The sequence below is a fragment of the Alosa alosa genome, chromosome 21 (assembly GCF_017589495.1).
Source record: "Alosa alosa isolate M-15738 ecotype Scorff River chromosome 21, AALO_Geno_1.1, whole genome shotgun sequence".
NCBI classification, from domain to species: Eukaryota; Metazoa; Chordata; class Actinopteri; order Clupeiformes; family Clupeidae; genus Alosa; species Alosa alosa.
Window position 1 is genome coordinate 22760365 of NC_063209.1, and position 72089 is coordinate 22832453.

The 72089-nt window shown below is 43.4% G+C and overlaps 3 protein-coding genes and 1 non-coding gene across 8 annotated transcripts; all 4 read right to left on the reverse strand.

Moving 5' to 3' along the window:
• Window positions 1-20377: 20377 nt before the first annotated feature.
• Window positions 20378-24438, reverse strand: glod5 (glyoxalase domain containing 5). Its single transcript, XM_048232151.1, has 4 exons — window positions 24249-24438; window positions 22164-22319; window positions 21713-21868; window positions 20378-21257 (listed from the first exon to the last, which is right to left on the reverse strand). The coding sequence occupies exons 1-4, from the start codon at window positions 24300-24302 to the stop codon at window positions 21135-21137; spliced, it is 489 nt and encodes a 162-aa protein (XP_048088108.1). The 5' UTR covers window positions 24303-24438; the 3' UTR covers window positions 20378-21134.
• A 13866-nt stretch (window positions 24439-38304) lies between these two features.
• Window positions 38305-49371, reverse strand: rlim (ring finger protein, LIM domain interacting). 5 transcript variants are annotated; one of them, XM_048231711.1, is made up of 4 exons: window positions 49206-49371; window positions 47289-47488; window positions 45128-45304; window positions 38305-42286 (listed from the first exon to the last, which is right to left on the reverse strand). In XM_048231711.1, exons 2-4 carry the CDS (start codon window positions 47455-47457, stop codon window positions 40212-40214), a joined length of 2421 nt encoding a protein of 806 aa, XP_048087668.1. In that variant the 5' UTR covers window positions 47458-47488; window positions 49206-49371; the 3' UTR covers window positions 38305-40211. The 5 variants fall into 5 exon arrangements, with proteins under 5 accessions (XP_048087668.1, XP_048087673.1, XP_048087671.1 ...); XM_048231716.1 differs by lacking the exon at window positions 49206-49371 and adding an exon at window positions 48840-49063; XM_048231714.1 differs by lacking the exon at window positions 49206-49371 and adding an exon at window positions 48727-48818.
• LOC125286994 lies at window positions 43004-43070 on the reverse strand. Its single transcript, XR_007192273.1, has one exon. It is a non-coding gene; the product is annotated as a small nucleolar RNA SNORD42 (small nucleolar RNA).
• Window positions 49372-51785: 2414 nt separating the features above from the next.
• nexmifb (neurite extension and migration factor b) lies at window positions 51786-59313 on the reverse strand. The gene has a single exon (XM_048231924.1). It carries the CDS (start codon window positions 59275-59277, stop codon window positions 55411-55413), a length of 3867 nt encoding a protein of 1288 aa, XP_048087881.1. The 5' UTR covers window positions 59278-59313; the 3' UTR covers window positions 51786-55410.
• Window positions 59314-72089: the final 12776 nt, after the last annotated feature.

The window sequence follows — 72089 nt, forward strand, 5'->3', positions numbered from 1 at the left end:
AATGAGGCCTACATCACTTTCAGTGCTCCATGACAGTTGAAAATATATGCATAGTTAAGGAGGGTAATGCAAAGATTTTGTATTTAATTAGGTGTGCCCGACCGATTTGAGGGCCGCTTGGGCCAAATATGCCAGGGCCGATTTTTGGTCCCAGTCCACCCCTGCTTATGTCGACACTGTCGACAAGATCTCCTAGTCCCATATAACCCACCCAGACCGCTACAGTCACAGAATACTGCAATTCCGTAAGAATCTCAAAAACTACAGTAGGAGGCAGAGCTTTCTGCTACCACGCACCCCTCCTCTGGAATTAGTCCCTCCCTCAATTTGATTAGCAGACACCCTCACTATTTTTAAAGGAATTATCCGGAGTAAAATGCACTTTAGATCAATTTACGGATGATTAGGAGTACATACATTGAGTTGACATCAAAATCATGTCATTCGGATGTGTTTTGAAAAAGTTCGATTTTACCGTTTTTAGTCAAAACTCGTTAGCCTGGAAGTGACCAGGGCAAGTCATTTCGCCGCTACAAAATGCTATTTTTATACCTCTTCTACAGTTCCAAACAACATTACACTTACGTGGTAGTGAGTAGAGGGTCCCTAAAGCCAAACCGAACTATCCCGAGGTCTTTATGTGGTCGGATAGAGAGTCTAGATTGAATTTCATCAAGCCAGTACCTTTCCGGAAATGTTGCTGCTGCAGCTGGCGTCTTTAGGGGAAAGTCCGTAGGAGTCGATTGCCGAGTGTGGAGTAACACGCTCTAGAAATTCACAATTTCGTCACCGTTTAAAAACATAGTCCAGTCCATACAACTTCATTTCAATTTCGAAAGAAATACTGGACTATTTTTTTTTTTTTAAAAACGGCGACGGAATTGTGAATTTCCAGAGCGATTTTGATGTCAACTCAACGTATGTACTCCCAATCATCCGTAAATTGATCTAAAGTGCATTTTACTCCGGATAATTCCTTTAAGTCTAGACTTAAAACATACCTCTTTAGTGCCTCCCATAGTTAGGTATGGTGAAGTGTGGAACTTCACCCACCTCAGGGATTTTTGGAATGGACCACACTGCTGTGTCCTGGTGTGACTGGCACCCCATGTCGCTCATGCGTGCAATGGTGGTCACTGACCATACCTGCACTGGTGTCGACTACCCTTCATCATGCCTTAGTTATGCTGCTATAGCATAGTGCTGTCATGGAATTTTCATGTGTCATGCCATACAACCCCCCTCTCTCCCCTCCCCCCTTACGCTCTCTCTCTTAACTCTCCCTCTCTTGCCTATTCTCACTATGGTATAACACTACATAGTACCATTGATATACTTATTGATATTAACATTTTGATTTATAGTAATACTAACCCACTCTACATCAGTGGTGGAATGTAACGAAGTACAAATACTTCGTTACTGTACTTAAGTACATTTTCCACGTATTTGTACTTTACTTAAGTAAAATGTGTAGTGCATACTTTTGACTTTTACTTCGTTACATTTTACAGCAATTATCTGTACTTTTACTCCGCTACATTTCTACAACACCATCGTTCCTTTTTTACGATACATTTTATGATCAGTTTTTTCTCTCTGACAAACACGTTTTTGTTTTACCAGGGGCGGGGTTGCTACCAAAGATTCTGGGCGCTTCACGTGCATTCTTAGAAACATAAGCTTTTAGTCTAGACCAGGCAAAGCGTGAGCTTGTAGCCATCTGCATTCGGTAGGCTATATTCACCAGACCCATGGCTATTACACTGTACATGCAACTGTGTTCTGTGCCTTTCTCTGTCTGTTATCTGCAGCGTTTGGGCCTCCTCTCCGATGAGATTGCTATCCGCGGATCAGCGAAGTTACAGTCTATGTCCATGCTTCTGTCACCGCGTCTGATCATTTGCGGCACAAATGAATGGTAGCCTAGACTATTAATGAACCGGTGGCGGAAAAACGTAACATTTTCCAGATTAGGAAATATTCCTTAATTGTGTGTGATCAAACAAAGATGCATAGCCTACAATTGGGGGTAATAATGTGAGCTCATTCAATGTCTATGCGTCTGCGCCAAGTGAAACTGAACCTAATCATAAAGACACCTTTCTCAGCAACTTTTCTGTTCAATCAGCATAATTGGCATTACGATCCACCCGGACGTTTCCCTTGTCTACCCGTTAAACTTCAGGCTCTCGTGTTTTGCTGAATGATATTACTCAGCAGATCACCCTAGTAACCAGAATTACAGTCTTGTAGGTCAGAATGTAAACTGGGCCACAGATGGCAAGCACAATTGCATTAGCTTAAAACTATCTAGTTGAGTATAACCTAAAACTAGCTTAATTAAAATGCCACAGCCCATACTGATTTTTCCTTTTAGAATATAGATATTAAGAGAATAAATCATTATGCAAATACTTTTACTTTTAATACTTAAAGTACATTTAAAAGCAGGTACTTTTTACTTTTACTTAAGTAGGGTTGTCATTGTGGTACTTTTACTTTTACTAAAGTAAATATTTCTCTGTGTATTTGTACTTTTACTTAAGTACTGAGTTTCAGTACTTCCTCCACCACTGCTCTACATCTCTCTTTCTTCCCCCTTACCTCACTTGTGAGGTATACCATCACCAGTCCTCAGCCATCCGTGTGTTTGGCCCTCATCTCACTCATCGCACCTGAAGTCCCATGCCTACAACTGCCCTATCATCGCCTATTACTGTCCCCCCTACCTGGATTTTATATCAGCTATTTTATATTTTATTTTCAGACCTATAGTTGTGGCTATAGTTAGTCTCTTTTAGATCACGCAGTAGTTTCTTTAAATAAAATAAATCGCCACAGTAGTCAGTAGATTTATTTTCTCATCTAATGCATTATGCCACTCTAATAAAATGACTCTCATGGTGACGACCTCTGACCTGGTGTCCTGCGCCTCTTCCTAGTAATCTGTCTGAGCTGTTTCCTTTAGTTTCCCCTGCCTGATTGGGAGCTCAGATACCTGTGAAGAAGGATGCTTTTGTTGAATAGATGAATGCTCATCATAGAGGGTGACTTATCTGTATCAACAGCCATGCTGTGTCATGATGAGAAATGAAAGAAGTGATAATGTGGGTACCTGATCTGCATGAGTTACCAAATCTGCATGATACGTCACAAGGTAAGTCTCCTTGAGGAAGCTGGACATTTAAAAAAAAAAAAATGTCTTATCGTCACCTGTCGTTGCCCGCATCAATGCATGCTATCACAGACAACAATGGCTTTGCATGAGACGATTAGGAAATATGAAAGCGGAACTCGAAAAAAGAGAGAGTGGTAGCCAGTCAAGAAGGCTGTTTGAAAACCTGGAACATGAAAGTAAGACCTATTTAGTTGAAAGCCCACTCACCACGTCATGGTGCAGGCCACGAGTGGGGTGTTAGTAGGACAAGACACCTGTCTTTGCCGGGAGTAATGAGTGAATGCTGAAGGAGGTCTTTTTCGTTGAGGCCTGACGGACAACAAAGAACAAACAAAGAACAACAAAGGACAAAAAAAGTTAGGACAATCATTGACAAAGACATACAAACTTCACAAGGACATACATAGAAAAGCATGACCACTGCTGTGTATAACATACATCAAACTAGAACAGGAAGTTTTCATGTGTTTTTATGTTTATGATTAAAATGTATTAGCTGACGCTTTTATCCTGGAAAATCCAGACCCTGGTAAGATTAAGGGTCTGGCCACGAACAATGTAGGCCCAACTCGAGGGGCAGCACCACGCAAGCATTTGAAAATCTCACTGCACGCAATTGGATAACACTAGACCAATGTTTGCTCTGAATGATTCCGGACTTCGACGCAATTGGATAACACTACGACCAATGTTTAATGACCTCCAACGTTGCAGCGCTGTCATCATCAGTTTAACTTGCCTCTGGCCCGCCTATATCAGATGCGCCGATTTGATTGGTCCCACGGGATGCAAGAGGTAAAAGTAACAGATTTCCATTCCATTGTGCTCTCGCGAGAACTCTGAATTTCCAGGGTATGACGCTTTTGGTCCTTGGTTAAAACATAATTCTCATATATCTCTGGTTCAGTTGGTTTCACCTAGCTCGAGTAGCAGGCAGCCACAGCGCTACAGTCTTGGGGGCATGAACATGGGCATCTATCTATCTATCTATCTATCTATCTATCTATCTATCTATCTATTTGTTTTCTTTAAAAATGTCTCGTGCCACTAACCTACTGACTAGTGTTAATTTCGTCAGACGAGACGAGAGGAAATATGTTCGTCAACAACCTTTTTTTTCATGACTAAGACGAGACGATGACGAGACGGCAGTATTGTCCTGAAACACTGACTAAAACTATCTTAAGATGCATTATTGTTGACGAAAAAAGACGAGACTAAAATGTTTTGCATGAAATAAAAACTAAGATAAAATCTCTCTTCATTTTCGTCTACAAAATGAGAAGACAGAACATCTAGCTGTTATGTTTTCAAAATATTCCGAATGAGTTCATACGCAACAGCTTTCCTGTAGGCTAGTCTACGTGCTGTTGCTGCAACCCTGTGGCTGCAACACGAAACTACATGGAACAAGAACACTGGAGATTTCTGCAAGAGTTAGCAAGCTAACTATAAGCTTTATGCCACAATGCTACATACCCAGAAGTTGAAGGTTCTCTCATACAAATTAACATCCCCCAGAATGTCCATACGAAAATGTTTATCATGTAATGTCAATTATTTAACTAGTTAGACTGATGATGCAAAGTTTGCTAGCAAGTAAGCTAATATAGAAAGTTAAGCTAGCAGGTTAGCTATGGCTAAGATGGAGAGTCTGATTGGGGAATGTGTTGTGTTTGGGCGCATATCGCCATCTAGCAAGGCGGAGTAAAACATTAATACTTTGGCCTACAGTGTTTCTCAAACTTTTTCAGTTTCAGGACCACTAAACTAACCCTAGCTAAAAAAAAAAAAGATTAGACCTACTTCAACAGTAGCCTATAATTAGTCTACACAATAGGCCTACTCACTGAACCACTTTGCTTATTGTGTGGATTCATACTGTATGATTTAAACTGGCATATCTTACATAGACAGTGTTGCAGAACTGTTTTTACATACAAGTTGGTTCAATATTGCAAACAACTCATCTATATTATATTTTACCACGTCTGCTCATGGACTACTTGGGATAGCTTTACGGACCACCAGTGATCCACGGACAACACTTTGAGAAACACTGGTCTGAGAATATGACAGTGGTCCAGTCAAATCTTTTACTGTCTATGGTCAAATCCCAGCCGAAGCTATAACTGTATAAATCAGAATGAGTAATTATAACAGACGAGTAGCCCTGTGGACACACAATATTGTTGGAAAATTGAGATGTGTGAAACACTATTTGACTCAAATGGTAATCAGAAATAATTAGTTATAAAAAAAAGACTAAAATGTGTTGACTAAAACTGACTAAGACTAAGATACCTTTAGTTTTCTTTTGACTAAAAACTAGACTAAAATGGCGGAGACTTTTAGTCGACTAAAACTTGACTAACAAAATGATATTTGAATGACTAAATATGACAAAGACTAAAAAGGACATTTCGTCACAAGACTAAGACTAAGACTAAATTAAAAATAGGTGACAAAATTAACACTACTACTGACCTACCTGATGTTCCCAATACTAATGAGGAAGAACCAACCCTTAGTGTCAAGACATGACACCTGAAATGGCCTGACTGGTGGCATCTTCAGATTGACAGACAAACGTGCCACACCAATGTCATGCTTTCATAGGGAAACATTCTTGAAATGTACTGTATGATCACCCATAAGCTATTACAGTGCACAGCAAGGTCTTTGTGTCCTCTGCGCGGTCATACAAGGAAATACATATTATGATTGGCAGATGGTCCAAATTAATAGGACCATCTGCCAAACATAATATTAATTAATAGTAGACACAGAGAGATTGTCTACATAACACTGAAATATGCACGACACCACAGGTGGAATTGGGCAGGGCACTGCATGTCCCTTCACTTGCTTCTCAGCGAAACAAGGCCAATGGAATTGAAAGGAAAATGAAACTCATTCCAGCAAATGATCTGGTTATGTGAAACTGGGCGAGTTGGCCCTATTTTACAAATCAAATCCTCTGGCACAGGTTATTAAGTGGCAATCAGTCACAAAAGGTGTGTAGGTACATTCTGTACTGTAAAAATATGTGAACCGCAATGGAAATCCATAACAAACATTTACAATCTCGTGTCCTAGTAATGTGTCTGAAAAACCTATTTAGAACAGCCTAAAATCAACTAATCTAAACCTCAGGATCACTGGTGTTTTGTTTATATGACAATATATTGAAGAATTAAGAAACATGTTTTCAATAAGTCAATATGTATATAAATGCATATACATATGCATGTATTAACATTTTACGCCCAAAAATAACTGGTGTGATTTATGATGAAAATGCACACATTCACCCTCAACTGACTGACTGACTTTAACATGGCAAATGAATGGTTTGAACAAATACATGGTAGGATTTTGTTACCATTCCACCCCATTTTTGTAGGATTAGCCATTTTCATAGAAACTCCACAAAAAAACTTTAAGCCTGCAAAACTTATATATTTATTAAGGGGGATATCGCAAAGATCACGACACGTGTGTTACAACACACTTGTCTCTGGTTGGATGTACTCTATGGCCTTCAGGTGATGTTTCTCGGAAAGGGACTGAGTCACTTTTGGTAATGACCTACGGGAGTTCCATGCTGTCACACACAACTGTCTGAAAAACCTATTTAGAACAGCCTAAAATCAACTAATCTAAACCTCAGGATTATTGTGTTTATATGACAATACATTGAAGAATTAAGAAACATGTTTTAAATAAGTCAATATGTATATAAATGCATAATGCATGTATTAACATTTTACGCCAAAAAATAACTGGTGTGATTTACTGTATGATGGAAATGCACACATATATGATCCATGATGAGAGACTGATAACACTTTGACTTTTCCTTCTTCAGCTTAAACAGGAAATACACAGGTTTGGAGTAGTTTCCTTCTGACCTATCTACCTCTACAAAATTACATTACATTACATTACATTACATTTGGCTGACGCTTTTTTAACCAAAGCGACTAACAACATGGTAAACAGTAAGTTTTAGAACAATTCTCACAATTTTAGGACATTTTTAAAAAAACACATTAGAGTACAGTAAGAATAAGAAAGGCCGGTGAGTGCTGTATTTTAACAGTTACTTGTCAGTTTAATGGCTGGTGAGTGCTAGGATCAGTAAGACTTGTTGTAAGTGTTGCTATGAGAGTAGATGTTTTGAGTAGATTAGTTTTTTGAAAGTGGAAAAGGATGTCCCTGCACTTGTAGGAACTGGCAGTGTGTTCCACCAACGAGGAACAACAGATGAGAAAAGTTTGGATTGGCTTGCGTGCACCGGTGGTAGAGCTAGGCGTCGTTCGTCAGAGGAGCGCAGCGGTCTGGAGGTAGTGTAAGTCTGTATGAGGGCATTCAAGTAGGTGGGAGCAGAACCGGAGACTACTTTGTAGGCAAGCGTTAGAGACTTGAATTTGATGCGGGCGCCATAGGTAGCCAGTGTAGCTGGATGAGCAGCGGGGTAACATGTGCCCTTTTGGGTTGGTTGAAGACCAGGCGCCGCCCAGCGTTCTGGATCATCTGAAGTGGTTTCACCGCGCAGGCTGGAAGACCTGTCAGGAGGGCATTGCAGTAGTCGAGTCGTGAGATGACTATTGCCTGAACCAGAAGTTGGGTAGCATCTTGAGTCAAGTAAGTCCTGATTTTCCATTATGTTGTAGAGTGCGAAACGGCATGACCCGGCTTAACTGAGGCAACATGATCTGAGAAGTTTAGTTGGTTGTCGAGAACAACTCCTAGATTTCTTGCAGTCCTGGTCGGGTGAAACAGACAGGGAGTCAAATTTGATGTTGATGTCGTGGTGTATGGTAGGTTTAGCTGGGATGACCAGCAGTTCAGTCTTTGAGAGGTTCAGCTGGAGGTGGTGTGCCTTCATCCATGTAGCTATGTCTGAAAGGCAATCTGAGATCCGATGCTGAAACCAGGGGTGCGTCAGGTGGAAAGGACAGATAGAGCTGTGTGTCGTCTGCATAGCAGTGGTATGAGAAGCCGTGCGAACGGATAATCTGTCCCAAGGAGGTGGTGTAGATAGCAAAGAGGAGGGGGCCCAGCACTGAGCCCTGGGGGACCCCTGTGGTGAGATGGTGAGGTGCAGATAGCTGACCAAGCCATGATACGTTAAACGAGCGTCCTGTGAGGTAGGATTCAAACCAGGAGAGAGCAGCTCCGGAGATTCCCATGTCAGCGAGTATAGAGAGAAGGATACGGTGATTAACCGTGTCAAAGGCAGCCGATAAGTCAAGCAGAATGAGTACTGATGATCGAGCGGTCGCCCTGGCTTCTTTTAAGGCTTCTGTTACAGACAGCAGAGCCGTTTCGGTAGAGTGGCCGCTTTTGAACCCAGACTGATTTGGATCTAGAAGGTTGTTCTGTGAAAGGAAGTCAGAGACCTGTTTGGAGACTGCTCGTTCAATGCCTTTGGATATGAAAGGCAGTAGTGAGACAGGGCGGTAGTTCTCGACTTGAGCAGGGTTGAGAGAAGCTTTCTTAAGTAACGGTGGTACCCGGGCCATTTTGAACGCTGTTGGAAATGTGCCGGAGGTTAGCGAGGCATTGATCACATGTGTGATAGCTGGAGTGATGGTCGGGCGGATGGACTGAAGTAGGCTCGTAGGTATAGGGTCCAGCGAGCATGTGGTAGGACGGCTGCATGTCAGGAGTCTGGACACTTCACTCTCGGAGAGAGGCGTGAATGCTGAAAAAGATGTTCCAGCAGTCCCTAGAGGTTGTAGGAGTGCGGTATCTGAGTCAGATCGTCGAGTGGGCATGTAAGAGAATTGACTGCTGATTGCCGCCACTTTGTTTGTAAAAAATGAGGCGAGGGTATCTGCAGTAAGGCTGGATGGAGGAGGAGGCAGCTGAGGGTTGAGTAGCGATTTGAAGGTTGAGAAAAGTTTTCGAGGGTCTGTAGCGCTGTTGATTTTGTCATTGTAGAAAGCAGTCTTAGCAGCAGTGATGCTGGCTGAGAATGAGGTCAGGAGTGATTGGCTGAGTGTTTTTTTATTATTATTATTATTATTATTATTATTATTATAGGAGAAGGAGGTCAAATTGTATGGCTGAGTGTTTTTTTATTATTATTATTATTATTATTATTATTATTGTGGAGAAAATTAATTACGGTATTATTTTCATAAACGAATCCCATGTACCCATCTGGGTACATACTACTAGTAAACATTAATAGCCCCTGAGCCTGGACCTTTATATGAGCTACTTCAGTTCAACTTTATAAGTGTGTCAAAGGGACACAGCCCAGAGCTCGTGTGAACTCCTCTGCTGTGTCCTGGGATGCTGTTTTCTTTAAAAATGTCTCGTGCCACTAACCTACTGACCTACCTGATGTTCCCAATACTAATGAGGAAGAACCAGCCCTTAGTGTCAAGACATGACACCTCAAATGGCCTGACTGGTGGCATCTTCAGATTGACAGACAAACCAACAAACGTGCCACACCAATGTCATGCTTTCAGAGGGAAACATTCTTGAAATGTTGTACTGTATGATCACCCATAAGCTATTACAGTGCACAGCAAGGTCTTTGTGTCCTCTGCACAGTCATACAAGGAAATACATATTATGATTGGCAGATGGTCCAAATTATTAGCCTTAACTTTATTTATGTTAGAGTGAATCAGTTTGGAGGTATTGTATGGCCTTCAGGTGATGTTTCTCAGAAAAGGGACTGAGAGTCACTTCTGGTAATGACCTCCATGCTTGTCCATGCTGTCACACCTGTCACACAGTCATGCACAGGTCAACAACAGGGAGAACACCATGCAGAGTGCAATGTTTCCAGGTGTCAGATAGTTGCTGGGAATGTTTGTGAACTGATGCTTGATGATACAGAGAGAGAGCTAATGGTGTGTGTGTGTGTGTGTGTGTGTGTGTGTGTGAGAGAGAAAGAGTAATTTCCATGATACCTTTTGTTATCTCACCTTATTATGCGCTTTGTGCATTTTCTATGTAGTTCTGTACCTCAACCTTTCGAACACATGACACTGTCATGACACATGAACCCTAACCCTAACCTGTCATGATAAAAACCGAAAAACACTTAAGGACAGAAGCGTTATGTCATAAACGTTTATGACTTGTTTATAATGTTTATGACACGTTCATGACAGTGTCATGTCACTCTTTTGTAGATACCTTCAAGTATGTAGAAGTTATCAAGTATTGTAGAACCTACAATGCTGCATGTGCCAATGTGTGGATATATGCATGCCATGCCAGTAGAATCTTTTAGGCTTATTTTTAATAAGCTTATTTTTACTTACATTTGATAGTATGTCTTACTGGTCTTTTTTGTTTCTAATATTATCACCTGCCTTGCAATCTGAGTATTCTAAATCCTTAAAATGATGCTAGACACCTTTACAGGGAAACGCATTCCAGATATATTCAGAAGTTCAACAAGGTAAACACAAACAATGCTTGAGCATTCTATTTGGGCCCCAATCTACTTCCTCTGCATTAAGATAACATTTGGAATGTTAAAAAGGAAGTCTTGTGGGGCCAACTATGATGCTGATAATGGAACTCTCCTGAAAGGGTCCATAAAGCTCTAATGACACCTACTGTTGACGTATATTCTGTGTCCACGAGTAATGAGGAAGAACCATAGCGTGAAAAAACCCAAAAATGGAATTCCTGTTGAGAATGACAGTCAGTGCAGCACCATCACTGATAACACATCCCTGTGCCTACACAGAATGACAGACAGACTCAAACGCCCTCCTCACATTCTAAATTAAACAAGAAGCCCTTTGTGTCCCCTGCATTGTCATAGGAAACACATATTATGATTGGAAGATGGCCCAAATGATCAACATCAACTCAGTTAGTGGGTTTTGAGATTGACACACAAAGAGGACATTCAACAAAAGCTCCAACTCCTTCTGGTGAATCATTTGGTCATGCGTAGCTGGGCAGATTCACCCCACATATGAAAAGTTCACAGGAACTGGCATGTTAGATGCTAATTAAATAAGGTGTGTTAGCCCTTTAACTGTGTCTGTTCTCGACTTTTTAACTGTCCAAGTTCCACTAACAGGCTTAACATGGAGTTGCATTTTGTGCACCCCTAAAAATTAGGGTGTTAAAGAAGTCTCCAGCATGTTTTCTGATGACATAGGACTATCTATAGTTGGGTTTTGTGTTCCCTTTTGAACTTCATTAGAGTATCGAAAGGAAACAGGCTGATGCATTCTGGTCTAAACTACTTTCTTGGAAGCACAATAGATTCGGTGTAATAAGGAAATTGTAATGCCACTTTACACACTGTGTAAGTCTTTCCTGCTTCCGTAATGATAAGAAGGCAAGAATGGTTAAACTGGCATTTGGATATTGGGACTAGTGTTTATTCATGGCACAAGGAAGGCTGCTCACGAACACAAAAAAGCGTGAACACATTACACCTGGCCTAGCCTCCTTGCACTGGCTTCCAGTCTAGTCTAGGATACAATTTAAAATACTGCTGATGTTTTTTAAAGCTCTTCACATGCTGGCCCCCAGCTACATAGCTGGTATCATTCATCCCCATGTAGCCCCCAGATACCTCAGATCCTCCAGCCAAGGTCTCCTCTACCTCCATGTCCCACGGTCCCGGCTTACAGTTTTTTACAATTGTTTACGCACGTTTTCAAAACTCTGTGTCTATTTTTCAAAACTCCACACACAAAACCCACAACTGCTCACACAAAATGCAAAATGCCTCACATCTCCAGCAAAATGACACACAACATTCAAAATGTCAAAAACACATCTTTAAAGCATCTTTAAACATTCGCCTCACATTACAAACACTTTTGTCATAATATGACATTTTGGATACATCATGTACACACTATTGCTCAAAACCTAAAGCTCTTCTGTCTTATGCTTTCTATATATATTTCCATACAAGAGTGAAAGTTATGGTATCAACAAAGAGAAGTTGAAATACACAGTAAAAATGCAAGCAATATTGAAACCAAAAACAGTGATTTTTTCCCAAATAATTTGCTGTTGCGTATACAGTATTTTACAGCAAACAAGAAAAAAGCCAAAAGAATACAGTGACCACCAGATGTACATGGGTTTGAAAACACTGATTTTTTTTTCCAAAGACAAGTGTGTGTGGGGAGGTTAGGTGTACAGTATGTATTCATAGGCCTATAGACCCTTTCAACTGCAGAAACAAACAATTCTACAGTAAAAGCGTTCCTAAAGGCATTTCTGGAGGCACAGACAAATGTATTGAGCTAATGGTACTGTAACATGGGGACAAACAAAAATAGAGTAAAAGACAAATTTTACATAAAGTCAACTTTTTGTAGAACATTACTGTAAGCTAAAGTCCGATTACTGTAATTTTCAAGTATCTACATTGGTTCTGAATATTTCAACCGAGGAAATCCTCTAGGAGCAGATTGAAAGGGTCCATACCTATATAGAGTGTATATCTATTCATAGACCTATACTAAGGCAATGATTGGATGGTGTTCAGTAAAGTAAAAAGTGTTTACACATGTGAAGAGAAAAGTGGCACTGGTGATTTAGTGTGGCATTTTGATGGGTTGTGTTTGAAGAACGAAATCAAGTTACTTCCTGTTAGATTTTTTGTGTGTTAGGTAGAAAATTGTGTGTGGTGTTTTGCAAAATGTGTTTTAGTCAATTGAAAACTGAGTCAAACACTGAGAATTAGTGTATGGTTTTGCAGATTTGGTGTCGGGTTATGATGTTTGGAGGACATGTTTAGAAAATTGTGTGACAAGCAAAGATTTAGTGTGTAAGCAGTTGAAAAAAACTGTAAGCAAAAAAGCATCCTGGCACTACAACATCCTGGGACTACAACAATTAAGTCCCACAGTCGCATGCACACAAAGCATAAACACATACACAACGATAAAATGAAAAAATGAACCCTCAAATAATCAAGGGGGTGCATGTGAGAATGTGTCTGACTGCACAATCTGTCTTTGGATGTGTAGCACAAAGCAGTCGTTCAACAGTTCATTTAGCACGTCCTCTGCACGCAATAGGACAGCGGCAGCGCTATGAGTCCCATGCGTTTCCCACCAGCGGAGTTAGTTGGCTAGTTCAAACATTTGCCAACTTAATAAAAGCTTAACTCATGTCACACTGTTCGCCAGCAGAAACATCCATCTTATTTGTTTTCATGTAGCAGGGAATTCAAGCCAAACCGTTGCAACTCTGCCATCAATCATTATGTTAAGCCCACCTAACGACTCTATACACGATTTCATTGGCCTGATTAAGTTTCGATTTCTGGAGCTCACAAGCCAACAGAGAGTTGCTAGACTAGCCCTGGCAGCAAATGTAATTTGTCTAGATTTCTAGGCTATACTTTAACAACATTTCAACACAACGGACTGTGTCACATTATGCTATGTATCAGTCAGTTTTCATAATGGGTTGATGTTCTCCTTTCATTATGTGTGATGCACCTTATCAAATCTAGGGAAAAGAAGTCACTTGGTACAGATACTGAAGAAGTGCAAACCAGAAACGATTAAATAACTGTACCGCATTGTACTTTAACAACATTTCAACATAGCAGATTGTGTCACATGCCTTACTAATGCACATGGAAAATGGCGAGCATATGCATGGCTTACAATTTGGGTTGCAAAACGTTCAAAGTCTGTGAATTCAGAAGCAGGAAGATATTGTGAATGATCATACCCTTTCTCTGAAATATCCGAATCCTCACGATCAGTTCCGAGTAAAACCAATGTTGTTTGTTCTAATTGATAAACAGGTAGTTCCTGTGTGGAAACTGAGGTGGAGGGGATTAGTAATCTGTAAGAGATTGTTAGATATTTTTGTAAGCTTTGACGCAAAAAAGACAGGAGCCAGTGATCCGTATTATCTTTGCAAAGAGAGAGAATGAGACAAATGGTTTGTACCCAAACTCTGACATGTTCTGCAGGCAAGCTTCTTTCATACAATCAGGGTGTGGCAATGGCCTAAAACATGACATAGCTTGACCCTCAGGTCAGACAGTGCATACCGAAATTGTGACATGAGCTTCTATCCCTTCCTCTGTGGTTGATTTTAAACTTTCACTTGGGCGAAAGTTTAACTCATTTGAAAATGTGTTGCAAGGCATAGAAAGTCCTCACTTTAGATAAGCTCACAAAATATCATTAACTAACGACTTGTAACTCTTAAGTTAATCGTGAATTATAGTATTAGGAAGTGGTTTATAAAATATGTATCCTCATCCTAACTAATCACTAGTGCATGTGCATGTGCAAATTCCCTCTGCACGCAATAGGACAGCGGCAGCGCTATGAGTCCCATGCGTTTCCCACCAGCGGAGCTAGTTGGCTAGTTCAAACATTTGCCAACTTAATAAAAGCTTAACTCATGTAAACTCGGATAAATAATGAAAATATAACTTCATCAACAAAATAGTATTGCATAATTTATTAAGCATTAACAATAATTCATGAACATATTTTAGATATAGGCTTATTTACTATGAACAAACCATTTATAACTGTGTGTACAAATACTTTATTTATGAGAATTAACATAGGATCAATGCTTTACAAATGATGAACAAAGCATTTTGTAACAGTTTGCAACTGGTTTATAATGGGAAAATGATTTCATTTATACGGAGCCCGGGAGAGCTCACTTTAAGTGATATTTTTTCTGGTCGTGATCATTTGTGAGCACGTTTTCCTTTAAGCCCTCGAATTAATGAAGCGTGAGCCACGTTTTTCCTTTAATTGAGCCTTGAATTAATACAAGCGTGACCCGTTGTAAGCCTAAATTGAGCTCGAAATATGTATTTCGTGCTCACATTTAGTAATTCCCGACATTTTCACCCTTTCGCTGTGCTGTGGTGGCAACCGTGTACCTTGACATGGACTAGGCCTACAGCTGTCTGTAACAGTTCATATTGGTAATGTGATGATAACCGTAGGCAGCTAATTAAAGACTTTAGGTGGTCATGGTTTATAGCGGACTTCTACTCTTTGTAGCAGGGGTACTGTGGTGTCAACCGCCAGCTATGGAGACCCATAATGGGGAAATTCTAGCTACAAAGGCTACTCGGGCTCTGTTGTAATGACCGGTTTCCACTATCTCCTGGATTGTTGACTTAACTGTGAGGTCTAGAAGTCAATCGAAGCACATCACAGGGACAAGCTGTTGGTACAAATAGGCTACTGCGTATTAGTAGTATAGCCTAATACCCACCCAATACAATAGGTTCCCTCTAAGCCCGATGGGCTTCACCAGATAACCCAGCGCACACCAATGGTGCACACAGCGAGGTAAGCTTTGATCACGGACTATGAAGCGGGAGACATTAACAGTGGCGTTCACGATGCTCAGCTCACACCGTTCGCGATAAACACCACAGCTCTGCATACACTTGGACCTCAACAAACACTCAAAACTTCGGCAAACATTCAGCTGGGCGATGATGGCAAAGGGGCCTGTACAAACACACACAATCATCTGCTCTCCCACCTACAGCCTACCTAACGGGGCTATATCCAGGTGCACTGCAATCAATGAGATTCCCTCGTCACTACAAGCGACACACCTCCCCCGTCATTCCGGGGATACCCCTTGACACCACACTATGTTTTTGTGCACACAATTTAATTTCTTGAGCCCACGTTTTAATTATTAGGTGGAGTGCGTTTTAGTAGATCGAGACCTCAAATATAGCCTACTATAGCGTGCTCATGTTTACATGTGTCAAGACAATATTGAGTGCACGTTTTACAAAATTGGCCCACGTTTAAGTAGTCGTGCACACAATGTTCTATAACCATGTTCACAAATTGTGCTCTCGTTTTAATAAATCGTGCCCTCGTTTTAGTAAATCGTCATTTCGTTTTAGTAAATAGTGCACTTTCGTTTAATAAATTGTGCCCTCGTTTTACTATGCTTAAAATGAGAGCTCAATTTAGTAAAATGAGCTCACACTATAGTAAAGCGAGAGCACAATATAGTAAATTGTGCACACGATTTAGTAAACCCGGCGCACAATTTAGTAAAAGCAATGCGATTTAGTAAAACGAGTGCACAATATAGTTAAAACGAGGCACAAATTACTTAAACAAGAGCACAATTTAGTAAAGCGAAGCACAATGTAGTAAAACGAGCGCACATTCTCTCAACATGCAAAACATTTTGCGATGACCCCTCTAGGGCTCCGTACATTTATAAGTGGTTGTTTCATTATTTATTAACTATAAATCATGTAGTTACAAACATATTTTTTGGATAGGTTTATTCACAATGAACAAACCATTTATAACTGTGTGAACAAATGCTTTACTGAAATACTGAAATGACTGAAATGATGAATAAACAAGAAATTGCTAATGATGAACAAACCATTAACTAATAAGTAACAAAGGCTTAACAAATTATGAATTGTGTTGTAGTTATTATAAAGTGTTACGGAAGATTCATATATGTGAACCAAAACAGCAGATTCATGTGAAACCAAAACAGTACATGTGAATCAAAACAGCATCATAAGGATGCATGTGAACTAAAACAACATCATAAGGATGCATGTGAACTAAAACAACATCATAAGGATGCATGTGAACTACAACAGCATCATAAGGATGCATGTGAACTAAAAATGTGAACTAAAACAGCATCATAAGGATGCATGTGAACTGCAACAGCATCATAAGGATGCATGTGAACTAAAACAGCATCATAAGGATGCATGTGAACAATTGTTGTGAATGTAATAGTTATTTGCACTGCACATTCATCACTATGAACTGTGTACCCCAAAAGTAATGGTTATGTGCAACTTACGACAAAACAATTTTAAGAAATAAAACTTGGATAAGTACTGTATTTAAAATTAAATAAACACTATGGATCTGTGGGATCTGACTTCAGAGTCACATGTACCACCATATACTGATAACACATCATCATAACTGACATCATCAAATTCTTATCTCTAACAAAACCTCAGAAAACAATAAGCCAGCAAGAGCCGCACATTATCTCCGCCTGCACAAACATTGCCGATGACGAACTCTCATGCCCCCTTGGACCAATATCTCTCTGATACTCTTATGATGAATTGGACGGGAGGACAATCAGCTGTGCTGGAGCTTATCAGGGAGAGATTGGCAGGGTGTGAGCTTGATTGAGTGATAGGGGCCTTTTGTCCGTGTTCTCTTTTCTAGTTCTACCCGTTTCTTATTTTGCACATAAAATTCACTAAAACATTCGTTTGTGCAGATCCCCTTCATCAATTTCACACAACGTATTCAAATTTAGGGAGAGGAACAAATCAAATACCATATGATATGCAGAGACTGATTATAATCTAATATTGTCTGTAATATATATTTAGTCGAATAGTTCACCTGTGCATGTAAAATGTGCACTTTTTATTTCTCTATACAAACACATCACACCAATTTCAGGCTGAAATTCAGAAATACTAATACAAACGAGAGCGAACTTTAACTTTATCTTTATCTCCACAGGGGCATAGCCTGTCGAGTATGCCTCCACCTAGCTTCTGTGACAGGCAGCCAAGATTTGCTCTGATGAAAAAAAACCTTGGCGTGCAAACTGAAGAAAATGACCCTCTCTTATATAACACTCAGAGACAGAGACAAAAGCAACGGGAAGCAATTGATACAATTGAACTGATAATCTGAAATAGACCTGCAGCATTAACAATAACAGTGTAATCGGTGGAAATTCCCCTTTGAATGAAGAGGGGTGTTTCACCTTTAAGTCTACAATAGGATAGAGTGATTTGAAGCAGTCAAGTAGGTAATTAAGATAAATCAGTGACAACACACCTGCACATTATGGTAAGAATTTGTCATGGGATTTTAGTACACCATTTTCAATAGGAATAATACATCTGGTTTAAGTCTTTTCACAAAGGCCATTTTGAAACAATACAATTCTGTTTTAAATCTCATTTACACCAAAACTGTGCATCTCTGACACTCTGTGACACACACACACACACAAATATACACCGACACAAACACAAGCTCACACACAAATAAACACACTGACACTCACATTATATTGCATTATATCATGAAAGCTGTACAGAAAGTAGCTTACATGTGACTAAATTTCAACAAATCTGACTCTAACAACATTTAGTGTGTCTGTGTGTGAAAGGGAGGATGATACAAAGTTTCAAAGATGTTGAACCGGGATGAAAGCCCCATAAAACCCCAATTATATTATATTTAGGTTATACTAAAGTGAAGTTCTTTTTGATAATCAATGTCTAAACTACAGGCATGAAAACCGGTTAAGAAATCAGAAATTGTAGACGTCATCCCAATTTGATGCTTGTTTTACGTCTTCCTTAACGTTTAAACTCCAGCGATATGCCATGTTGAGAAATATGCAACTACATTAAATATAAACAGACATGGCACCTGAATGGGTAGTGAATGCTCTTAATTACAAAACACTAGAAATAATGTCACATTAGGGGACCAAGGGATTCACAACTCATACAGCTTGAGTGGTGTGAGATGGTGTACTAAGGAAGTAGACCAAAAAATCCCATTCAAAGGACTCTGCCCAAGGGGCAAGTATGTACAGCTCAAGCACTACAGGAGTTTTCCGTATGCAAAGTTTTTCAAAATATATTTCATACTCAAGCTACAAGCTTAAAATATTTTTTATTGTAGTCAAAAAAGTAAACCGGTTTTAGTGTCGATTCTTTTCTGGGGTCCATCCATCTTGGGCATTCTTAGCATAGCACAGCCCTGGGACCGTGTGCTCTCCGGCCACGGAGAGCATGTGAGCATTGGCAAAGAGGGTCTTTTCGGCTACAGGCAGTGTTTAAGGGGAACATAACATTTGACACTGTCACACACACACACACACACACACACACACCTCAGAGGTCCATGCAAACTTCCTGTCTCTCTCAACCATCCATCAGGCTGCTGAGACGGTGCTTGGAGCCTCACGCTCTCTGCGATGCCCCGTCCAGCCTAGACAGACATATACACAAAATAACAGTGTTAAAAACCGGGGGAAGAGGAGGGGCAACGAGAGAAACAGAAAGAGAAAGGAGAAACTGACCACAAGCAGGACTCATTTTTAGACTCATTGCCTGGGTTTTCCTGTCATTTTCACTGCTGGACGTTGATAATATTTTTCCACAGCCTGATTTTCCTCAGCCTTGCCATGATGGGCTTCAGTAGGAGTCTATGGAGCTGGTGTTTACCAAAACAGACTTGCTGTTTGTCTTAGCAACTGTGACACAGCATCCTCTTTCCTGCAGATGCCTAATTTCATTTTCATCATACCAAATGGGACACACCATGGAGTCTAAAGTAATTACTCACAATTTATACGGACACACGGAATAGCAACAGCAGCACTTAATGTTACATTTTAGTGTCCACTCTTTGACATTAAATTAATTTCCTAATATGAGAGATGACGTGGCAATGATGTTTAGCAGTGTTGTGTAATTATTTTGAGAATATCAGTTATTTAATTAGAATACATATATTATCAGGATTCATCAATAATGCACAGAATAATTATCTCAACACATTTGGACAAGGTGGTTGTGACAACAAAAAGGATTGAGGTCATCGTAGTGGTTTTGTGTGGCAGCTTTTTCCTGAATTGTAGCATTTAGGCTCAACACAAACATGTTTTTCTTGGTTTCTGTCATCATAGTTTCCACAGTACGTGCATAAAGCTAAAGCCTTCTGGGAGGCACTTTCAGTAAACGCACTTGGGTCATGTTTCTATCCATGTTCCAGTCACTCAACAATGCCACTGGGCGCCTTAGACACACCCACCCCCACACACCTGCACACACACCACACACACACCTACACACAGGTGACCTGTCAGAATCAGAATTATTGTGGGTTTTTTTTACCTCATTTTACCAACATTTCGATGGTGTCAGTCAACTCCTAAGGGCTGTAGTGAGTGGACATGGTAGGCATGTGAGAGGGGAACTCACAGTAGACCCACTACCCAAAAGGTCAACCAATTACCCCAACTATGACATTTGATGATGCAGCAATCAGTGTCTAGGCAATCTCATGTTTCTTGCACCCATAATATAGGCAGTCACAAAATATTACATGTGCACATAAATTAACCAAACTAAGACCAACTTTTCACAAGAAAAAAAAAATAGCTTAAAAATTAATATGTTGTCATATTTATTAGAATATCACAGGAGCATTGCAACATGTCAGTGCTTTAATATAAAAAACAGCTCTGTTGCTTCAAAATATGAACACAAGTGGATAAACCAGAGTCCATTAGGTTTGGATGCAGCAGTATTTGCAGAGTAGGCAAGAATTATGACTAGAAAATACATCTCGAAGCACTTTCCACCAACAGCATCAGCTGGGCAGAAAGTCATTAGGCGCTGACCCCAGTAACTGATGCTATCAGCCAGTGTGTGTGAGTGCGCTGCCTGTTTTAAGCTCAGGCTTGCGTGAGTTGGAAACAGCCAGTTGACCAGCCCTGGCCAAAATCATATTTGTTCCTGTGGCAATCAAGTAGGGTCTGCTTAGGCTGTGTAGCTCATAACCTCCTCCACGCAGGCTATGCCTCTTAGTGCCATGTTAAGATTAACAGATGCACATGATTGACAATCACAAATCTGACTGGCAAATTAAATAGAGAAAAATGTATAGTCAGACAAAGAAAAAGCCATTCATGAGTAGGTGTGTCTAAACTTTTTGGCTGGTAGTGTATTTGCAAAAAAAGTCAAGTCGATGATGAACTAATAATGAAGTTTGAGTTTTTTCTTTAAGATCTTAATAGTCTGCTTTAACAAAATCCTCAGCCAAATCATTTTTGGCGCTGTCCAATGAGGGTTGTCAGGGATTTGAACATACTGACAAATTGCAAAAGCAAGGCTTTAAAGAGGTTCAACACTGCCCTCTTGTGTCTACTGATTATAGTTGGACACCTCAATTAAATTCTGATCCGGATCTCTAAAGTACAGGGAAGTGATTGGGCCCACTGCTCCACTTCTCTCCACCGGCCCCTCTTCAATGGCCACTCCACAGTCCTGCAAACAAACAAATCAAAGCTTTGAGAGTAAAAATAAGTGAAACGGTTCAGCAGTTTGTTGTCCATGAAAAATCTTGGTTGTCCTTGAAAAATCTTGGTTGCTTAGGCTCAGATAATAACAATCACTACATGAGGTACGGAGTAGTGTGATGCACAACTGAAGAATGGGGGATGCAAAATAACTCAAAGGCTGAGAATTTAAAACGAATAGATGAGCTGTCGATCTTAAGCCTTCCACAGTTAACCTCTGACCTTTGTACATCTGACATTTTACACACATTTGAACAAAAACACTATATGGGTGTGCTGACTGACAACAACAACGAATTCACCACACACATTATTAACCATAGATACATATACACTAACCGTCATCAGTTCCCTCACTGGTAAAGGGTATCTATGACTGATGTGGCCTAATTTTTGGAGCTTAAGCTATATGTATGGGCTCACCTGGAGATGGGCGGCTACGGTGGTGAGAGAAGTCTTTGTGATTAGACACAAATCGGCTGAGCCTGGTGTGGGGCTCTGGGCTTTGGGCTCAAACTCTTTTCCAGACTGGTGCAGGTTGATCTTCTGCTGGCCGAAGCCCAGGGCCTTTCTGTCTCCCTGGAGGACGATTGAGATGGCGAATGGGAGCACACGTGAGGAGCAGAGGAGGCATAGGACAAATGGCCTGCTGCAGGTGCAGTGGCCCTCTCGCTGCTTAGAGGTACAATTCTAAAACTTGGCAAAGGTTTCCACCTAGTGGACAGTCAACCGAAATGATTTTGTCCCAAGATTTTGACTGCACTTAAGTGCCGCCTCTTTTACTCCTTGACATGGCCTATCAATAATGGCTTATCAAAGTGAGATATTTTACTCAGCAGCACCCCTTCAAAAGAGAAATGACCCAACTACTTACCTTAAAGGTAACAACCTCCATACCCAAAACTGAGGTGTAAAAATCAATAGTTTTGGGCACACTGCGCACAGTCAGAACCAGGTGGTCCACATGGCTGATCTGAACCGGGCAGGCACTTTTGAAGCGGACTCCAGATGTCAGTCGATATAGCAGGGGCTTGGATGGGTACATGGACAGTGGAATACAGTTTATTAATGGTATTGTCATGCGACAAATAGAGATGAGACTTGTGTACCATTCAATTATTAACTTCTAAGACAAATAACCGTGATAGGCTAAGTCAAGTAATCAACGTAGGGTAGGGTTAAGATAAGATTTCATGAACCATTTCTTGTTTCTCAGTCACATACTCCAGCATTTACGGTACAAGGAAATGTCAATCGACTCCAAGTACCCCTGGCTGCAGCTTGCAGATCGGGGCTGGGCTTAATGTGGGGTGGAGTGCATCGTTGAGCTCAGTCCAAAATCAGCACGTCATTCCCCGTTGACCTCTCTGTGTTCGTCTATTTACCTGGTTTTAATACTGTCTATGGAGTTTGATTTTTATACTTTTTTTTGTTTTTTTTTTACTATTTTTCGACTTTTCACTTTAAATGATATTCCAGACACATACTTTTTTTTTGCAGAAGATTAAGGAACACCATCACCTAACTTAAAACAGCATGTAAGTTCAAAAAAGAAAACTATAGAATGTAATATATCTCAAATGGGTTCAATATACATATATTTATGGGGATACGGGCAATATTTGTTGTAAGGCAGAGCGTGCAATGTCTTATATGGGCCTCACTGTGAAGTTCAATATCTGCTGTAGCTTCCCTGCAATATTCAGAACTCATAAAGATGTATGGATGGAGAAGGGGTGGGGTCGGTTTTATTATGCTCACTGTATACATACATGTACGTGTGACTGTCAATCAGTTGTCCCTAACAGTAGGCCTATGCTATGTGTAAATGTAACTTTTAATTAAATTGTGTCTGCTGCCTGTATGTGTCCACTTTATTCTGTATCCAGATTGCACAAAATAATTTATCTTAAAGGTTAATCATCATCATTATCAGAAAAATATAGCTAACAGATGGATGAATTATTATGTAATATTTAGCCTAAAGGAGATTCGGGGTTCATTGATAGGCTAGGCTACTGATGAAACCCTGCACACAGTGACAGCTGTTTGCAGCTCAGCTCACACATTTACTCTGTGTATTATAATAATAATAATAATAATATGATAATTTGTTATTGTAGACTAAAACATACATAGTATGTCACAATTCAATTTCATTAACATAATGTTTACAAAATACCCTCTCAATAACTTTGAGATAGCTGTTCAGGATCAGGCAGACAAGTTAAAGTGGTTGTTGACCATGGGGTATATTATGCAGCTATGTGCAACAACAGACACATGGTAGGCTACATTTTCCTTTGGCACTCAGGCAGTGACAGCCAGTTTTTCACATCAAAGAAAATAGACTAGGCCTAGACATGAAAGGCATTAGACAGATAATATTGCTATTATTTATGCTATGTGACTGGTTATTTCATGCAGGCCTGGGCCTACAGCGAGTCTCGTAACCCCGTGTGTTTTTTTTTCTCTTGAAGTTGAGGATACGCTTTTAGTTAAGCATTCTTCCTAGAGATAATGTTGAGAAATATTTAACTCGAACAGTATAGCAAACAAAAAACCAGGACATGGTCAGCGTGGAAAGACGTGCTCAACGTTGCGCTCCGCCCACACTGAACCCCAGCTCCGATCTGCGAACTGCAGCCAGGGGCTCGCTTCTCATCGACTCTGCAAACGTTTTAAAACCAGAGCCCCTACCTTAATAGACATTTTCTGGCTTAACACTTCTTATTGACTATTCAGGAAGTAAAGTATCGACATAGGCTAATATAAGTTGAAAACATATCTATGATAGTCTGTTAAGAAAACGGCGTACCAATAACACATAGTATAAGACTACTAGCTACTACAGTAGATGTACACAGACAGATAGCCCATCTTCACGGACTTTTACGCAGGTAATTTCTACAAAACCATTAGAAAAGATGAGCACATTAGGCTACTAACACCTTCATACCTTGCTATAGGCTAGTTGGAAACGTGATAAAACGCAGAGTGTCCTCAAAGCCATCGTCGAAGTTAACAGAAGTATGTTGAAACTTCTTCTAAATATATAGGCGGAGCGAGATATTTCATCAGGAGCCACTTCCGGGAACGGAGAAAATCGACCTTAGGTGTGCGCCTGGTTATTATAGTGCATGACAATGCACTGTAGTGTTCTTCCTAGCATAGGGAGGGAAAGTGAAAACCAGCGCCCCAAGTGGTTGCGTTCCTATCGAAGAGCAGCTCCAATGTTAAGTCCCATAGACCTCTTTTTTAAAAAATATTGTGAAGCCAAATCAGCGATGTTATCCACCAAAAATATTTTTCAGTGTCTATACAGTAATAATATTCTAACTGTGAAAATGTCAGACCCTATTTTGCCTTATTTAAGAAAATCGAAATTGCTCCTTTTGTTTCATAAACGAACTACAAAAGAAGTCACGTGACTTTACCCTTCAACGTTACTCACGGTAGCATGGTTTGTTTATTAGCCTGGTTAGCATTGACACTTAGCACTTACAGCTAGCTCTTCATGTGAGTAGAAGCACAACACCAGTTATCCTGACATAAAGTTATCACCACGCGGTTTACATCACGTTCCGTTATTACAAAAACATGTTAAGCCAGTTAAGCAAATTGCCATATTGATCAGTAAGAGATTAAGCGCCCAAACATGTGACTTCACATGCAGCTGTAGTTCCTTATCACCGTGTTACGACAAAAACTCAAAACAATTCAACTGATCCTAAAAATAAGGTATGACCACTTGAAGCAATAGAGGTGACCCTCTATTGAAAGGTATGAAAGGCATTAAATTAAGATCCCAATGTGCACGAGATATATTTTTTCTAAAAAAAAAAATCCCATCCACTCCGCTAAACTCTAGGAACGCAACCACTAGATGGCGATGAGATTACTTTCCCTCCCTATTATTCCACTGACTGCTTTTTCCGTACGCTTCAACTTTCTCTTCAACCGTTTAACCTAGAAACTTCATTAAAACTTTGTAACGTGGATCAAATGGACCAGGTTGCTATGCCTCATATTTGTAACTTTTATACTTTTTAAACTATGAGAAAATTATTTAAATTTCCCCATAGACTTTAACATTGGCCATAATGACATCACCATAGCAATTAGAATCCTGTGCCAGGTGTTCATGGCCACCTGCAGCAACTGTCACTCTCTCAGGCTCTTTTAAGGCGGGGATCACATTAGCCAGCGGCAAGCGGCAGGTTTCCTATTGTTCTCTGGTTCGTCAGCGTAACGGTGGCAACGCTGCTAGCGTTGAACAAGCTGAGCGTTGAACTTGGTTCAACTTTCAAAGCGCAACGTATTCAATTGACAAACCGTTTGTGTTGCTTAGGAACAAGAAAAAACGTATTATGTTCTGAGCGTTGCGTTAGCAATTCTCGTCACGCTCTCACCAGTGCCGCGTGCGCGGGATGCAGACATGGGAGAGCGTACCATAGGCTTAAGACTACAGATCAGAGAGAGTTAAAGCTGAGCTAGTAATCAAGGATCTTTGTACAGATCCTGTTCAACTTCTATACAGTCTATGGTTCCCTCTGCCCAAAACTGTTTCAAAATAAAAGTCCTCACTACAATAATTCACTGTTAAACAATTTAACCATTTAAACTACTCAACTATAGACCGATTTACAGTTACTGTAAATCGGTCTATTTAATTGTTTAGCCATTCCAACTGTCAGTTATCATCAACTATGCCTCCAGCCAACTACATTAAACTACCACCTACCTAGCAACCAACATCAACCATTGGAATTAAGCATCTATGTCAGTTACCATTGCAACCAACATGATTATATTAACAAACCACTGTAGTAACTCCTTTATTTCTGATAGTAGCCACCATAAACACCCTAACAACAACCTAGTGACGACCTCAAGTACCCTAGCAACAGCCTAGCAACCACTTTCACAGTTAAAATCTAGCAACCAACATAGCAACCAACACGATTAACCTAGCAACCAGCATAACAAGCACCATAACTACCCTAGCAACAGCCTAGCAACCACCTCAATTACCCTAGCAACAGCCTAGCAACCATATCAAATACCCTAGCAACAGCCTAGCAACCAGTTCCACAGTAACAACCTAGCAACCAATATAGCAACCAATGAGATTAACCTACAGTAGCAACCAGCATAGCAACCACCACAACTAACCTAGCAACAGCCTAGCAACCACCTCAAGTATTCTAGCAACAACCTATCAACCACCTCCACGTTGACAACCTAGCAACCAACATAGCAACCAACATGATTAACCTAGCAACCACCTCAAATACTCTAGAAACAGCCTAGCAACCACTTTCACGGTTAAAGCAACACTAAAGCACTTTTCCTCTGTCGCAAGCACGCTATTTGTTTATCTAGCACCGGCTTTCAAATAACGATGTCCACAGACACGGTAGAGTATGTTGCATGATTTAATGAAAGTATGATGCAGTGTTTCCCATACATTGACTAATCTGTGGCGGGGCGCCATGAAATCAAAACCGGCCGCCACACATTAATCTTCTAAATTTATGGTAAATTTAATTTAAAGATAAGATACAATCCTTTCATTGAGCTGCACTTTTTATGCACGCAGCCTTTCCTTGCCCCGCCCCGCTCTCTCTCAGTAACGAGCCCGCTGCCCCTCCTCTGCATGTGCATTTAACAAAACATTAATGATTGTTGAACGATTGTTGTTGCCACATATAATAAAAGCATAGCATAGAAGATGACGGGCTAAATTGCTACTAAATCCGTTTAGCATCGTGACAATGCTGCGCAAATTTGTTCAAAACTGCTGCATTAAAGTTAACTGCTAAGGTCTTATCACAACATAGTACATTGAGGAGACTAAACTAAGTTAAGTTATGCAATCAAGCAGTATGTCAAAGCTAACGTTAGAATACTGTTTGGATGTCGAGTTTAGCATGCTTACTTACAGCTGCTTGTCAATTTCGTTACTCATGCAGGGCTCATTTTATTGACTCTGACACTGAATATTTGCAAAATCCCGATGTAAATGGAAAAGTGTTTTCCAAGACTCAAAAGGGCTTGTCCCAAGGAGAAGTACGAACCGTTATTTTAACTAACTACATAGAAAATGTTATGAATTGCATCCACACATCAGCAGCCTTTTAAACGGTGTTACCCTCACGAACGTCTTAAAGTGACAGGCGCTCAATTAGACGCAAGTCAAATTTGTAGTTTCTTATGTCTCATTCCATTGAACTACAGATCTGCTACCCGATCTGGCAAACTTACATAGTGGGGTTATAGCCGATAGAGGGCTGCGAAGCGAATACAGAAGTGCCGTTCACCCTATTACGAGTTGATGAACCACTGAAATGATTTTGGAAACATTATATTAAGGTACAAAAAACTCTTTGGTGTTGCTATAAAATCTAGCAACAAGCATAGCAACCATCTCAAGTACCCTAGCAATAGCCTAGCAACCATGTCAAATACCCTAGCAACATCCTAGCAACCACTTCCACTGTTACAACCTCCACTGTAGCAACCAATATAGCAACCAATGAGATTAACATAGCAACCTGCATGGCAACCACAACTAGCCTAGCAACAGCCTATCAACCATCTCAAGTACCCTAGTAACAACCAATCAATTAACCACTTCCACAATGACAACCTAGCAACCAACATGATTACCTTAGCAACCACTTGAGTTACTATAGCAACCGCCAGAACTACCTTAGCAACACCCTAGCAACCATCTGAATTACCCTAGCAATAACATAGCAACCACCACTATAATGTCAACTTAGCAACCACCATAGCAACCAACATGATTACCCTAGCAACCATCATAGCAACCGCTTTATTTTGCATAGCAACCACCATATGTTCCCTAGCAACAACCTAACAACCATCTGAATTATCCTAGCAACAACCTAGAAACCACCACTATGTCAACCTAGCAACCAACATAGCAACCAGCATGATTACCTTAGCAACCACCATAGCAACCACTTTATTTTGCATAGCAACACGCTAGCAAGCATATGATTTACCTTAGCAGCAACCTAGCAACCACCATTACAATGTCAACCTAGCAACCGCCATAGCAACCAACATGATTACCCTAGCAACCACTTTATTTGGCATAGCAACCATCATATGTACCCTGGCAACACCATTGTAACTATCTCTGTATTATCTGTCTTTACTCTGTATGATATTTTACATCATATGTTTTGCATTTTCATGCACTGGTAATTCCCTGGAATTACATTTTCTATTTTTTCTGCTGCTGTTGGCCCGGTTGCTACATACGCTCATAGATAGCCTATTACAAAGCTTTATAATATCTATGCGTACGCTCATCAATATGTCAACGACACACCTCTTAGGCCTACTTTATGCAGATAGGACTACTACTGCTTGTTGCATCTTACTCATAAAATGGTTCATATTCCTCCCCCCTCTTCCACATTGCTCTGTTGTCTGCAAGTAATGCTACACCGATAGACCTTTCTACACTTTTAAACACGTCATTTATCATTATTGAGAATAATATTATTAATATAATATAGGATTAATAATACTCCCTTGAGGAGTGTAATTGTCTACTTTAAATACTCTTCACTTAAAACTTTAACTATAATTCTCCTTTCAGATAAAAAAAAAATGAATTAACCCATGCAAACACTCTCCCCTGAAATAACTTGATAAGAAGCCCCTCCTTCCACATCATGTCATATACTTTCTCTATGATAAAAAAATATGGCTAAGGCAGTTTCCTTGTTTACTTAAGCCATTCTAATTAGATCTTCGAGTAACACTGTTGGGTCCATGGTCCCCCTACCCTTTTTAGTCCATGGGCCAGATGAGATGTCGGTACCACTCAAGGTGGCAAAGGTTGCTTATACTTTTTGAAAAGATACATGTCTGTAGTTAACATTTTTGTATGATAACCCTTCTGGAATCCTGCTAAATTAGTGTTATCAGCTGTTAAAGTTACCCTCCCCCATTGAAAAAACACATTTTTGACGCAGGTGCCTATCTTGCTATTGGCCTTTGTTAAAGACATATTTGAATAATTGATTTATTATGTTTGGTATCATTTTAAAGAGGACAATCTGAAAAGCTTTCGTTCAAGTCATTTTATGAACACATTGGACAAATACAGCCGACCCTGGAGCTCTTCAAACTTTTAATCACACAAATATTCCTGCCATTTCCTCCTAAATCATCTTTTTTCTTTTAATCCTGTGGCATCAGGCAGAATCAGAATCATTCTGAGGTGCTGATTTTCAGCTTTATATCAGGCATGGTGTTTTTTTGAAGAAAGGTAGTTTTGCCAACCTCTGAGGTTTCCTTTGCTATTGGACTCTTGACTTTAATTTATACTCAACCATCTTCTGGGCTTTGTGATTTTGTAGTTTATTTTGCTATTACTGGTCCTGTTAGCACTGTCTGACCACTTCTATTTGATCTGCATCTGTTGCCTGAGCTTCAGACAGTGACAAATGTATGCTTGTTTGTGTGAGGCCAAAACGGGTGCTTGAACATAACTTCTTGTCCATGAAGGGTTGAGACCAGTGGTGGAATGTAACGAAGTACAAATACTTCGTTACTGTACTTAAGTAAATATTCCACGTATTTGTACTTTACTTAAGTAGAATTTATACTTTTGACTTTTACTTCGTTACATTTTACAGCAATTATCTGTACTTTTACTCCGCTACATTTTTACACCATCGTTCCTTTTTACGATACATTTTATGATTTTATGGATTTTTTTCTCTCTGACAAAAACGTTTGTTTTACCAGGGGGCGGGGTTGCTACCACAGGTTCTGGAGCGCTACGTGCCCAGCTTCTAAATCTTTGAAACATAAGCTTCTAGTCTAGACCAGGCAAAGCGTGAGCTTGTAGCCATCTGCATTCGGTAGGCTATATTCACCAGACCCATGGCTACACTGGACATGCAACTGTGTTCTGTGCCTTTCTCTGTCTGTTATCTGCAGCGTTAGGGCCTCCTCTACGATGAGATTGCTATCCGCGGATCAGCGAAGTTACAGGCTATGCCCATGCTTCTGTCACACGTCTGATCATTTGCGGCACAAATAAATGGTAGACTATTATAGAACCGCTGGCCGGAAAAAAACGTAGCATTTTCCAGATTAGAAAATATTTCTTAATTGTGTGTGATCGAATAAAGAGGCATAGCCTACAATTGGGGGGGGGGAAGAAATGTGAGCGCTCATTCAATGTCTATGTGCGTCTGCGCAAGTGAAACTGAACCTAATCATAAAGACACCTTTCTCAGCAACTTTTCTGTGCCTTTCAGCAGAATTCAGCAGAATTGGCATTACGATCCACCCGACGTTTCCCTGGTCTACCCCGTTAAACTTCAGGCTCTCGTGTTTTGCTGAATGATATACTCAGCAGATCACCCTAGTAGATAACCAGAATTACAGTCTCTAGAATTGTAGGTCAGAATGTAAACTGGGCCACAGATGGTAAGCACAATTGCATTAGCTTAAAACTATCTAGTCGAATATAGCCTAACCTAAAACTAGCTTAATTAAAATGCCACAGCCCATACTATTTTTTCTTTTAGAATATAGATATTAAGAGAATAAATCATTATGCAAATACTTTTACTTTTAATACTTAAAGTACATTTAAAAGCAGGTACTTTTTACTTTTACTTAAGTAGGGTTGTCATTGTGGTACTTTTACTTTTACTAAAGTAAATATTTCTCTGTGTATTTGTACTTTTACTTAAGTACTGAGATTCAGTACTTCCTCCACCACTGGTTGAGACCAGACCAGGGTCAAACCTGAAACTTAAAAAGCCTCAAACACTGACCCTGGTGCTTCACATGAAAATGAATGGTTCTCTATCAGTCAAACTACTCAGCGTTAATCAATAGGAATACACTCCTCGATCACGTGATCACCACTGAAGTCCTCTAATAGGTTATATTGGCGCGAAACGGCTCAGCTATATATTAGCCGGCACGGCCAATGGCAAACACTCTTTAAGGGCTTTCAGACATACGTGTAAGACCGGAGGTTCTGTGGATGTTAAACGGTTGGGCCGTTTATCTGATCATAAACGGTCATATGGAAGTCCGAACTTAGCTGGCTGTTCTACTGCTCCCCTCTAGTATTTCCTCCTCACATTATGTAAATGAGCTATGTCTGAACAAAGCGGAGAACATGCGGTTAAGATTCACACCATGTGAGAACATGTCAATGACATTTCTTTCGTGCGTCCATGTGGCGGGAGTACTTAAATGCCAGGGTCATGACCATGATGGAGTGGCATAATGCTGTCCAGAAAATCTCCGACCTGGAAAGATGAAGACATCACGGAGCTACATGAGGGCAGACAGCGTCGTGATAGAATACTTGAAGGGAACCGCAAGAGACACGTTGATGTAGGCCTACAACCACATCGCAAGGCCAAAGGAATTCAAAAGACCAAATCAACATAAGCAGAAGGCGCTGAAAAGGCAGTACAACGACGTCATTGATGACAATAACAGTATTACAGTATTATATAAGAGTATTTAATAAATTGTTAGCCAACACGGTCGGTTTTCTGTTCATTGATAGCCTTCTCATGACCTCACTGCTTAGCCCGATATTTGTTTAGAATGAATAATGCCTAGCTAGAGAAAATGAAAAGAAAACCCAACTTTATTCCAAGCTCCTTACGTAAATGCAATAGACATACAGTATTTGACTTGCAGGAGCACACAAAAGGCATGTGAATATCTGACCTCCGTTTGACAAACCTCCGCATATACTCCGGAGGTTATGTCTGAAAGCCCTATTTCATTCTTCATTGACGTCTATTGCCACTGGTCTGAGAACGGAAGAATAGGATCTGAAACAACTGACGGAAGACAGAATAAATAAATAAATAAATAAATAAATAAATAAATAAATAAATAAATAAATAAATAAAATAATAAAAAAGCAAGTATGTCTGAGGCTGCCCGGGGCAGAGGAGCAGGGGCTGATCCACCTGCCCAAGGTGGAGGAGGCGCTGGCTGCCTACCTCGCCCCCCAAGGAGCATCAGCCCGTAGACCGGCCACTCTGCCATCTAAGCTTCGCAGGGCCACTGCCGGTCAGGCATCTAAGGCTAACGCCTGTCTGGGGCAGGCATGCCGTGCCCTCAACACCACAGCATTCCTCCAGGTCTACGCCGGGGAGAGCATGAGGTTGGCTGCGGAGGACGACGAAGCCCTGACTCTACTATCTGAATAGAGGAGAGCACTGGACCTGGCCTTGCGGGCCTCGAAGTGCGCAGCCCTGGCACAGGGTAGAGCAATAGGCCATTTGGTGTGGCTGGTACACCAAATCTGTGGCTCACGCTATCCCAGCTACCCGACAGGGAGAAGACTCCATTGCTGGATGCGCCTATCTCCTCGTCCAGATTGTTGAGAGTATGAGGGAGCATTTTGAGGTGCTGCAGAATAGTGCAGTAGCACACAAGACATTGCTGCCCCGGCAGGAAGCGATCTTCCATCCCGCCACCCCACTAGCTCCGATGGCGGTACATCGGCAGATACAGCAGCGGAGGCAGCACCCGCAGCAGCAGCAGCCAGGCATTCGCTCCCCGCAGCTATGCGGTCTGGCAAAAAGGTTGCTGTTATGGGCTAGGTGTCACCTCTCAGTCCGCGCAGTTCATGTTCCGGGAGAACAGAACAAGGCGGCAGATATGCTCACGAGGGGCCCCCAATCACTTGCCTGGCTCCGCCCTCCAACGTACTTCCGCTGTATTTTCATTTCCCTTCAGTAAGTCGTCTGGGTCTGCGGTATATTCACAGGTTTTCTCAGGCCAAAAATGTGCAGGTCCAATCAGCAAACAGAGGGAGTAGCTGAGAACGATGACGTTGAGGTTGTGCGCTAGTTTGAGCATGACATACGTTACGACCAAATGTTAGCGATTGGTTATGGCAGATCCAGAGTGGCTCTAGGCAGATCCAATAGCTTTAAACTTCAACAGAGTACCCGCATTCAAGAAAGTTAATGCTCAGCAATAGAAAGTGGCCAGACTCTCTGTACATTATGAAATATGTATAAGAGTTTGGTAGGACCAGGCTACCCTATCACATTGGGAGTGGCATCTTCACCACAAGTGGTGGAGTGGGTGTGACAGGGCTTCGGGAAAGGTCGTGTCGATCTCTTTGCCTCGCGTGAGACGATACACTGTGTGAAGTGGTTTTCCCTGACCGAGAGCGATGCTCTGCTGGGAGTGGATGCTCTGGCACACGAATGGCCGAAGGCCTTGCTGTATGCTTTCCCCCCAGAGGCATTGATCCCAGCGATGTTGGAGAGAGTGAGGAGAGGCAGGCACAAAGTGATTCTGATAGCCCCTCATTGGCCCGATCAGATTTGGTTTCCGGTTTGACCCTGGTCTGGTCTCAACTCCTTCATGGACAAGAAATTATGTTCAAGCACTTGTTTTGGCCTCGCACAAACAAGCATACATTTGTCACTGTCTGAAGCTCAGATCAAATACAAGTGGTCAGACAGTACTGACAGAACCAGCAATAGCAAAATAAAATACAAAATCACAAAGCCCAGAAGATGGTTGAGTATAAATTAAAGTCAAGAGTCCAATAGCAAAGGAAACCTCAGAGGTTGGCAAAACTACCTTTCTTCAAAAAAAGTTCAAAATCAGCACCTCAGAATGATTCTGATTCTGCCTGATGCCACAGGATTAAAAGAAAAAAGATGATTTAGGAGGGAATGGCAGGAATATTTGTGTGATTAAAAGTTTGAAGAGCTCCAGGGTCGGCTGTATTTGTCCAATGTGTTCATAAAATGACTTGAACGAAAGCTTTTCAGATTGTCCTCTTTAAAATGATACCAAACATAATAAATCAATTATTCAAATATGTCTTTAACAAAGGCCAATAGCAAGATAGGCACCTGTGTCAAAAATGTGTTTTTTCAATGGGGGAGGGTAACTTTAACAGCTGATATCACTAATTTAGCTGTGACTCCAGAAGGGTTATCATACAAAAATGTTAACTACAGACATGTATCTTTTCAAAAAGTATAAGCAATCTTTGCCACCTTGAGTGGTACCGACATCTCATCTGCCCCATGGACTATTTTAAATCCACACTGATAGTTCTGTATCAACTCTTTAGTCTCTAACGAGAATACCAGTCTGTCGTTTACCATTCTTTCCCTTTCCCACCTGACATAAGGGCAATGGGCCTATAATTACCAGGCACTTCAGCATCTTTGCCAGGCTTCCTGATAAGAATGATGACCGATTCCTTCCTTGTGCATGGGATTATCTACCCCTTCTACCCATATTTTGTTGTAAAGACCCAGTAATACTTCCTTACCTTTATCAGTGAGAATTATCTAGCATTGAGTAACAAACCCTTTTCTTTTCCTGGCGATGATTTACCCACTTTCCTCAAATCACAATTAAATTCCATCATTGTAAATTTGTATCTTAGTATGTCCTAGTATCTTCCCTTCCTCTCCTTCTGATCTAATTTTGCTTCACTGTGCACTTTCACTAAGGTCTCTGCTATTAGTAAATAATTCTCATCCATCATCACTGGATACTCAAACTCTCTCCCATTATCGCTCATTTTCTTATCATTCCCCAAACTTGTTGTATTGGCGTGGTTCTTCCCATAGATATATATAGATGCGTCCAGAACGCATCTAGTGTTCTATATATATCTATGGTTCTTCCAATGGAATCACAAAACCTCCAATATTGTTTAGCCTTCTTTATTGTTTGTCTCTATAACTGCTTGCAAACTCTTGTAGGCTACTCAATCATACTCTAAAAATGATGTGTCCTTTTTACAATTCATAATGCTCCATTTCTATGCTTTATACATTCACTACAGTCCATAGACCACAATGGCACAATTCTACTGTTTTTAGGTTTAGTTTTTGGAACAGCTACTTCTACTGCTGCATCCATTTTGTTCCCCTACATAAAATATCTCCATTTTGACCTTTATCTACTCAACAGTCTATATTTAAGCTCTCTAAATAGACCTCTGAAGTTCGCCTACAAAAAGGAATCAAAGCTGCTATCTTTGCCCATATAAGGAGATCCGGGTGTTAATTGAAGCTAACTGCCTATGACAAGTTGAATTGTAAGTTAGCTCTGGGGTATCAAAGATAAAAGTGTGCCGTCTTCACGTACCGAAGATCACAGTATCCACGAAGGCAGAGGACAAAACGTCTGAATTTTCGATTTCTTCGTCCCCGCGAGAGTTTAACAGGTGAGATAATTCAAAACCCCATGTTATTTTCCCATAGGAAAAATCTCAAGATACCGGATCTCCTTATTTGGGCAAAGATGGTAGGTTTTTTTGTAGGCGAACTTCAGGGGTCTATTCATCCTAATCAGCTTTTTTAACATCCACCTTCCATCTCTCACTACTGTACATGTTCTCTTACCAACTCCACTCCTATATGAATTGCAATTGTAAAATGGTCACTACCTATGGTACTTTCCCTTAATACTTCCCAGTTGCATTCAGCTACTGTCAGTAGCTAAAGTAAGTAATCTATTGCAGATTCATATGCCCTCACTACATCTATCCTCATACCTGAACCATCGGTTAAACAGAGATAACATCATGTTAAACTAAGTTAACTCTTAGTTATCTCCTTTGCAGCAGATCTAACGTGAACATGCGAACCCGCCGGCCCATTTTCAAAACCCAGTGTGGCCCTTGAGCCAAAAAGTTTGCCCACCCCTGCCCTACACCCTATCCCTTCTTACACTAATATACTCCTTTATGACTAGGTCTAATGACTGTTTTAGCCATGTTGAACACAAATTATATCTGGCTTACTTTCTAAATTATTTATAAAAAACCTTTTAACTCTTACCCATTTGCAACAAGACTTCTTACATTGTAAAATCAATAAGTTATTGAAGGTGTGGTGGTTCACTCATTTCACCCTGTATCTTTTCCCATGATAGATTTTCCATATTCAGGAATGTTGCAGCAGCTTTGACAATTATTTTTAATTCTGCCGTTTTCGTTTTTACTTAATCAGAACAATTTACCACAATTTACCACTTACCACACATCCTCCTTTGGCCTTCTGCTTTCACCTCCATCACTAACTTGTGTTACCAGTATCTCCTGTCTCTACTTTCTTTATTGACAACCCTTACAGCTTCAGCATGAACTACAACTGCCCGTTTTACTTACAGGACCCCCACCAGTTAGTCTGGACCCAGCTGCCCCCATAAAATAATCATACAACACTTCCTCTCAACACAGTCACCACATTCCCCATATTCATGCTCCCCCTCCACATTTCCCACATCTTTGCTTCCCTTTGCAAACTTTTGCTTTATGTCCATACCTTTGGCATCTATAGCATTGGGTTGGAGAAGGAATATACTCCCGCACCCTGAAGCTCACATATCCCACCATCACTTTATCTGGCAAAACATTGTCCTTAAATTCCAAAAGTAAGGAAGTACTATCCACTTTCTCTCCATTACACTTTGCTTTCAATCTTTTTATATCCATTACTGTACCTCCCTTAATATTCCTCCTTTTGTTCTCCAATCTCCAAAGATCCGTACCTCGCTCACTTCTTCCTTGCACACCGATTGAAGACATATCACATATACAGCAACCTGTGTTGACCTATGGTGTTGACTGAGGGGCCCGAATCAGATATCAGGGGTGGAGAACAGAATAGGGACTGTAAAGGTTTGGGCTTCCGGGCCCCCTGAGCACTTGGGCCTGAGCTCGGGAGCTGCACCAGTACAGCTTGAGTTAAGTGAAGCTGTAGTGACTCTCGATCCAGTGCAGTTGCATTAGACTCAAGAGCAAATCATATTGTTGGATCTAAGTGAGATCTTTTACTCAACAGCACCTTTTAAAGAGGAATGACCCAATATACTTACCTGAAAGGTATTGTTCTCCATACTCAAAACTGAGGTGTAAAAATCAATAGTTTTGGGCACAGTCAGAACCAAGTGGTCCAGATGACTGATCTTTTTTTTTTAAGCGGACTGCAGATGTCGGTCGATATAGCAGGGGCTTGGATGGGTACATGGACAGTGGAATACAGTTTATTAATGGTTTACAGAGATTGGACTTGTGTACCCATAATTATTGACTTCTATGATAATAACTGTGATGTCAAATAATCAAGTCGGGTTGAGTTAGGATAAGATTTCATGAACAATTTCCATTGGCTTATTTCTCATTCATATACTCTAGCATTTACGGTAAAAGGAAATGGCAATTGGCTCTGCAAATGTTTAACCTTTTAATTCTACTTCTTATTGACTATTCAGGGAGTAAAGTATCAATATAATTTAAGTTAAAACCATATCTGGGGTAAAACCTGAGGAAACGGTGTACCAACAACACATGTCTACACATGGACGGATTACGAGCCACTGGGCCCCTGGGCACAGACATGAGGATGGGCCCCCCTACCCACCTCAGAGTTGGTAACTCACCTAAGCAGGGAGCAGCAGTTCGTTGTACAAAATAAAAAAAAAAAAACCCAACAACAACCAAAAACATCACCTTGGGGTTAGGGGTTCATTTGGTCTACCCTAAATGTTCGATTCGAGGGCAGTGAGAGGCAGCTCATGGTCCTAGCGTTGTCTTGTCTCAGATAGTCCCCCTCTACACTCAGTCACTCAGTAAATTAGATGTCCAGCTAGAAGTGAGTATAGATCTGTGGTTTATAACTGCTGCTGCCTTGTAGCACATGGGTGGCTCATCGTGTAGATTTAACAACTTTTTATCTCAATTAATTTTGACGGTTTGTTCACTTTATCATTAATAATACAATAATAATAATAATAATAATAATAATAATAATAATAAATGACAAGTTACAATTCAGTTTATGCATTAAAACCTCCAATGTGTCTTTTCACATAGCCTACATGCACTGTAGACACTAAAGGCTATGGACCACCTCAAATATTTTTACTGATTTGAATGGCCAATTAATTTGCAGTTGTCTATGAATAATGTTCAGGATAAAACATGCCAATGAATGCCTTTTATTTAATACACAATTCACATAGGTTAAGTGTCAGTAACGTCAACTAATCGACTTCGACGCATGAGCGGGTCCAACACCCCATGAGGAAAAATTGCCTGATCATGCTTCATGCAGTTGGTCACCATCAGGCACACCACACCAATCAGTCCATCCACCGAGGAGAACATGTCTGTGACTGACTGCGTTAGTCCCTTTCTGTGACTCCTGTGTGTAACGAGTTGGATGACGATCTACTATTACACACCACACCCTTAACATCTAAGCAACACTTGCCAAAAATACCTGGAGCAGTGAAGTTCACCATTAACTGAGATGTTAGCCAATAACAGACTTTTTTTTAGCGCACCAACAACGCAGCAAAACACTACTGGCCAATGACTAACTGCATGTGTAACTCAGTGAGAACAAGTATAAAAATGTAAAAACGTATGTAGCCTAATTTCAACCTCCTGTCCAAGCGGTACTGATTCCACAGCAGGAGGCCATTCACATATCGGAGTAACTTCTTTATTTACGTGTGAATAATCACAGTCTAACAATCATTCAGAGACAGAAAAAAAAAAGGTCTAGTATACCCCACGCCACACCCCATCTTCTTGTTGAATCCATTATCCCTCCCCATATCCTGTTTGTAAATATTGCACCAGTACAGCTTGAGTTAAGTGAAGCTGTAACGTCTCTCAATCCACTTGAGTGCAGTTGCATCAGACTCGGGAAAAAATGCAAACAGTTACAGAGTTAAGAGGAAAGACTGACACGTTTGAGCGCTAACTGCCACACTCTTGGGCACATGTCTGCAATGTCCCTGTTTCTTCACTGTTATTTTCATCAGAATGTCATTTGATGGTTTTAAGTACTTTCAACACTTAACAGTTGTGTTTTTCTACATTTCTATTTTTTATTTTTTTGGTGGCGAGACATTCATTATAGGGTACGTTTCAAAACAAGTTTTTGACGGAATGATTTTAAATATGCCCCCATTTGCAAGAAGCCTTTTTGGCTTCATGCCACCAGACATTCAATCATATTTAAAAAATAAAATAGATGCTGCTCTGCGATGATGGATTTCAGGGGAATATTAGATTGCATTTGGTCTCAAGTGTGAATACAACACTTTTGCACTCTCAAGTTACAGTTGACTTGGTAGGGAAGCAACATTACCCATAAGGTTAGTACTGTGACTGCACACCGAAATCTTACACTATTGTGTCACATAAGTAGCTGGGCTTGCTTTCCCTCCAATGATATTTAACTTAAAAATCAAGTTACACACACACACACACACACACACACACTCACTCTCTCACACACACACACACACACATTTCCTTTTAACACACAAAGTCTCTGACTCTCTGGGATAATGTCTTCAGCACCTTGTAACCGGTAGCTTGTAGAGGGATAGGGCGCTTCACTAGTTGAGCTGAACCGTCTACGAGTCCTTTATTGTGAACACATGTGGTCCTTTTTGGGGAATTCCATTTCCCCCAATTTTCCCCCATCCTCTTGGTATCCTACCCCAACTCCCTGCAAACACATCATCCACTGAAAGATGCTTTAAGACAGACGACTGATGAATATTCTGAGGTCTGGATTCTCGCATCAGCTCAGTGGGTCTCCCCCACTCGGCCGCCCCACTGATGTACCAACCCCTGCTGAAGATGGGAGAATAAGCAGACTGATTGCTTTAAAATCATAGAAGACCGGCCCTCTGGGTAGCAAACATTACCCAGGCTCAGGGAAGCAGCAAGAGAGAGAGTTTAGAGAAAATAAAGGGTGGTGTTAGTCTGAGACAGACGAAGGAGGGAGGAGGGGAGCGGAGGGGGGAGGAGTCGTCGGAGCGGAGTGGCGAGTCGCGGAGGGGCGAGTCGCGAGTCGCGGAGGGTCGTTCAGACCACACTCTCGCGGTTGGTGGTGGCGAGCACCGCACGCCGGCAGATGGGACAGGTGGAGTTCTCCGAGAGCCAGCGGTCGATGCAGTGCACATGGTACTCATGCGAGCAGGGCAGCTTGCGCAGCTTGTGCCCCTGTGCGTACTCGGTGATGCACACGCTGCACGTCTTGAGCGCGTCGCTCTCGCCGAAGTTGCGAGTGGACAGGTTGTCGATCTGCTCCTTGGTGAGCCCACGCGGCTGCTCCTCATCCTCGTCGTTGAGCATGAAGAAGTGCGCCAGCCGCAGGAAGGGCAGCGAGCCTGTCTCCTCCAGGCTGATCGGGGCCCGGGCCCGTCCGCGGCCATCTGGGGCCACGCCGCCGACGCCAGCCGCTGGGGAGTCCGCGTCGTCCCCCTCCCTGTCCCTCTCCTCGGCCTGCGAGCCACCAGCTTGGGCCTGAGAGGCACCCGTGGCAGCGGCGACGGCCGCGGCAGCAGCAGCAGCACCGGCTACTGACGCCGTGGTGCCATCGGAGGGCGTAGTGGGCCCGCTGGCCCGGGGCGAGTCGGACGAGTCCGAGTCGGAGTCCATGAAGTAGCTTAGCTCGCCGAAGCCCGTCATGATGTGGCGGATCATCGACTGCAAGGCCACGGAGGTGGCCTCGCCAAGCCCCGCGTCAGAAATGCGTCGGATGGGGATGCGGATCGTGCTCACATAGGTACGCACGCCGGCCCGTTCTGACCGGGAGAATGTCCGACGGAAGCCACCCTGCTCCGTCTCATACAGGAAGGTGTTGTTGCCCGCGGCACCACCGGTGCCGCCTGCCCCACTACCACTTCCTGTTCCACTACTGGCTCCACTGCTGCTACTACTACTGCTGCTGCTGCTACTACTGCTGCTGCTGCTGCTGTTGTTGCTAGCGGGCTGGGAGCGTGAGCGGGTGCGGTTAGCAATGCTGTCTCTCTGGCGGTACTCGCCAGGCCGGACCCGACGCACCTGTAGGTCCAGCATGATGGTGGGGGGCCTGCGTCCGGCGCCGGCCTCCCCACCCGCTGGCTCCTCCTCCTGGGCAGGAGCCGGGGGGGCATCGGGGGCATGAGTGATTGAGGTCGGGGGAGCCAGGGGTGCCTGGTGGTGGTGGTGATGGTGGTGGTGGTGGTGGTGGTCCGTCGTCTCCACCGTGATGTGGCGGGAGGGGATGTGCTGGCGAGTGCGTGAGCTGCCCTCCATGTGGGGCGGGGGTGGGGGCGGGGGCAGAGGGGGCTCGGGGATGGGCGGTGCGGGGGGAAGGCCGTCCATGCGGTCCAGGCTGAGCGGGGAGCGGCTGCGGGTGCAGGCGCGGGTGCGACGCTGCTCAGGGCTCCGGCTGCGGGGGCGCACCACGCCCCGGCGCGTCTGGGGGGGCTCCGACGCCATCGCCGCCGCCACGGCTGCCGCCTGCAAGTGCGGAGAAGGGATGGTGATGGGGATCGGCACGGGAACCGGAATTGGGATCGGCAAGGGCACCGACTCCGGCACCTGGATGGGCTGCGGGCTGGCAGGTCGGGTCACGGGTGGCGAGAGCTCCGGCTCCGGCTCCACGATCACCGCCAGTTCCTCCACAACCGGCTCTTCCTCTAGCTCCATGGCCTCAGGAGGGGCCTCAGACTCTACCTCGGCCACAGCTTCAGGCTCTGCCTCTGCTCCAGACTCGGCCTCTGCTAAAGGCTCGGCGACTGCTCCTGGCTCGGCCTCTGCTAAAGGCTCGGCCCCTGCTCCTGGCTCGGCGCCTGCTCCTGGCTCGGCCTCTGCTCCACTGGCGGCGGCGACGGCGGCAGCGACGGCAGCACTGGGCCCCTCCGGTGCTGCCGCACCACCTGCGGCCTGCTCTGCCGCCTCTGTCTGCGTCTGCTGCTCCGCCAGGTTTCGGTTGATGTTGATCTCAAGGCTGAAGCGGAAGTCCCCGCTGCTCGGGTTGGTGCGGCTCACCGCACGCCAGGACTGGTTGCCGCGGTGACCGCTGCGCGTGGTGTTGCCCGTGCGACGCACAGTGTTGAGCCAATCCAGGAGGGTATCACCGTTAGAGGGATCCTCAGGGCCCTCAAGGTCTCCTGGGACAGAACAGACCAATTTAGTCACCAATTCATTTTAAAGATCATATTGATTCACACACATGTACTGTGTAAACATATGTTTAAGTAAAATGAAAGAGGTCCAAATATCAAAACAAGAAATCAGGAAAAGTTATTATTATTATTATTCATTTATTCTATTACTAATATTTGCATTTTTATTTAGGCTGTATGACTCCTTTAAACTGTTAATTTTGATACTTGTAAAATGTCATTTTAAATAGCTTTGGACAAAGAACCATAAACATAAAAAGTATTGCAGTTCAATGGCATATAATCGTATTGGGAAAGCTCTACACCAGATAGCCATGATCACAAAATAACTGTGATGGGGATACTGCTGTAAGTTTATTTATCCAACATTGAGGTATTCCATCAGCCAATCAGCCAACCAATGTGAATCCAATTGCACGAGTTGAAACTACACCGAGCTGTCAGTTAGTGCAGATCTAATTATACATCATCTGCAACTAGTGTCAATACACAACCAAATGCCTACTGGAGAGCACCACTCCTATTAAATATTTCGTAAATAACTGTGCTGACACAGCAGTCATGTCACCTGTGAGGTGAGTCAATGTAGGAAACAAGTTTTTGCAGTCTGTAAACTCCATTTCATGGTGTATGGGCATGTGGAGGACCAATAAGAACACCTGATATTCCCACTAATGAATAACTATGTGAATATGGATTGTCTGGCATCAGTGGTTCCTTTGAATACATCATACGTATTCAGTCGATATAAAATTCACATCATATGCACAGACACATTCTCTTCCTTTGTAATGTGTAATTTTGTTAGCAGATGCTTTTCATTCTCTAATCCTGTCAAAAGGTGTTACAATTTTCCAGGTTCCTGACTAGACCAGTAGCCTACAGCAAGTCTGTTTTTAAAGAATTCCACGACTGAACAAAAACATAAATGTGCTTTATCATTTTGTCAGGTGATCGATCAAATAGAAATTCCCAGCCATGACATTGATTGCTTATTTCGCTCATGAAACTTCAGGCTGCAGAACAACTAAGAGAGTTTCAATTGACTGGCATCAGTGGTTCCTTTGAATACATAAATTCATACAGGAGTCCAACAACTGACCGATCAATGTACAGCTCTGGAAAAAATTAAAAACAGACCACTGCACATTTTTCTGAGGTCATCCTAGACATGGGCGTCGGAGGCATTCTGAAAGTGGGTGGGACATTTCAGCGGGGGGTATGGGGGGTCCTCCCCCAGAATTTGTTTTTTGGACTAGATGCAATTTCCTGAATTCTGGTACATTTTAACAGGTTATTTAGATATATAACAATACAAATTTTTTTGTTCTATATAACAAAAAAAAACTATTAATTCAATGACTAATTCGGAACCAGCTTTATTAACCTCATGGTATAGTTAACCATGCAGTTGCAATATCTGTTAAATTAAGTTATTTAATGCTTTGAATGCAATGAGTGGCTATCGGGAGCTTCGGGAGGATTCCCGGTGGGCCGTTAACTTTTTGTGCCAGTCTGAATGACGTGAGCTTAAATATTGTTTCTGAAGTTCGTTTGCTGCGCCCTCGCGGCGCTTCAGCAGCCTATATGTAGAACGGTCGCAGCCCCTTACTCGCAGTTTCCCCAAATATTAACAAAGTAGCACTCACAAAAAATGTTCGGAAGTCGCAACTATATCTAGTCTATATTTGCAACAATTAAGTGGAGTTTATGAGCGGTCCCTCCTCCAGTGGTACGGTCCTAACGAACGCCAGGGTGACACACAGTTACAGTAATTGAGAGTTTAAAAAAAATCGTTATTCTTCCACCGTCCAGTCCAGCAGCTGTCAACATACAACGGAAAACAGGCGATTTTGGAAGGTGTGTAGCCTATCTGCTTTAACTTTTTTAATCTAGGCAAGGTGGCTTTCCCGAGGTAAAGTGCTGTCGCGTGTTTGAGCTCCGACTCGCCTCTTCTTGGAGGAAGAGCGCACGTTTGAATCTGCAAGCACGTTTGAATCTGCAAGCACGTTCACTAATTTACCCTCTCCGTCTCCACTCTCGAATATTTTGTTAATGCGGAGAAAATACGTTTTTAATGTGCAGTGCAAATGCGGAAGTTAAGTTACCAACATGGGATAGAGAAAACATTTGAAAAGACATATGACTTTGATCTTTTTTCGCGTACCCCCTGAAATCAGTACACGTACCACTGGGGGTACGCATACCCCAGTTTGACAACCGTGGGCCTAGCGTAAACCTATAGGTTATTATTTATTTATACCTATAAGGCTTTTTTCCTTATCAAAAGTGAGGGGGACGACTGATCTCTTCAACACTGCGGGGGATTTGGCGCTTGTCGCTGTGTGTGTGTGAGAAGCGGAATGGGAGAATGCGTGTAACAAAAAAAAAGCTTACGAGCAATTTACGCGCAAATGACAGAATCCAATGAAAATTACAATGAAGCACTAAACAGATGCTGAAAACAGCACTGGTATTTCGCACGGCAAAAGTGGGGGGGTCCAAACTAACAATTTTAAAAAGGGGGTGGGACGTAAAATGGCTCCGACGCCCATGATCCTACAGTTGCTGCGAATGCATGCATGCGAATGAGTTGAGTCACATTCAAAATTAAAAGACCACTGCAAATTTGAATATTAACCGTCAACTCTTTCGAATGATTGACAGAACTTCATACTCCACAGTGTTCCCTAATATACCAAAACATACTATTTACTTTTGAATTTCCCCTTGGGGATCAATAAAGTATCTATCTATCTATCTATCCATCTATCTATCTCATCATTTACATTCTGCATAAGGGGTGCTAGCTGTAGCTTTACTCACCAGAGGCCTCAGGCCTGCGTGCTTCACTGCCACTTGTGTTGGCAGTTGCGTTGGCACCTGCGTTGGCACTGGGGCTGGCGCTGGGGCTGGGGCTGGCGCCAGCGCCTGTGGCCGCACGCTGCCCACCATCCTTCGCCTGCTGCAGGCGGGTCAGCAGCTCCTCCTCTGTGATCTCACCTGTCCGAGACAAACCCTCACTGTCACTGAGCCTGGCTGCATACGCAAAACATCATTCCGCTCATCCATGACTTCATACAACTGCACCGGGACACGGCTCAGCTATAGACGACCCCCGCGACAACAAAAAAATCTCCATAAAATGGGTTGCTAGGGTAACAAATTAGGCCTAATTTGTCTTTTGAGGAAAATACAAAGCAATCTTAACAAATGCATAGAAATGCTTCCTAAAATGAAAAATACAAGTCATGTATTATATCCACATTTAAAATATCACCAGCATCACACACAAGGCAACTGTAGGCAACTGTAGAACACTGAGGATAAGGAGAGAGGAAAAAAGGCCACACCTTCAATTGCGTAATCTTTTTTATTGAAAACGTAAGGTACTGTATGCCTCATGTCATGGATGCATTCTTGCATTGGGAAAAACCCATCAGAGGAGCGCAGAGGAGATCAGTCAGTACATAACACTTTCACCAAATTGGATGTTGATTATCAAACATTTCCTCACCATTCTTGAAAGGCTTGAGACACACACAAAAAACTGGGGACTTGTGGTGAGCTGATTGACAGACTACAGCTGTTTATAAAGCTGTACCAACAAAAAAAAAAAAACATCCTACAGTACTGAAAACCACTGCACTTACTGAAAACTGACAGTACTGAAAATCACTGCACTTACCAGGACAGGCCCTGTCCCACCATAGTATTCCGTCTCCTGTCAGGGGCAACGCTCCAAAATAACATGCCTTCCTATTCCACTGTTCCGGAACAGAGAGGGAGCAGGAAGGGGAGGGTTCTTCAGGGGGTCGCCGGCTTTACACACGTGCGTAGCATCCAAACACCGCCCAGAACCAGAGGTGGAAAGGACCAGGTTCAGAGCCAGGTAAAATGACCAGGTTCATAACCTTTGGATCAGTTATACTTTGTCGTCAGCTTATCTGGGTTTTACCATTTAGGATACCAAGAGAGGTCTTTCATAAAAAGGAAGACGAATAACTGAATGCAACGCGCTGCTGCAGTGTACAAGTGTAGGGGATAAGAAATAAAAGTCACTGAAATGCCTTCACCTCCTGAACCTGAATGTCTCCACCTCTGTTCAGAATCAGGTGAGAGATCACTAAATTCAGTCTACATAACCCAAAATATTCATGAGGACAATTTGGATGTGGTTGGTTCAAGCTCACTTTAGCACAAACATATGCGCTGGTCATTCCAAACTGACAATGACAAGAGGCAGACTTACTACAGCTGCTGTGGCAAAAGTTTGCATTATAAATGCACCACAGATGGTAGTAAAAAGAAATATGCTTGTCTGAACTAATTAAACATACAGTAAGACGTGTTTGACTGAAAACAAGCCATTCAGTTTATCCTCAAACTGTAGTTTTCATACAGTTTTTACCAGAGCATTAAACAGACTTTGAGAGAAGGATTACATATATCTAAATGGATAATTTAACGAGGTACTTCTAAATTAATCCTCTCATGTTACTTTTTTTGAGCCCGTCATATAACTTTCTTTAAGCACTTTTGTGATGGACTAGAGCAGACAACGGAACGTCTGATTCTGCTTTTATTCCATAATCCTCCTTACCCATTTTAACAAGTATGTTTTTACACCCCTACCACAAAACAGGAGCTTTCCAATGTGTGCACACCTTAATCATTTGAGTCATCCACTCTTGTAAACTAGGCCTAACTCTTGGATAGGTTTCCTCCATAGTGTCAGTGTTTTGTTTTTCATCCTTGATATATAACAGCAGAAATGGGATTTAAGATTGCATTGCTCTAATGCATTTGAGCAATATGCTTTGTGTGACACATGATGTATGAGCCTGTATAAATAAGGGATAGAATTCACATTAAACTTGAGCTTGTGCCTAAACCTTCACTTGCAGGCAGTCTCTACTAAAACAAGCCAGCCCATGAAGCAACATATTTCATTCAGTTGTAAATAAAAGTTCAATCAAAGACTTACCGGGGTTGCCCAGAAGGTTGTTGTCCCTCATTAATCGGTAGTCCTCTTCACTGAGGTTGTTGACAAACTGATAGAAGGCCTCCTCCCTGTCCAGGCGGGCCAGCTGACGTCTCCGTTGGGAATCCGACTGATCGCTGCCACCTTGTTCTGCATTGTCCGAGCCCTCCATGATCGTCACTCAAAGGACGTTTCACGACCAGCTGTGAAAGCGGAATGTTACAATTAACGCTACTACACATTCACCACAAATTGCGAATTAAGAAGGGTACAATGAGCTATATCCATGCAAGAATGATAGCCAACTAATGCAGGCCAAACTCGAAAAAGAAATGAAATAACGTTACTATGAATCTGCGAAGGGGCATCTGATGTGAAATGTCATGACCTAACATGCCTCTTACTCTAACATCATACGTTGACGCTCCATGGGATATGGTAATTACATTTATGCGCTATGACAAAAGAAACATACGGTATCTGACCTCAGCTAGTCGGCTAATGCTAAGCGATTTATGGCTTGGCTAGCTGACTGCTAATCTTTGGTAACGTTACCTTGGAAGTAGGCTACTCGGGGCATTGCATAACGTTAACTGTTATAACAACATGATTGTAGAAGGATGAAAGCGAACGTAGGACTGCAATGGATAGTCTTGCCTATCAAACAAGTTACGAAAACAAGTACATAGTAAAAGATTCACCTAAACATCGACTGATGACAAGGGAACAAACTGCGTCATGCCCACAGTGGACATCCCGCTAACGTCATTCATGTTCCATGGGTAGCACTACCTGATAACCAGTAGGCTATATTAGCTGATAAGCTAGCTGGCTAATTAACGTTATCATGAGACAAGTTCTTGTCGTAGTATGCTTTGTTTACATCCTTTTGAAGTAAAATGGAAGGTATTATTAATATAACCTGTACGACGTTTTGCAGAACGGATGCACGAAAAATAAAAACAGCTTGCAATCTACCCAAATACAGCCTTAAACCCTTCCATTTCATCAAGCTAAAGTTTACATAGACTTGTGAGCCGTCTTCCAGGTTAGTGACAATTAACGTTAACGTTAGGGGGAAACAAAATGGCATCACAGGCTAAGTTAGCTTCTGAGTAATTTAGCCGCCAGCTAAACTACAGCTAAATCCTTAGTAAGCAGCTAATCCAATTAAATCAGACAGTCTGAACATGACATTTTAATTCGAATAACTTATATTTTTACCCTAATTAAAACAGTATTTTGTATTATATTTAGATTGTAACTAAACGCTTGGAAACTTTTATCTGTATTGACGCGAGCTTTGTCACCAGCAACAGAGTAACGTTAACGATAGTGACGTTAGCTAACGTTAGCGAACACTAGCTAGCCATATGTTTCGTTTAGTTATTCACGAACACAAGCTTAATCAAAAAATAATGTCAACGTTACAGTACGTTACCTCGGCAGCCAGCGTCTGAGTTAAGTGAGGAAAATGGCACAAGTTGCAGAATACAGGAGGGTCACTATCTTTACTTAACGTTAGCCTTACGACTAGAAAACAAGGATGTTTACCTGCTTGTCATTTAGCACAGCGTCAGACAACTTTAGCTAACGATCTAACGTTACCGGACCTGTAGATAGCTAACTTGGTCAAATCCAAAGTGAATGCTTGGTTCCTTAGTGTATTATTAGATATTCTTAATGTACAAAAACCTCCAATAAACATTCGGTCAGATACATTTCACTGGCTACTGACGTTAAGCATCGGTGCCCTTAACGTTAGCTAACGCTGGCGAAAGGTTAGCCATTTTACGATGGAAACGAGCTTGCTAATCACTAACCTGCAGTGGATTGCTAGCTAACATTACCTGAAACATAAAACATAGAATTATAACATACATGCTGCTAACATTTAACCAACGTTCACATCGGGTTTACCTGATGAAATAGTGTGTCTTGGTCGTGATGTTGAGATGTTTTTTTTTTTTTCCTTTTGTCTTCAACAAATGTGTTTGGTTTCAAGGTTCCATTTTCTTCATTATTGTACAGTGGACTGAAACTGGAAGCGGAAACCGGAAGTGCGTAAATGGCACATACTGTAAACAGTGCCCACAGAGCCCCCGTGTGTCCTGGGGTTTAAACTGGGACATTGTATATCAGTGCGGAACGTGATTTTTTCAACCAATATGCTAAACAGTTTCTGACAGAGGTGACGTGCCGTGGGATGCTATATAGCCTGCTAGCATATCTTTAATTTTTCTATGTTTAAAACCACCAAGAAAATGTTGAAGGCTGACAATAGCCTATTGATACTGAGACCTCAGTCATTGAAAACTTTCTATGGAGCCATTTGGCATTCGAAGCCATAGGAAGTGTGGGTAAAATATGCCCTCTCTGGGCTGCCCTCCAAGTCTGCACTGCAGGGTTACCAACATTCATTTGACACACACACACACACACACACACACACACACACACACCACACACACACACACTGACACTGTATTTCGTTAAACCTTACACACTTTTTTAGATAGATAGATAGATAGATAGATAGATAGATACTTTATTGATCCCCAAGGGGAAATTCAGGAAATCCACCAGCACACAAAAACTACATACTGAAAAGAAGTTATTTTTCACATTATATTTTCTTTGGCTTGCATACAAACCTATTATCAATCAATAATATCCATTATATTTTCCACAGTTAGCTCATAAACATAATGTCCATTTTTGTCTCAACTTTATCCATATGGGGTACAGTTGAGACAGTACACATGAGACACCCATTCTTAATGCTGTAAAGTTGACAAAACATTCATTGCAAAAATATAATAATAATAATAATAATAATAATAATAAAAATAATAAAAATAATAATAAAAACAATTGGGCAACATGTTTTAATTTCCTTCTATTTAAATTAGCATTGGTTAAATAGAAATAAAACAGGAACAAAATATTTAACACATGAACAGATATTGCAAACAGTAGCCTGCAAATGCAACATTACAATAAAACACATTAACAATACATTGTGTCTCAATTGTACCCCATTGACCACCTTGGACATTTCTCTAAATTTTGTAATGACCTTGTGACACAATGTCATGAAAGTGCCAGTTTTATGGCACAGAATAACGTTTGTAATAATAGAAGTCACGTTTAGCAGTCACATAAGGCTAATGAGCTATTCATTGTGGAAGGTACATGTGAAGTGAAAATCTTACTTTGGGAAAAAACTGCCAATATCTTTGGGACCAGAGATGCATTTGTCATTCAAATTTTCCCTGATCGAAGAACACTTGGGCTTGCTGCACATGCAAGATATTTAAGGTGTTTTAACTGTACACGTCTCAACTACTCAGACGTATAGACACACGCACACCCACATATGACACATACACACACACACACACTACTCTACACTCCTCAGTCAAACAGAAAGTGAATTTAAGTTTTGGTCAGAGATCGAAAGAGAGAAAGAGATAGCGAGATTGTGTGTGAGATGTCAATAGACCTTGTTTTGAAGGATATTGCATGGTGCCCCCCGTTTTTAGCCTACTTATGTTGTCTGCTTACCCTAGCATGTTACAATTCAGTGCTACACAACACCCCATTAGAAACATCATTTAACATGGTCTGTGGTATTGCAGAGATTTTAATCAATTTGCCGTAAATTATGTCAACAAGTTTAAAACCTCTACACAGAAGGCAAAAAGTGTCGTTACCATTTCCTGTCTCCCTACTTTCTACCTCTGTGGTTGTGGCCAGCAATCCAGAATTGATGTGCGGTGCTTCCAGGAAAAGCCCGACCTTACAGCTGAGTAGGATATTAACAAATAAACATCCACACACAACACTAATGGGGAGACATTTGGCTACCAATGGATGCAGAGATAGGCTATTAAATTAATTGTGTGTCCCCCGTCAAACGTGAAGTTATGGGCTGAAATTGTGAACTTGATGCATTGCATTGGCACATCACACTGGGGTAAACAGTCCCTTTATTGGTATGGATTAGCCTTAACAAGTGAAAACTGTCAGTCTCTGTCACAGACATCACAATGAGTTATTCTTTCTTGAGGGTACACCGGGTCATTGCCCTGGCGCTACCGGATATGGTTGCACCGCCCAGTGTGGTTGGTTCAGCTCATATACCCACACCCCTCCTCTCACCAGACAGTGGCATTTCACATAGATTTCCCCAGAGGCTACCAGGATTTAGCCATGGCAGTGGGTTATGTGTGTCTGAGTGCTAAGACCCGTGGCTTGCCCTCTTCACTGGCACAGGTGTCATGTTCTGGTTTGTGCCCCCTTGGTGCCACAGCTGAAGCCGATGTGCAGGGCTTTCTAAAATGCTTGCCAGAAGTGATAATGAAGCATGTCAATTGCACTGGGACAGACCTACACAGGGAGTTGTCTTCCTTTGCAGCGTAATATAATCAGGCTAAATGTCATTGTCAGGAGTAGAGATGTGCAGAAAGGAGAAAAAATGACACAGGGAATTGGAGGTAGCATTCAAAATCTCATTTTAATTTGTATATTTACTCCATAAACATTATTACAAAACTCAGCAAGTTACCAATAGTACATTATCACCATACAGGCTTGATCACAAATATTTAAAACTTTTGCAACAGTTACAACAAAAACAAAATAATACTAGAATAATTTACATGAAAATCTATAAAACAGCAATAGATCACAAATTTAAGTCATTTTTTCTCCATGTTTTGTTTGCTTGCTTATTTCTGTTTGTCACAGTAACACAACACACACTCTCACGACAAGATCAAAGTCTTATTACAAAACTCCCGACAAAATGTAGTTTTTTTGTATGCCGTAATTCACTTTTATATTTTGGTTTTTAAAACCAGGAACTTGTCATTGTACATCCTTTTTACAGCCTGCCAAGGCCCAAAAAAGGTTACTTTCACACACTCCCACATACACACACACATACAAACACACAAACACACATTCACACGCGCGCACACACACACATACACACACAAATACTTCACAGCACTTTCTAAGAAAAATAGACACTTACAAAATATGTTACAAATTGGCACACAGAAAAATATACAATATTTTGTAATGTCAAGAGCTCTTTAAGAATCCCTCTGTTAACAACTCTGGACAATATTTATAAAGCTCAATATTCTTTTCAACAAAAAAATGCATAAAGTAATCCCAATCAATGTCAAATAATCATGGCATGAATACATCAAACATAACAATATCATATACATTCATGAGGAGGGTGGCATTTTTTTCTCTCTTCTGCAATTCCTATTTTGTTATCTCTGTGAGAGGTGAGGGGAGAGTTTTCAGTTTGCTTTCTTAGCACCGTTTAGAAGAGGCAGCTTAACAGTGGCACATTGTACAAAAAACATGTAGAAGTACATTCAGTCGACCATATAGGCAGAGATGAGAGAAGGCAGACAGTTGGACCACCAGGTCCAGTGTGCGGGTTCCTTTTTGTCCATGGCCTCTCCTGATTCCAGACATGGCCTGATATAGAGAGAGCTCAGAGAGGTGGGGCAGAGATAGATCTACTGCTCACAAGCCAAGCCACGGTACACAAGGCCGGCTGGGCACGGACTGTTCTGGAAATGTCCATTCTAGCCTACCTCTGCCTCTTTGATTTTTTATCTGGCTCTCTTTGGCCAACACCCAAGGCCATCCGTGAAATGAGACAAAGGTGAAACAAAACCAATGTGTTGTGTGTGTGTGTCAGAGAGAGAGGGAGAGAGCAAGAGAGAGAAAGAGAGATGTAGCTGGTATTAGAAGATGCTGCCAGTCCATGGAGAGAGAGCACGAGAGAGAGAGAGAGAGAGAGAGGGAGAATTGTGTACATGAATGGAACAGAGGCCTGAGAGTTAGCATGCTGTTACTGTAAGTGAGAGCGATAGGCAAAAACAAGAAGGAATACAATTTACAGCAAAACACACCCCAAAAACAGCGAAAAAACCCAAAGCCATTTTGAATTTCATGCATCTTTTTTGCTTTTTTCCCATTCAATCTGCTGAGGAAACTGAACAACTTCAAAAACATGCATTAATGAGCAAGCAAAATTTAAAAACTCGATTGCAGTTTCTGAGAGAACAGTGTTTGATCAATTATCAAAATGATTATAGGTTGTAAATGCATTCAAATATCTTGCTGTTTGGCACAGTTCATGGGTGCACATTGTTGAAAAAGCAATCGACATAGTTTAACTGAATCTGAATACAAAAAAATGTCAATGTTTTCAACACAGTTACACTCCGTCTGTCATCATGGCATCTAGTGAGTCTAATTTTCATGCAGAGCTTCAAAGGCTCACCCTGTTAACAGCACATAAAAAAAAAAAAATCTTAAAAGATAATCTAGATTAAAGGCAACCTAGTGCAGAATCCTCTGATGATACAGGCTAGAGTAAGTATTGTCTTTCATTCAGTTACGTTGGATTAGACATAAATACCAATGATGTGGTGATAAAGGAATGAATGAGTACAAGAAAATGGGTTAGGTCTCTGGGTCCTTTGTGAAGCCAGGTATGACAGGTGTGATACAAATTACTGCAGAGACCATTAGTAACAGATATTACCTGGTGAGGTATGAGCAGAAGCCAGAGGCGCAATTGTACCTTGTTTCCATATCAGTATATCCACACTGACTGTGCAGTGGATGAATCCATTCGAGTGACAGATGTTTGGGGATCTCCACCAAGAAGCTATAGCTCATTGTCAGTGGTGCCATGGCTTCACCATTCATTCAGATAATGTGCCTTCTCTGCCTTGGCAAAACAACATGTATAAGATCCTTGTTATTTTCTTGAAGCCTCTTGTTTCAGTTGAGTCTTTTTTCAGATTCTCATTTCCTTTTCACAAAGCCACTGCAATGCTGAGGTAAAACTAAATTTGGCAAACGGAGCGGTGACAAATGTCCAGAGGGCTTTGTGGTTTTGGTTGCGTGGTGTGTACCACTGTCAGCTGCAGGTGCGTTTCTACAGTCGGGGTCCAAATACTCCAAATCAAAAGAAAACAAAAAAAGGACAAAACTCTGGAATGTCAGCTCTCCAAAAGCTAAGACAATAAAAGTGATTTTTTTTTCTTCTTCATTGTGACACAAAGTAGAGATATGAAAAGCCTATGTTCATATTGGTCATTAGAAATGTGTACACAGCAACTTTACATTTGGCACATTAACTTTTAGAAGTCAGTATTTTCTCCTTATATGCAAATAGTGCATTTCTGTACATTGACACTGAGAACAAAGAATTAAGACTTAAAATAATCAAATGACTGAATATACTTTTAAGACACCAGTTCTTCAAAAGAAAACAAAAAACAGGTAAAAGCATATAAGGTCATAATACCGAACACAAAGAAATTAATCATTCCAACAGTTTAAAGATTAGGACAAAATGTTTATCTGATATGTCATCAATATGGTATATGGTCCCATAATGCATTTTTTTTATGACGCCTTGGTCACACAGAAGCAGACGTCGGCCTCAGCACAGGAAGTGGAACATTCCCACCGTGCTTTATGCCAGGCAGTATGAGGGAGACGGCAAGAAGGGGGCGTCCATTTTCTGCATACAAAAACAAATGTGGAGCGGACATTTCACTTAGGAGTCTGTTTTTTTTTTTTTTTTTTTTTTTTTTTTCAAATAGCTACATGTTTCAAGATAGGAAGATATTGTTGTTACGTTATTGAGGGCAGCAGACAGCAGGTTTTGCTCATTAAAAAAAGAAAACAAAAAAGAAAAACAAAATTGTTTCTCAAGGGGTGTTTTTTTCCTCCAGACCAACAATAATAAAACAGCAAAGGCAGGAAAAAACAGCGAAAGCAAGAAGAAAATGCAGCCATGGTAAATTTTTAAATCTCAATCAAGCTTCACACAAGCACACAATAGGTAGTTTGCAAGTACAAGTAAGTTTGTCATGCAAGATATGAGTCCTCTTCGGGGGCAAACAAAAAAAAGCAATTGAGGGTTTGGGGGGTTATGGGTAGTGTAGTTTTCCATGCAACTCTGCTATTGAGTCTGTGCAGGTACATCTGGGTTCAGGGAGTAGAAGATTTAGGTTTGAGCAAAAAGCAGGGAGGGCAGGGTGAGCATCAGAAGCTACGTAGTTACAAAATATTACCTCAGCTTTTCAAAGGAGGCCATCAGTGCTATGTCCTTACTGGGTTCTCGATCGGCTCGCTTCCCCTTAATGTTCTCGATGCGGGGGAACTTTGCACTGGTTTTGTGACGGTACATCTTTTTGTGCGCTGGTCCGTTGATACCAGGTATGCAGAGGTTGGGTTTATCGAACATGTTGCAGCCCAGAGCGAGCTGAGGGAAGAAAGGGTTAAATTTGGCCTGGTTTTTGGCCCCCTTGCCCCCGGCCTTTCGGCCCTTGCCCCCGGCCCCCGTCGCTCCCTTCTTCTTAGGGTCAGGGGTCGTGCCGGCCAGGATCTTGAGGGTCTTCAGCTTGAGGGTGTTGGCGTCTGGGGCGGCGCACACGCTGGATGTGGGCCCCCACAGCGGCTCGATGGAGGCCATCATGAACCGCTGGACCTCTGCCATGCCGGACACAATGTTGGACAGGATGTTGGACGGCTCCTCAAACTCACGCTGGTCGTCGACGTTGGCGTGACTGTTTCCGTCTGGCCAGCTCACACCGGGCCAGTCCCCGGCCGCCTGATTTGACGTGCCCACTTTCCCTTTCCCGGCCTTCTCCTCCAGGTGGGCTTTGAGCTTTTTGGACGACCGTGAGTTCTGACGCGGCACTTTGGCCTTTTCCGCCTTGGCCGCTTTCGGGGCCCGGACTTTCTTCACCCCTTCTCCTGCTGCTTGCTTGCCCCCATTTCTCTTCTTCGACTTTGTGCCCTTCACTGCCCCACAGCCCACCACCTCACCAGCTTGTGCCTCGAAGTCCACCACACCCGTGCCTTTGTCGTCCGGCACGATGCCACCGGTAGCTCCGTTGGTGTTAAAAATGTGCATCTGAAACTGATGGTTGTCGCCTGTGTAGGCGGCAGCTGCCACGTGGTCCGACTGCTCCATCATGTTACAGTTCCACGACATGTCGTCGCCAACATCCTGGTACTCGAGGGCTTTGCCACCGGCGATCTTCATCTCTCTGCCCTTCACTTGCGGGGACAGGTTGGGCGTTTCGGGCGGGGAGAGCTCAGACAGGGACGTGTGGCGGAACTTATCCGGGGTGAAGTTAGAGATGTCCAGTAGGTCGGTGGACTCCCGCAAGGGCGTGATGGCCTCCACGCTCTGCTGGATGACCACCTTGGGGCTGCAGTGGGCCAGGAAGGTCTCGCCCGACGCGTCCTCCTCGCTGGCCCCACCGCCGGTCCCCTCCTTCTCGCACGACTTCATGCTCATGGAGCTGTAGTTGCTGGAGGCCCCGGACAGAGAGCCCATAGAGTCGAAGCTGGTGAGCCGCCCGTGGTCAGTGTTGAGCGTCCCCCGCTGGAACTGCAGCTGCCCGTCCACACAGGGCACTTGGCACGCCTGGAAGTCACCGTCCGCGGGCGCCATCGGCTGCTCGGGCAGGTAGTTCTTCTCGTACAGCACTCGGTCGCCTTCCAGGCTCACCTGGCTGTAGCCGGTCACGGCGGTCATGTCTTCCGCGGACACGGGCACCGGCAGGGTCTTGGGGAAGCCGTCGGGTAGGATGGGGGTCTCGGGGATGTCCGGCACGAACTGCTGATTGTGGCACAGCTGGGACGGCCACATCTGGGTGAAGCTGGGGCAGTTCTGGGGCGACTGCTGGAGCTCCGACTCAGAGGGCGGTGAAAGAACACAGCTCTGGGCCAGCTGCAGAGAGGAGAACTGCTTCTCCTCCACCGACAGGCCCAGCACCGGGTACTGCTGGGACGTCTGCTGGGGGAAGTAGGCGATGCTGGCGCTGCTGGAGGAATCGGAGCCATCGAGGAGCGTCTGGAGGTAACCTCCGGGGATGACGGGCACATCGCCATCGCCCACTGCCTCGGTGGCGGGGGGAGTGGGTTTGTCATTGGCTGTGGGGGTGCAGAGGTCGGAGGGCGTGAAAGTGAACGTGTCACCTGCATCCATGACCTGGCCCTCCACTAGTCTGTGTGGGGCCTGTGCAGAGGTCGACTCTGCTTCCTCAACGCCTGTGGAGGAGTCTGCGGCGTGCCGCTGCTGTGTCGGTGGAGGAGGAGGAGGAGGAGGAAGAGGAGCCGAGCTCATCCCGCTCCCCTCCTCCCCTACCCCCGCCCGCTGCAGTTTCCTGCTCTGCAGCCTGGCCTCGCTTTTGAATTTGCGGATGCGCACAATTTTGTTGCCAATCCTCTTCTCTTCCCGCTGCTGCTGAGATCTGCTCTTCGGCGTGGTGGTGTACGTGATGTCGCCGGTGTCTAATGAGCCCGTGCCGCCCGGTGCCGAAAGCGGTAATGGGATTCCTACCGGCACGGCACCGTCTTTCACGCCGCTGCCCTCTTCGCTCACAGAGGCTGAGGAACCCTGCCTCGTGGGAGATTGCTCCACAGTTTGAATCCTCTGAATCCTAAATCTGTTTGCAAACTTGTATTTCCTCTTCGGGGGACTGGAACTAAAGGGTCGGTGGCGACCGTTTGGATGGAAATTGGGTTTATCTCGCAGAGCCAGCTTAAGCTGCTCCTCTCGCTCCCGCTGTTGCTCCTGCCAGAAATGCTTCAGAGGAGCCAGCTTTTCATATTTGCTCATTGCCTCTGTGTCTAAGCTCACAGTCGTGACTGTTGGATCAATTTTGAACAGCTTAACAGACATGTGCTTCTCTCCCTTAAACCTGTTGATAATGATGTACTTGATTATGACGGGTGGCTCTTTGCGGGACGACTTCCGTCGCTTCTTGGGGCACCAGTCGTCATCTCGTTCCTCCTTTTGGCCCGGAGCCTGCTTGTCGCGCTTCTCGGCAGCACTCCTCTCGCTCTCGATGGAGTCCACGTCGTACAGGTAGTCGTCGCTGTATCGCACTTTTCTCTTGGCCCTCAGCCCGTAATTCGGGTGGTTGGACGCCCCGCCGCCCTTCCTTCCAAGCTGTCGCTTGGGCTTTCCGTCCGGGAACGCTTCCACCGAGGAGCCGGTGTAGGAACTGTCATCGCTGTAATCCCCCGAATCCTCCGCCGAGTCGCTGGAGTCCACAAAGTAATCCATCTTGGGGCTGTAGTCTGGAGAGCAGCCCTCTCCTGGGCTGGTGCATCTCTCAGCTTTACCCTCACCCTCATCCGACAGGCAGAGGTCTTCCTCCTCCTCCTCCTCTTCGTCCCCAGGCCTTCGAGGGAGCTCCTTGGCCCCTCTCCGCCCAGGGCCGTCCTCCTTTTTGGGGCAGTTGACGAGGACGCTGGGGAAGAAGTTGAACTGGGTCTCCTCCTGGAGCACGTTGGTCTTCTCGCGCATGTTGTCCTGGAAGGACTCGTAGCGGATCTTCAGGGAACACACGTCGCTGCTCAGCGTGGAGTCGTCATCGTCATCGTCAAACATGTAGTTGTCGACGTCCTCCTCGGAGAAGAGGTTTACGGACAGATCGTTCTTAGAGCATAGGTCCAGCAGCTCGATCTTGCTCTCGCTGATGAAGGACTCGATGTAGCCCCAGTCCTGGGTCGTGTTGGCCAGAAGCACCTCCTCCCCGTTGCACTTGTCGAGGAGCAGACCATCGTACAGGTTTTTGGTTGCTGGGTCATCCGTGTCACTGTCTGTCGTTCTGTCATCTGCCTTTTTGTCTACGGGCATGGGCTTGGGCAGAGGGAAGCTCAGCAGCTGGTCGGAGAGCAGCTGGTCCCCGTAGCCGGCCACTTCACCGCTGCTCATGCACTGCATGCCGATGTCCGCAATGGGGCAGGCGTCGTACTCGCCCCGGCAGGCGTCGGCCATCTTGAGGCTGACCCCGGGCTCGGAGTCGGAGGGGATGGTGCCGTCCTTCGTCTCGATAAAGCAGCCAAGACAGGAGCGGCTCTGGGGAAGGAGGCAGTCCTCCCCCAGGACTGAGATGGCCGCTGTGGGCTCCATGGCTCCAGGGATGGACGGTGGTGGTGGTGGTGGAGGGGAGGCGGCAGGGGGAGGGGGCTGATGATAGGGGGAAGAAGGGTCTTGGCAGCTGTCCTTTGGATGGCACCTGGGGATCACCACAGCCTCGGAGACCCAAAGGCTGGTGGTGGCGGGCGAGAGGGCGTGGGCAGGGGACGCATCGGCCGGGCTCGCTGGTGGGGTGGGCTGCCGGTGCTGTGCTCTGCTGTCCTGTGCTATGATGTTTAGCAGCTGTCAGGGGTGTTCTGCGTCCGTCCGGGTCCAGTCAGTCCGTCCGCGGTGGGCGATGCTCAGACGGGCAGCCGAGGGGGGGGAGAAGAGAGCGGCATCTGCAGCAGCAGCGGCGTTGGCGTCACAGACGATAAATTCAGCTCCCCGAGGCTTCGCACTGCTGTCCTGTTCACCACATCCTGCACAAAGCACAAACAAACACACACATCAGAGAGGTACAGATGCACCAGCACACCAACCAACCCGCCCCTTCACAACCCCCACCAACAAAAACCAACCAACCAATAAACCAACCATCCCCCCATTTTAACGATTATTGAAAGTCATTTCTCCCCCCCATCCCCACACCCTTCTTATAAATTATCTATACAACCTACAACTGTGCAAATAATGGCTCTTCCCTTTGGATTTCCTTTCTCTTCCTGGGTAATATTGACTAATTATTTAATGTTGTCAGCTGTGGGTGCAGGAGGGGGAGGAAAGGGAGGGGAGAGGGGGAGACAGAGACAGAGAGAGACTGAGAGGGATGGGGAGGGGGGGGTGGTATAATGAGAAGGGGGAAAATTAAAAAGATGGAAGCCGGGTTACGGAAGGCAACGCCGGTGTTTGCTTTGCATAATTACCCTGCTGCGACTGAGGCAGGTACTGCGCATCCGCACGGGAAAAGACAGGCCCATATGCTCGCAACAGTATAACCAATAACAGCCACAGCTGCCTGCTTTAGCCGCATCAAGCTGTCACATTAGGCGGCGTCTCTCTCTCTCACGAGGGAAACAGCACGGATGAGATGCTGCAAGCAAACAGGCAGGTAAGGGCCCGAGCAGTAGTCTGATCTTACTTATGTAGGGAATGCCCGTTTGCAACTGAAATCACTTTATAACAGCATCACTTCCCATTGTAGTAAAACCTGCACTGCGCATTAACAGTCAACAGCAACACCTTTGTGTTCGGTGTAACCAGAGGGGACACAGGCACGCACGCACACACACACACACACACACACAATGAGTTTTGAGAGCGATTGAGATAATAATGTTTGTGAGGGGGAGTCGGGGTTGACCCTCGGGGTCCGTGGCAGACAGCTGCCTCTTCCCGCGACGGCTCTGGGGCCCGGGACTGGTGACCGCCCACCCGCTTCCCCCTGCATACCAGCGCACTTAATGAATTCAGTCCCCGGGGAAATATGGAGCTTCCTCGCTCGCTTAAATAAAAATGCAGAGCTGCGATAGCATTGCATGCTGGGCTTGGCTTTGGCAAAAAAAAGCTGAACAAATATCCTTTGCATCTGAAAATAGGGGAGAATTAAAACAACCCCTTTAGTCTAGAGTGAATGTGCAGATTTTAAGTCCAGTTATGGGCTGCAATTCTCAAATGAATTGGATAAATCAATATATACAAATCAATAGTTTTAGTCAAATAAAATGTTCTATTTTCCTATATCACACTGCAAACTGCTAATAACTATGTAAGCCACATTCTTTTTTAATAAGTACCATCAATAATGTTAAGATTTCTGTTGACAGCAGTGTCAACAGTGTGCTTAAAATGGCTTGCCTGAAATGAATTGTGAACCTGGACAAAGTGTGTGTGTGTGTGAGAGTGTGAGAGAGTGTGCATATGTAGAGGTGAAATGATAAATTTGTTTCAGTTGACACATTGATTCAAAAGGCTGCTTTCTGGTTTTCTGGTCAAAAATTTAGTTTGAAAGGTACTATTAGTGGGCTTCATCAAGCAATTATTAATTAATTATAGGTACCATAATAAAATGAGTGACACGCAAACACAAACATGACTGGCTATATCTTACGAATGTTTCGAAGGTATATATGAAGATTAATATGTATGTAAATGCATATGTAAAGATCAAATCTCAAACACATCCTCACTTTAAAGAAACCGTGTTGATTTTGGTCTAGTAAGGACACTGAATTTAATTACTATGTTATACCGAGCAGAACAATAAAGTAGTCTGTGTGTGTGTGTGTGTGTGTGTGTGTGTGTGTGTGTGTGTGTGTATGTGTGTCCGTACGCATGCGTACTGTACCTGTGTGTGTGTGTACCTGCCTGATGGGTATAAGCTGCACTAGTTTGAACAGCTGAGGAGCAAATGGTCCAGCTGGAGACAGATGGCCTCCTGACGCCATCACAAACCTTTAAGCTTCCCTTAACATGCATGAAAATACACACACACACTTCCCTTCTGTCCCACTGTCTTACACATATCACCTTCATCATTTCACCACACTTCCTTTCCTCGGGAAAGCACAACAATATCTTATAACACTATATATAAAATCTCTTTCTGGTCACACACACACACACACACACACACACACACACACACACACAATTGTTACACGTGTGCACAAAGTACACCCAACTTCACATGGTTTCACAGGTATTTGGATATTATAAGATGGCTGTATAATAACAATAATAATAGCATGCGCTGTAGGGTGGCATATTTCCTGCAGACCTAAAGAGATGGAGCCCACTCACTCAGTCAGGCTCTCAGCAGAGCTTATTAAGCGAATCACATGCATGAGGACACAAATAAAGATGAGGTTCATGCATTAAGAAAGTTTTTCAAATCATTCCAAACCCCAATCTCTGCTAAATCTATAGTTAATTGGGCGTGTTTGCTTCTGTGTTTTTCAGGTGGGTTTTTGCCACACTTTTGGCACTTTTTTTTTGGCACAGACAGTGTGAAACACACTGTAAAATACACACAAAACACACAGACACACACACACACACACACAAATATGCACCGACACATACACACACACTTCTCTACAAATGGGCAGCTCGCCCAAAACCGTGAGCTGCTCCAACAGGCGATTGGTGCTTTCTGTCTCTCGGTCAGACTGCCAGCCCTCCTGATGGAGTGGAGGAGAGAGAGTGAAAGAGAGAGAGAGAGAGAGAGAGAGGAAAGAGAGAGAGAGGGAAAACAAGCACTCAAAAGAGGAAGAGGGAAACAGAAAGAGGGAAGAGAGAGAGAGAGAATGTATGTGAGCGAGTGAGGAGGGAGGAGAGGAAAGAGCAGAGTGGAAGAGAGAGAGTGACTGAAAGAGAGAGAGAGAGAGAGAGAGAGAGAGAGAGAGAGAGAGAGAGGGAGAGTGACTAAAAGAGAGAGAGTGAGAGAGAGAGAGAGGGAGAGTAGGGAGGGAGGGAGAGAGAGAGTAACTGAAAGAGAGAGAGAGAGAGAGAGAGAGAGAGAGAGGGAAAGAGAGAGAGAGAGAGATGGGAGGGCGAGGAGAGGAGCGGGAATCACAGGGAGCTGACAGAAGCTGACTAATTGGTTCTGACAAAGGGCAAGAGTGAGACACAGCCCTGCACTGCCCCTCTGCTGCTACTGAGCACCTCTTACCCACAAACTCACCCTAATGGCCCCACCACCCAGCCCAGCCCAGCCCAGCCCAGCCCGGCCCCCACCCCTCAAGACCACACACCAGCACGTGTGTGTACGTGGGGGTCTGAGGGCCCCTGCAAACCCAGGGAAGGAGAGGGGGCTTTGTGATCGGGCGAGCGTGAGGTGGAGGCCTGTTGGAACAGGCAGACTGGCAGCAAGCAAACACACACACACGGGCATATGGGGTTATCGTGACTCCTGGCAGGTGGAGCTGGTCCCTGGATGGCACACGCCGTGTCAATCCTTCCCAGGCTAGACAGACTACAGCAAACAGGCTGGTGAGAGCAGGAACCTCTCTGATGCTGTGCCAAGAGGAGAGGAAGATGATTAACTCAATACTGACTCAAGCCTTTTGGATACTAAAATTGTTCATATTTTCAACACTTTCAGAAAGCATAGCTTGTCTGTTATAGATCATGTCCGTACTAAAATTTAACAACTAAAATCTGTAAATATACCAATTTTTGTGCTGTCTCTCTCTCTCAAACAAACACACACACACACAAACTGAAACCCCAAATATCAGCATTACACATAACTGAGGGTTCCTTACGTCCCCCTCCCCTCCCCCACTGACCCTACCCAAGCTGGTGTTTTTCTACAGCCTTCTCTCATTGCCAGGCAGGCGCCTGCTGTGTGCCACCGACCAAATAGCTCCCTCACCTCATTTGCGTGTGCACAGAGTCGAGTCGAGGCCTTGGCTTGCCCCTGTTTTTTCAAACGAGAAAACAAATTCCCCCTCAATTAGCGGCGTTCAAGCTAAAGGCTTCCGGATTCGGATTGCCTCGGCCCTCAGGCTGTATGAAGGACGGCTCAGTTGTCACCGCTGCCTTCCCTCCAGTCCAAAACAGCCCCTCACTCCGTCACTGACCTCCACAATCTCCTTTGTCCCTCTTCTCCGCTTGAAATGGTTGACGAAGGGGGGGAAACGGGGAGTGAATAAGCCCAATGTGAAGCAGCAGGCAGCAGGAGAATAGCCACCTTGCTTCCCCTCGCAGGAGAGAGAGGGAGAGACGAGTCTGAAGTGGATCTGACTGCATGACATGGTTCCCAGGGAGCTGGCCTGAGCCCAAAAGCTGAGCTGAGCTCCAGACAAAGAAAAATCACAGCACAATATTATAGGAGTCGCCCAGCTGACTAGTTATATATTCCCCGTGACATTTTTAAATGGCCTTCCTCTCTCTCTCGCTCTCTCTTTTTTCTCACTCTTGCTCTCTCCTCCCCCTCTCTCTCTCTCTCTCTCTCCCTGTCACTTGCTCTCTCCTCCCCCCCCTCTCTCTCCATCTCTCTCTCTCCTCCCCCCCTCTCTCCATCCTCTCTCTCTCTCTCTCTCTCTCTCTCTCCATCTCTCTCTCTCTTCTCCTTCGTTCTGTCTCTCCCATTGTAGTGGTGGGCGTGGAGGCCAGTTCTTTCTCAGGAAGAACATTCAGTAACCCCCGGTGTCAGCCAAAGGCATCCGCAATAGCCCGCTCCTTAATGGCCTGTGGCATTTGTGAATGGTGGAGAAATATCAATTTATCTGTGCCCGATGCTCGTCGCTGAGAATCCAGCATACTAGAGGATGATTCATATCAGGAGGGGGGGGTTATGGAAGGTGTGTGTGTGGGGGACTGCAAGGCTGTGTGTTCCTTCCCTTTTTTGATGATGAGACAGTTTTTCCATTGGCTATAGTGCACAAGCTGTTTCATACTTCTGACACTATGCAGAGATGGTTACCAAGGAGAGCAGTTCTGGGGTAAGGGGAGGCCATCGTGGCCAAAACAGGAAGAGTGAGACAGCGCGTATTGAGGGGAACCCAACCCTTAAGATCTCTCCACAGAACACTGACACTACATGTTCTGAAAGGCTTGGTTTTCACCCAGCCATGTAGTAGTGTCTGTCTGTGCTGATCTCATCCATAATCTCGCTCTCTTAGCTCAACAATGGGGGGGCTAGTTGGCAAATATCCTGATTTGGGACAAACATCTCTGACCGTAAGAGCAGACACCTGGAGGCTACGCTGCCACCTCCACCACCACAGTCACCTGTGCCAGTAATTGCTCCACAGCCCAAGTACCATATGGATGGCGGCCAGGTTGGATTCACTCAGAGAAAAAAAAAAAGATGGTGGTCTGCTGACATGTGGAGTGACTATTCCTCTGAAAGACGCATTCAAAGGGACGACAAAGTGCATCTCCTGATAAAGGCTGCAGTATTTCATGGCATGGCTATGAAGTATGACAATCTAGGCTGCCGCCTCCTCCATGCATTTATAAGAGCAGGAATTCAGGCGACTACAGATATGAGTAATAATTTATAGCATAAATTGTGGTGTTGAAATGGGCTTATGTGCTAAATGTACTGTATGTAATATGGACAGGTGCAGTGCAAATTGGAACTTCATGAGGCAACAACATAAGGTGGCACTTAGCACTGTACTAACCTGTACTAACCTTCAATCTACTGGTGGACCAAATATTATTATTGTTTTGGAGTGGAAAAGCTCAATTAAATGGCTGAATGGAATTGCTTGAATGGAATTCAAAAACATAGATCTGCAGACAACCTCAGAGAATGAAAACAGACCATTTATCATGAAATAAAATTGTCACACGCAAATACTTAAGAAGGGCTGTATTATAACAAAAATATCTATTTATTTTTTTATCCATAAATGAAAACAGATAAATGAAAAATATAAATAAACACATATAAATGGAGGTGCATAAATCTGCATGAAAGCAACTTTGACTAAAACACAGGCCATCTCAACAAGCAGGAGGCAATAGCCTTCCAGGGCAAGTTCTTCTCAGAGCAACAGTCAATAAAAGGGCTAAATACTGTAGCAAGCAAATGCTTCTGACTAACACGGCTACCAACAGCCAGAATTTAATAAGTTGATGCAATTTTATAAAATACTTAGATTGTTATTGTGATCATAATTATCAGTAGTACTAGATATAGTCATGTATTAAGGTAATTGTTGGACTATAACTACTGCCATTTTTCACGAAAACAACTCACTAAATGCATTACGTTGCCCGTGTCTGCTTTTACAAGGCTACAGTTAATGTTCTTAGCAAAGGTGCAAAAATTTCTTCACAAAATTCCCCCTGCAAATTGCCAAACCGTTGGCAGAACAAGTCTACCTTTAATAGACCGAGCAGAACAAGTAAATGTATAATGGGGCCGGCCCACTTTTACAATTCTTACCTGGTCTCTGCTCAAGACTCCTTTTATTGTCTGATTCTCCCATAAATGTGTGTGTATTAGGCAGAGACACGCAAATTTGTCACACCTCTGACAGAAGTAAGGCTGGCGCGTCGTGATATTTTCCCTGTGTTGCCTGCGTCTGTGGGAGCAGAGGAGCAACGGTACGTGTTCATCCCTCAGAATGGGAGCAGGATGCTCTCAGTGCATCGGAGTCTTTATGCCCCACACTGCCAGCTATATAGCTGCTACTGCTTCTGCTGTTCATTCCACCAGAGAGACCACATATACCTGACACAACTAATCAATCGCTTGTCTGTGTGTCAGAGAGAGAGGGGGTAGAGAGAGAGAAAGAGAGAGAGGGGGAGGACAAAAGCAAGCAGACAGTGTGAGGCTGATGTGAGTCAGGTGTGTGCTCCTGCCCAGCTGAAATGAACCCCCTCAGGCGCGAGCAGCTTATTGTGGGAGAGAGGACCTCCTGCTGCCCCCTGTCACAACCTAACCAGCATATTATGTGCTTGTCAAACGCAAGCGGACATTTCGGCTGAGCGTCTCCCTTCCCCTGCCCTCACTGCCCACCCCAGCCCACCCCAGCCCAGCCCTGCACAGAGCAGCGTAATGGAGGGGAGCTAAATCCTCTCAGCCCTGCACCGCCGTTATTTCAGCCCTCCCGGCCACGTCCCATTCGGAGGCACTTCAAATGGGCTGACCCCTGCTGAAGCCGAGATAAACGCCTTTGCCGCTGTGAAGCGATGACCTCACTGCTGTGGCTGTGGCCGCTGAGGGCTTCCCGGGCGGCGAGTGCTGAGGAACGCATGAATCAGACCGGACCGGACCTGCAGTTGCTGAGCTGGGCAGCAAGGAGGCGACTCCACCAGACTTATCTGTTTCTGGAAAAGGAATTGTCACAAGAGCGGCCTCTTGTATGTTTCTGGTTCCATTCTCTCATCTCACTCTCTCTAGCTCTCTCTCTCTCTTTCTTCCTCCATCCCTCTCTCTCTCCTTTTCTCTTTCTCTCTCCCTCTCTCTCTTTCTCTCTCATTCTCTTGTCTTTCTCTTTCACCTGAGAGGGAAAAAAGAGAAGCAGATGAGGGGAGGGGTCACTCACTCTGGACCCCAGCGTCAGCTCCCACACAGGAGTGGCTGTGTGGCTGTAGTGACTGCAGCAGCAGCGTTAACCTGACGCCATCGGGGAACGACACACACGCCCGTGTTTGTAACTTCACAGGCAGCCAGGATTCACTCAGTCTATTACTATCTGTCGCAGTCACATTTCAGTGCAGTGAGCAGCTGAGCACATGACAACGTCATCAAAAAAAAGACCCCTCTGTGTGTGTGCCACTGTATGTGTGTGTGTGTGTGTGTGTGTGTGTGCGCACGTGGGAAAGAGACACAGGGTGTTCGTGTGTGCCAGTCTGTGATAAACTTCAGAAGTAGCTGGCTGTAAGTGCATATAAGGAATCAGCCACCATTGTCATGGCAACGGGATGAAACAATCTCCTATTTTCAGCTCCACTTAAATTCTGCATTATTGTCATTAACCCTTGGAACATGTCTTGATTTCAGTGCTATTATTCTTATTAGCCTGGCTCATAAAAACTCATTTTGTATTCTCTGGTGCAGATACATGTGTGTGTACGTTAGAAAGCGCAGCATAAATAGCGACTTGGCCAGTCTATAAAAAGTCCATGCTGTGCTCTTGTAATGAATCCATTTCACCACCCTCACACACACTGTGCATTAGCCTACATGCTTTTAAATGGTTGAAATGTTTCACTGCAAAACAGTCATGCACTTTCCCCTGCTGTTTTATATGCAACAGAATATGAAATCAGCCACTCCTTGTACAGCCACAGCTTGTAAGCTACATACAGTGCACTACATGTATGTATTTTGGCTTTGTGTATAAATTACTTGGTTTTGAATCAATGTGGTGAAGTCTGAACACACAAAGGGTCCTGATTAAATGACAGGCAGAGTTCAGAGTTGTCCAATCAAAATATTTGTGTATCGGCCAAATATATTTGCTAACTTAATACCATGACCAAGATCCAAAATGTATAAATTGGTTGGTCAGCTTGATGCTCCTATATGCCACATCCTTCAGGTCATGCTCTTGTTCTTTGCCAGATGTTGCCCTTTTTCTGTCATTTAGATATGGGGCCCAGTATCTGCTATCTGGTCACTTTCTTAACACAATATAGCTAGTGCTACAGCTAAGCAGAACGCGAGGCATCATTATCAATACAGCGACACACTGACAGAGTGCATGGCCTACATGTCTGTACAAAGACTGTTCTATAGAAACGTGACGTATATTTTTTACATTCGACTAAAAATGAAGAGTTTGGTTCCAAAATGCTTTTTACACCATTTTAATGAATTTTCATGAATATTTTTGAACACTACTTGACAACATCGACATAAGAGTGACATGACACTGTCATGAACATATGTCACTGTCATGACACATGAACCCTAGCCCTAACCCTAATCCTAACCTCTAACTCTAATCCTAACCCTAACCCTAATTTGTTATGACAAAAAACGAATGTCACTTAATAACAGAAGCGTTATGTCATAAACGTTTATGACTTGTTTATGACATATTCATGACAGTGTCATGTTACTCTTACATCTATACTGTCAAGTAAAGGGTAACCTATTTTTTTTTACAATATTTTTTTGAAAATTTTAATAGCATATATACACAATTAAATAGCATGACTTTTTAATGTAACGAAGATATAGCGTTTTGAAACCAAACTTTTCAAATGTTAATAGGCCAAATTGCTAATTATGCTAACTAAGCTCTGCAAAAAGTACTGGCAAACAGTAACATCACTGAAGGATGCATAATCCCTTAGGAATAGCCGTATAATAAACGATCCAACCCCACAACCCCTCCGCTGGTTTAGACATAGACTTTAGACTCCATTAAAGAATGGCTTTTCTGCACTCAAAGAAATCAAAGCGCAGAGCCTTCAGGATCAGTTATCAACTACCACCTTCGTAACGCATATACATACACACGTACACACACACATGCACACTCACACACTCACACACACACGGCCTGTTGGCAGCCGCTGGGCATCAGAGCGGGGGAAAGTCAGCCACACATGGGATTAAATGCCAGTTGAAGGATGTTGATAGCACACAACAGCCTCCCTCCGGCCAGCCGACTCAGGACTCACGGCAGAGAAATAAAACCACACATGCTCTACACACACACACAGAGACACACACACACACACCTCCATCCTCATCACACATCAGATGCACTCAGACACACACACACACACACACACACATACGCAGAGAGACACAAACACACACTCAAGGCGATGACATCTCCGTTCTTATCATCTCACTGGCAGAAAGACCGATGGATTTGGTTTCGTATGAATGACAATATAATATGTACCAGTATCTGTCAGTGGTATAGGGGCACTCAGCAATGGCATTGGCAAGTGATGGTTTACAGCATCTGGCTATAGCGGCAGCCTATGACACGAGATTCCATCTGGCATCCATGAAACACATCCACATTTCATTACACATTTATGAACACTTCCAAACCTCTCAAAAAAATAAATAAAAAGCATAAAAAGATGAATCTATATGTATATTAGAGCTGACATTCCTCAGTAGAGGTTTATTATTCTTGGGTAATTCTAGGGATGGCAAGGCAAATCTTGGTAACAGAGTTGCTTGTTCACCAAATAAATTGGAATAAGGTGGGGACTACCAAGATGGGTCTCTCCAACGACAAAAGGAACCCTCCAGCATGGCGTATTGGTGTGCATTATCACTGCATGTCACGTTCCCAACTTAAACCTCTCGCAAGGGAGGTATCGGGAAGGGCACGTTTTCGACGTGGAGGAAGGGGCAGGAAGGCTGGACACAAGAACGCCAAGAACCCCAGTGCTTGACGAGTAATTACCCCCAAGGCATGCCAAGCTGATGCCCTCTCAGGTGGACAGGGTGGCTTCCGAGCCGTGGCCGCCCAGCCCACCAGCTCATTCAGAGAGAGAGGTGAGTAACCACGGTGATGTCCGAAACATTTTAGTTTTTATTCGGCCAAGCTGAAGAGCTGGTATCTGGTATTGTTTGTGCAACTATACTACATGCAAAAATGCACAGATTGAGTTATGACAAAAAACATGACACCACTAGACTGTGGTAGTAAACAAACTAGATCATAAAAGAAAGGTGCTAGCTTCCCTGGCTGAATGGTAGGCTATAATCTATTAGCCTACACAACATAAATTGTGACTATGCTGGCGACCCAAATAAAATCTCCTGCGACCCACATGTGTCTGGTGACGACCAGTCTTTGGGAACCAATGTATTAGAGTACAGTGCAGGGCTTAAAATTCATTTTTCAAAATGGGGGGGAATTCCCCCCTTAGGTTATTCATGTAGGGGGGATTTACACAATTTGGGGGGGGGGGGTCGATTCTGATACCAAGTCAAGAATTGCGATTTCAATACTTCGATACTTTAAAAAAAAAAGTGTTTGATTTTGGGGCCCCCACCACCCTGACGTCATCAGTAATATATACTGTAGTGGGATCATTCACAACAGTGGACATCCTAGATTCTGCTTGACTCTCTCCACACACACAAACACACACTGAAAATGATAGCTTATGTGATATGTTTCTATCATATATTTTTGAATTCATATAGTGTATTTATTTAATAATGCATTTTTTAAAGTATAGCATTTTACTAGTAATTACTATAGTAGCTAAACATATTTAGTAATTTGAATGCCTCATATTGACGTTTAACCTATAACACTTAGGCATATCTTTAATGTGGTGTGTAGGTCCAATTGAGTGCACATTGGTGATGAGTAGGTGTAATTCAGTGCCTGTCACTTTAAGAAAATACCTGAGAGTAATTCTATGGAGTAATTAGCCCCCCTTCAACCTGACGGTTTTAGGCTGTAGTCGCTAGTGAATAAAAGTTGTGCATAGTGCGGTATGTGTATGCAAATCATTATGTTTTCTATGTCATTAGATACAATAAATGTTCAAAAAACTAACATGTCGAAGACAATCTTTCTGGGATCAAGTGTTGACCTGACCTGAGCTAGCAGGATAGTTACCAAGGAGCTCTTTCCAGATGTAAAAGTTTGCCATGGTAGCGTAGCCTATTTGCGTAAGCGCAAAGTGGTTCTCTCTCTCTCTTTGTCTCTCTCTCTCTCTCTCTCTCTCTCTCTCTCTCCGTGTGTGTGTGCGTCTGCATGCGGCTATGTTCAATTCAACTCGGTAGTTGATCAGTCCGGTCAATAGCACCGCATTCACGCCACTTAATGATTAGGCTATATTAACGTCATCAGACAGGCTGTAAAAGTGTATGCGGGAATTTCTCGCATTATGATGGCTAGAGTTGCGGGACTTGAACAAATTATGCGCAATACCCGCAATCCCGCAGTGAAATTTAAGCCCTGCAGTGTAACCATGGTGATGTCCAAGCGTGTATAGTACAGAGTAACCACAGTGATGTCCAAGCGTGTATTAGAGTACAGAGTAACCACGGTGATGTCCAAGCGTGTATTAGAGTACAGAGTAACCACGGTGATGTCCAAGCGTGTATAGTACAGAGTAACCACAGTGATGTCCAAGCGTGTATTAGAGTACCGATTAACCACGGTGATGTCCAAGCATGTATTAGAGTACAGAGTAACCACAGCAATGTTTTTTCTCCACCTCAATCCTGACTTTTTACTTTCTTTTGCTTGTTGAAAAAAAAAAAAGATAGCAGCCAAGAATGTTTCGCTGCCGCATTGTCTCTTGACTTACACACAAATTGATTTTTCAAGTGTGTGTGCATGTCTCATATATAGTCCACTGCAGTGCAGAGTGGGCCGTCTCACCCTTATGGGAGTAAACAGGCAGCACACAGACACGGCCCTCCAGAGTCCGCGGGCACTGCCACTCCACTGGCC

Bases quoted from the DNA above. Each gene is read 5' to 3' on its own strand.
- glod5 (XM_048232151.1), bottom strand. From the start codon at position 24,302: ATGGCTTTGAGGACACTCTGCGTTTTATCACGTTTCCAACTAGCCTAT. The intron at 22,320-24,248 runs GTATGAAGGTGT...TACCCATCCAAG, and splicing joins TCCAACTAGCCTATAGCAAG to CCCCTGCTATATCGACTGAC. The intron at 21,258-21,712 runs GTGAGCCCATAC...GTTTGTTTGCAG, and splicing joins CCGTAGCCGCCCATCTCCAG to GACTGTGGAGTGGCCATTGA.
- rlim (XM_048231711.1), bottom strand. From the start codon at position 47,457: ATGGAGGGCTCGGACAATGCAGAACAAGGTGGCAGCGATCAGTCGGAT. The intron at 45,305-47,288 runs GTAAGTCTTTGA...TGTCTCGGACAG, and splicing joins CAACCTTCTGGGCAACCCCG to GTGAGATCACAGAGGAGGAG. The intron at 42,287-45,127 runs GTGAGTAAAGCT...GTTCTGTCCCAG, and splicing joins ACGCAGGCCTGAGGCCTCTG to GAGACCTTGAGGGCCCTGAG.
- nexmifb (XM_048231924.1), bottom strand. From the start codon at position 59,277: ATGGAGCCCACAGCGGCCATCTCAGTCCTGGGGGAGGACTGCCTCCTT.